Source organism: Saccostrea echinata, unplaced genomic scaffold (assembly GCF_033153115.1).
Source record: "Saccostrea echinata isolate AGI-Se365-2 ecotype Australia unplaced genomic scaffold, CSIRO_AGI_Sech_v1 ptg000033l, whole genome shotgun sequence".
Lineage (NCBI taxonomy): Eukaryota > Metazoa > Mollusca > Bivalvia > Ostreida > Ostreidae > Saccostrea > Saccostrea echinata.
The window spans coordinates 5,865,434-5,924,883 of NW_026889782.1; the positions used below are offsets into that span (position 1 = coordinate 5,865,434).

The 59,450-nt window shown below is 33.5% G+C and overlaps 3 protein-coding genes across 3 annotated transcripts; 1 reads left to right on the forward strand and 2 right to left on the reverse strand.

The window, feature by feature from the left end:
• Positions 1 to 3,076: 3,076 nt before the first annotated feature.
• Positions 3,077 to 12,421, reverse strand: LOC133198591 (uncharacterized). Its single transcript, XM_061334655.1, has 6 exons — positions 12,316 to 12,421; positions 7,069 to 7,134; positions 6,547 to 6,650; positions 6,250 to 6,428; positions 3,978 to 4,005; positions 3,077 to 3,617 (listed from the first exon to the last, which is right to left on the reverse strand). Exons 1-6 carry the CDS (start codon positions 12,344 to 12,346, stop codon positions 3,348 to 3,350), a joined length of 678 nt encoding a protein of 225 aa, XP_061190639.1. The 5' UTR covers positions 12,347 to 12,421; the 3' UTR covers positions 3,077 to 3,347.
• A 6,060-nt stretch (positions 12,422 to 18,481) lies between these two features.
• Positions 18,482 to 35,970, reverse strand: LOC133198958 (cytoplasmic polyadenylation element-binding protein 1-like). The gene is given in 13 exon segments (XM_061334857.1): positions 18,482 to 20,846; positions 22,981 to 23,075; positions 23,537 to 23,735; positions 27,899 to 28,023; positions 28,380 to 28,442; positions 29,214 to 29,240; positions 29,243 to 29,326; positions 29,649 to 29,901; positions 30,945 to 31,131; positions 31,930 to 32,158; positions 32,682 to 32,837; positions 34,826 to 34,991; positions 35,875 to 35,970. Coding segments are annotated over 13 exon segments (1,803 nt in total). The 5' UTR covers positions 35,887 to 35,970; the 3' UTR covers positions 18,482 to 20,639.
• Positions 35,971 to 44,085: 8,115 nt separating this feature from the next.
• On the forward strand, positions 44,086 to 46,809 carry LOC133198055 (uncharacterized). Its single transcript, XM_061334208.1, has one exon. The coding sequence runs from the start codon at positions 44,086 to 44,088 to the stop codon at positions 46,807 to 46,809; it is 2,724 nt and encodes a 907-aa protein (XP_061190192.1).
• Positions 46,810 to 59,450: the final 12,641 nt, after the last annotated feature.

The window sequence follows — 59,450 nt, forward strand, 5'->3', positions numbered from 1 at the left end:
CCGACCCCTTTTTCTAAGAATACTCTTCTGCTTAGGTTTATTATTATGTAAATAATAAATAATGGTCTGAATGTAGTTACAAGATAGAGACACCTTCCTCTCCCCAAAAGGATTTTAGAGTGGACAGTTTAGGTGCTTTGTGCTTGTGAATTTTTAGAGTGTCCCCTCCCCCTTTAAAACCGTTGCTACGAGCCTGTAACAGATGTGATAATATTGTCAAAAACAGTTGTTTCTACAAAATCGGTCATTGTTATGTAATTTTTAGGTAAGACACTGTTTCCAATGTATAAGCAAAAGTCAGAACGTTTCTATATGAGACACATATGCATTGAAATTATAATACAGGCAAAGTTAAAGACACTATAAAACATTACGTACTTTTATCTTTTAACGGCAGGTCATGCGCCGATCTAGAGGGGGAGGGAGGGGGTCCGGAGCCAACTCCCAATGGATTTTCAAAGTTATTAAATTTTAATGTAAAGTAACGAAAAAATTATCTTGGACCCACCCTCCTCAGAAAACAGAAACCCCAGGTAAAAGTCATGTCTCTGAAGAAAAAAGTAACTTGTCCTACCCCCCCCCCCCTACCCCCGTATCCGCGCATGCAGGTGCATAATTAATTTCGGTCATTATGTAGATTTTTCATCTTAATTTTTTTATACTAAAATCTCTTTGTTCGTATTTCTAAAATTATCTCCACTTGTTAATTTGAGCATGCTTATATCAGTTTAAAGATCTGAGAATTTTTTGCTGGAGAGTTTTATTTTGCATACTATTCACGCAGCATGGATATGGCCACGCCAAACTTCAGATGAACTTAAGAACAAGAAGCAAATAAAACAGCCGATATAATTCATTGAAAATTTGATGAATGAACAAATTCCCACTGAATACATATCCATAGTCTACAGATATGTTAATAAAGTTCATATAGAGTTTATAGTAAAAAAAAAAATAATTCCAAATATTCTACAAGATAATTTATTAAGAAGGGCGGATTGTATTGGATATTTGATAACATTTCACAGCATGATAAAGTCAAGGATCATTAACACCTGAGTAATATCAAAGGAAATCAAAAATAAATAATCTATAAATACCCGGTAAGTAAGTAAAATTAAATCCTTCTCCGAGCCATGAGGTTCATAATGGGTTGCTTATACCCAGTTTTTGTGGTGCTAAGCAGATGAGCGTCACTGACTCTCCCTGAACGGGGCGCCAGTCCTTTGCAGGTTTACCCTAAGCATAAACCGTTGGAGCTGGGTGGATTAAAACAATGCACATCAAGTGTCTTGTCTAAGGTCACAACATACATCATCAATTGACCACGGCGGGGCTCAAACCAGCGACCTTTGGGTTACTAGCCAAACACCTATGACCACTGAGCCACATAGTTATATAAAGTTGATACTAAAATAAAGGCACTCAAAAATATCATACAAGAAAAGGATGGATTCTATTGGATATAAGAAAGATTTCACAGACAGCATGAAGTCGGAGATTATTAAAACCTGTGTAGACTAAGTATAAAAAAAAATATCGAAAATAATCTATAAAAAGGTACATACATATCAGCAATGACAAATATACACAAGTACAACAACATAGAATAAACTAATAAATATATAATAATGTTAGAAAAAAATATACCCTTTCTTAATACATAGAATACATTAATAAAGTACCCTTGTTCACAATTTCATACATGTATATACAGAAAAAAAACTTGCTTATAAGGGACTCTTTCATAGGGAAATTTCTGATAAAGAATTTTTAAACTTCACATCTATTCTTATTATATTCACACCTTGTATACTTTTCTCAAATCACTATCCCCATAGAAAGTTCCCCCTAAATATTGACTGATATTTAAAGTCCTCGCAGACATCTACGGGGGCAGTTCATTTTAGAAATAAATTTTTACAAAACTTCCAAAAATTTCCTCATATATAGCACAGGTGCCTGGGTCTTAAATATATGAATATATATATATTTGATATATATGCAAGATCTCATTTCACCGATAGCGTCTGTATTTATCTGAGAAATGAGCATTTCTATCCAGAGTTATCGTTCCTGCTACGCTCCCACATACACTTTAGACTGTCAATGTTTGGTATACAAGATTCTTGGAAAAATTGCAAATGGTGAAAATTTGTATTAAAAAAAAGTTTTTTTTTAATTGTGTACTTATAAGTAAAAAGGACTTTTTTTCTATTCATCATCCCTAAAAGGATTTTTTTATCTAGTTTTTAATTTTTATTCTGCAGGGTCTGACTATTTGTGTAATAGTTTATTTTATGTAATTGAGTGTTACCTCACAATTTAAGGACTTTATTAATAGAAAAGTGTGAACGATAATACTTATATTACCTCTCTTCAGATTTCTGCATTCAGATCTGACCCAATACTAGCAGTTAGTAGTAAAATGATCAATTGTTATTGATTATTGTATCTTGTGTGATGGCATTATATATCCTTGACACATTTCTGGTGCATTATATGTACAGACACATACTCCCAAAGTGACAGGAAGCAATGGTGACATAATATACATGAGGACATTTGACTACAGTACAACTCGGTTATAACAAAGTCACTGGGACCTCGCTTTCTTATCTAGCCAAGATTTTCTATACACGTATAAGGAACATACTAAAAAGTCTTTTATGGGATTCACAAAAAATTCCTTATATTTGAAATTTCCTTATAAGCAAGTAAACTTTGCTGTAAATGCATTTCTTATGTGTAGGGCTTTACATAAGCTTCAAGAATTTTAATGCTTTTAACACATTTGATTTAAATTTGCTACAGTGTTGTCTGGTGTTTTGCTATAGGATGATGTAAGACAAGTTACCCACCTCCACCAACACCCCCCACCCCATTAAGTAACTAAAAGACTATATCACACCAAACTTAATTGACTTCCCCACTACTGATACAATGAATTTGTCATACTCAATTCAATAACAAACCCCCTCTCCACCACTAGCTCTAATCACAAGATGATAACATCCTTACTTGACCCCACCCCCCTTCCCCCCAATGGTAGAGCATTAAACATGTACCAACCAGGTACCATCCCATCCCCAAGAACAAGATGATTATGTCATACACAACTACAATACCATTCCTATCCCTGCCCTCCCAAGTAAGTAGATGATTTTGCCCTACCATCAATGTTTCAACACTATCAACCTTTTTTCACACTTAATATGTTATATCTACCCAGATTGGTACTAAAAGCTTAGACTAAATTCAACCCATTCAATTATATGCCATGATGAAATCTGATCCTTTCCTATAGCTAGTTTGTTGTCCTTACTGGGATGCCGAGGGCTACGTGGTTAAGCCTGGCCAAAATGTGGCATGTTGTCTTCCGAATATCTGGACATTGCTTGTCCTCCTGCAAGGAGTAACCTGAAATCTGTGTGTTGTAGTTCTTTAGTTTCGTTCTGGTTTAATGCCGTTTTTTTCTGATCATTCTGGACGTCTGCCTGCGAGTCAGGATCCTCTGTCTGAATTTCGAGTGGTGCTAACTGCGATGCTATTGGAACCCTTGGTTGGGGTGGTGCCTTCTTTGGTTTTGATTGGACACCTAATGGCTTAACATGCAGCTAAAAAAAACAAACCAAAGACATGTAATTAAGAAAGAAAAAAGTATGCTGTTTTTGGGAGGAAAGGAAATGAGGCTAGTCAGGGATTTATCTAGTAATAAATTATGCTTGACTATGCTATTCACATAAAAGGGGAAAAATCTGGACCTGTAAATATACTATGGGAGTTGGGGGGATATGCCTCTCTGGAAATTTTCCAATAAATGTTGTAAGAATTTGCATTTTGAGAGCATATATGGGGTCATTTCTAGAATTAGCACAAATCTTTATATTTTAATTTTTTCATTTATGTTTAATCTGATATATTTTATCTTAAAATTATTTAAAAATGACATCAGACAACAGAGCCAAGTCACCTACCGCATCTTCCAAAGCTGTGATCCACTCCCTAAAAATTAAAAACACAACATTGATCTCTGACTTCATTACAAAACTATATATATACAGTAAAGCTTGCATGGTTACAAAGAACTAATTCATAAGGAAATCCTGTTCAAAAAGAATTTTTTTAATGAATTCCGAAGGTGATTTTTCACCATGTTTTTCATATACAGTGAAACTTGTCTAATCCAGGCTTCGGGGCCATAAAACATAGACGAGCTCACTTTTGATCTCAGTCTCACTTTTATGAAAGGAATATATAGTGGAAAAGTGAGACTGAGATCAAAAGTGAGCCCATCTAAGTTTTATGGCCCTGGAGCCAGGTGTTGTGTACTCCGAAATCTTGCCTGATCCGATGTATTAAACTTTAAGCCTGTTTCAGTAAATTCATTTGTTTCCTGAGGTCCGTGTTTGCTTCACATAAAATTTGTCTTGTTTCAATAATATTTCAAGCATCATGTGATCATTAACTTCATAGTTCACGTAAAGAACTATGACTATATGGAATCAAAATAGTTCATCCCTGGCACTTTGCTAGTCTATAAACATGTTCTACTAAATACAATGAAACATCTATGCAAACAATTGATTTATTTAAAATTATATTGCAAATGGTTACTGTATAGCATCCATCCAAAAAAACGATACCTTAGGAAAAAAGATTTTTTTTTCCTTCCACTCTGCCCGTGCCCTCAAAATAACCTAAAACTGGCATGAACTTTACATTTCTCGAGGCCTTGACCTTCAATACTGGTATCTCATGCTATTTGGGTATCAAATCAACTTAACTGGTAAGCATTAAGATAAAGCTAAAGAAAAAAAGTCAGTCAAGCAGACATAAAATAGAGAGAATACATTTAGGCATTGAATTCTTATTTTTGGATGTCATTGGTCCTATAACACATCTGGCCGTGCCTACAAATTGAATACCGTGCGTTAGCGCGGTATGATAATGACATCCAAAAATAAGAATTCAATGCTTATATTTACATTCTCTGATTTTCTCTTTTCATAATTGTTTATTTTGTTAATCTTTATTTTGAATTTAGCGCCTTTCAGACCTGGTGTGCTTAATAGACTTAGCAGCCATTTGTGACGTTGGAAAGTTAAATAACGCAAATGAACATTGCGAGAAAAAAAATGACAAATTTATTTTAAATGCACAGTTGTATTTTATGTTAATTTAACAGGGTACTTGTGTTTTTGTTAAATTGAGTCATAACAATATATATTTTAGTGTTCCTAGATATTGAAAATGCATAAAGTTCCTAGTGTGTATTCTACTGCACAGTGACACAGTTTCACATGTGTTATAGAGATTTGATCATCGTAGATTTCTAATGAACTTCATAAAGATATTAACACTGAATGTAAATATTAAAAGAACTAGAGTGTTCCAAGGAGCGCATGTGTCGCCTGCTTTGTAGCTTCATTAAAGATGTAAATAAATTTAAGAGTGGTCAGCTTTTTATCTACTACTAGCATGATAGTTCATGCAGAAAAAAGCATCCACGCATAGTATAAGACTGCAATAGAATCTGACAATCAAAGAAATTTGATTCCCAACCCTAAAATGAATAATTCAATTGAATTTATTATAAATAATCCTTTATCATTTTACATGTATTAATCTATGTTTAAAAGTCTTTACTCCAATTGTCAGTCTACACGATCTATTATGGGATACCAATCTCGATGTATTTTCATAGTACTTGTATTTAAATATCAGTTTGTGTGGTAACTGAATATCATACAGTATCAAAGTACAGTATCATGAGATCATAAACATGTAAAAATGCTAATTATCAACACCCTACCTCTCAAAATTCAAAAGACCTAAGTTAAATTAAATTGTTCGGGGTATTTTTTTGCAAAGAAGGTCAAAGGTCAAGTGAATTGTAACGTTGGTATTTTTCATAAAGTTTTTTGACAATCAGTGCACATGCTTAATAGTGCATGAGACATATCTCTTAAATGTCAAAAATATGCTATATATTGACGTTATTCACTTCTTTGTAAAATAGGTCAAAGGTCAAGGGTTGCAAGGTCGGTAACCATGGCATTTCACAAAAGCCATACTGCCAAGCAATATATATGCAAAATATCAAGTCCATATCTCTTACAGTTCTTGAGATACAGGGTGTGACAGACGGACAGACAGCTAGACAGACAGACAGACAGACAGCTAGACAGACGCAAGGTAAAGTGATCCCTTAGTGCCGCTCTGCTCTGCAGGCAACACAAAAAGTACTTCATTTCTCTATCATCTTTGAATACAATCCAGTTATTCTTCATGTCCGTGGGGCGAGTTCCCTTGGGGTAGTTATGGGGGTAGGACATCATGTAGTTGATGGTCAACCCCAATGGGGGCTCAGGGCAGTCAGGAACCTCCTCACAGTCCTTTCCCACACTTATTTGGTCAGCTACTGCCTGAGGAAATAAGAGAATAAGGAGGGAATTCTGGGTTAGTGTGATTAGAATTCCTGATATATACACTGTTCCTTTCATATTTTGAGCACTTTATCTATTTAACAACCACAGATTTTACCTTTAATTTTACAGAACCAACATGTTCTGGAAACCGTCCATTGAAGGACCAATCAAATGTACCGTCCTCATACAGGTCAAATTGACAGCTCTTCCACTCTTCTCCTACAATTGTGTTAAGCATGGATAAAGACCTAAGCTCAAAATAAAAAGCATTAAACATATCTATAATATAGGTAAGTCATGTAAGGGGAATCATATTTAGTGGGCTATCTGCATAGTAACTAGAGATCTGTGAAATCATCATTGTTGGGGGGTGGGGGGTGGGGGGGGGCAATGTTCATGGATTTTGCAAGTCTCCATCACACACGAATTTACATCCCCATGAATGATTGCTTTGTCAACACACTGGTTAACTGAATCCTCTGTATATTACATGAGTTCTCAACGAAATGTGGTCCCCATGGACCAGTAAAATTTTGATTACCTATGAATATTGACCCCCTATAAAATGATTCCATACCGAGGCTCAACTTTTGTATAATAGCACAAATTAGTAACAAAGAGAGAAGATCAGCCGTACCTTGAGTTTCACAATACAAAAGAATACCCTCTTTTAAAATGCGGCCAGTTGGAGGCTTTGCCTGAGCTGAAATGTAAATTAAATATATATACATGTAGTAAGCATTAAAACTCATTGAGGTGTTACTTATACATGTTATAGTAATTTTTAAAGATTATTTTCCAGATTTGAGCACTGTAATAATATTCATGTATATCTAAATTAAATGACAGACAGTTGTTTAAAGTTGACCACTTAATGCCATTAAGATCTCAACTATAATAGTTAACAAACTGAGGAGTGGATCAAAGAGAAGTCTGTGTGTATTAGACTGAGTCTAAGTAATATACACAAAAGACAGTATTAAAATTTCAATTAATTAGCACACATACATTCTAAGTCAAAATTATCGATCTACCACACATATACAGTCTAAGTCACAATTTTCTAAGATAAAAATGTTGAAAGTGTTGCTATTTATAGCCTGAGAGGCTGAGTCTATTCATTACCTGCAAGAACCACTTTAAATGTATCACAGAATGTTAATGCTACAGTAAAAAAAATTTTTTGCAAGATTACTGTAAATTTATTATATTTGTTGTGTATGACATTTGGCGGAAAATGATTTTTCGACAAGTTAGCGTATATTTTATTTAGTGCATTCTGAATGCACTTTATATGAATATATAAACATAAGACATTTTACGATGTATTTAATTTAGTGGAAGCTGCTCTCCGCGAAAGGCACTAAATATTATCCATAGCCAAATCAATAAAATAAATGTAATATGTTTACAGTATTATGCACTAGCTGGTATTAAAACTATTCTACAGGTTAACGGAAGTATGTTAAAAAAAGAAATTATGTAACATATCATATGACACATTTAAATATTTTCAGCCAAAGACACTTTCTTGTTAAGGTAGAAGAGCATTTCATTGGACCTGGGTTGATTAACTGACAAAAGACAGAATGGTGCAAGACAGTGTACCTCATTCTGGAAAAGGACCTCATAATGAGGGTTAAATGAGGACTTTTAGGACTTATAAGCTTCCCATCCAGTTTCTCTTTGCCAATTTTTCAATGTTTAGAAAGGTCAATCCTTGATAATCCAGACGTTAATAATCCAGACATCCATAATCCGATCATCAATATTCCAGGCATCCATAATCTTGATGCCAATACTCCAGCATCCATAATCTGATCATCAATATTCCAGGCATCCATAATCTGGATGCCAATATTCCAGGCATCTATAATCCGGATGTTAATATTTCAGACATTCATAATCTGGATGCTAATATTCCGGATGTTTATCAGCCATGGCAGTTATAAAAGGTTAGGAATGTTTCAAAAACCTGAAAGCTTCATTAATTTGGATGATCTGCTTGAGAATACAAGTGTCTGGGTTAATGAGACTTGACTGTAAAATCAGTTCCTCTTGAGATGATACAGATGTTTTGAAATATATTATCCAAATAACTATACTGTTACAGCATTCTCAGGAAATGAAGTCTCTCCACACTTCCAATAAAATTTCTGTGTACCAATGTACAGTGCATTTTATTCTATCACGATCCTGAATCAACATATTTTAAATCGGCAATGAATTAAGATCCTTCTGTCCTTTGTGTGTGTTGAGGGTGGGGGTAATAGTCTCTTTGCAGACCAATTTAGATTTCATGGAGCAGTACGTACGTGGTATGCTGGCTAGGTGTTGGTCTGTAGTTTTCTTTTCACTTTTGCATGTCAGGCAGATTCACTTGAACACTTTCACCAGATAGGCCTGTTTGTAAAAGCCGCAGCATTACTTTAGTGTTCACAAACCAAAGATTGAATCCATTGCATTTTCTTCCTTCCTGTTGCTGAACATTTAGTAATCATGGCTATGTTATTCAGATAAGAAAAGATTGACAGAGTGAGACAGAAACTGAGTATATATATATACAGTATATGTTATACAAGTATCTAGTGAGTACAGATTCCAAATTCAGCCATAAGTCCCTGATTCAGTCTATTATAAAGGTATGTGTATAGCTGTGCTTCAAATGCCTTGTTCTGAAAGGGTGTTCACTCTACTGAGAAATATCATAATAACTCACGTTTTCCAGCGTTACATCCCATAATGCAGTGTTGTTATAATCATACAATAATATAATTATATCAATATGTCTGAAAGAGATAAATCTTAATATCAATATTTTATTGCTAATCCTCATTACTGACCACTAATATTACAGTACGATGCTGTACGGCTCAGTGACCATGAGTGCTATAACATTAAATAGTCCAAAATATGTGATGTTTACCAGGTTTATTTTCTCATAATTTGGATTCTGATCCAGCATATTATTAAAGTACAAGCGATACATGTAGCTGTGCTTCAAGTGCATTGTCCAGAGTCAAAGGGTGATCACAATACTAAACCAGCATAAAACTCATGTTTTCCTGGGTAACTTCCCATAATGCAGAGCACCTATTAAACATTGATTTCATTTAAACTATATAAATTTGCCTGAAAGGGATGTTATATAATATTAATTATATCAGTATTTTGGTTATGCCAAGGACACATATCACATGTGTACATCTTCCTGATCATGCTCATCCTCAATGAAAATTTTTGATAACTACATTGACTTATATCCTAAAACCTTGAAAATTAGTCGGATTTAATAATAAGCCGGTTTTGAAAATAAGCCACCTATTTCTTGCATTGAAAATTACTCGAAAATAAGCCTGATTTGAAAATAAGCCGGTTATGATAGTTCCATTTAGAACACAGTGTTATTTTTAATTACAATATATTTTATTTTATTATAAACATTCTATGACATTAATAATTTTATTCAACAAAGCACAAGATATTAAAGCACTATTATTTTCTTTTTAGCTCACAGAAATCTTGACATTCATTACATGTCGTCTTTATCCTCGCAAAAATAATTTTATTTCAACAATGCACGAGAAACTGTTGAACTTCAGTTTTATAAAAACGACTTAAATCTTTATTTAGCAATGGTAATCATGACTGTGTGCATCGCAGTAATCTCTTATTTTCAACAGAGCTCGAGTTATTTTAATAATTAAGTTTTAGCAAACTTGATATTTCTTTTTTTAAATTACTATAATGGACGAAGGTTATAAATCGACTCCAATTATATCAATGAAAATAATCAAAGCCATTGATAATAGGGGTGATGAGAAAATTATTAAACAAACATGTACACTCCTTCACAACAATGGCTTTAATTGGGACGTATACAGGGATGTTTACATACATGAAATTTCCACTGAGTTATTTAAAATCAATATAAACTTATAAATTGCTCTTTTTTTTTTTTTTGAAAACCAAGTGTCAGACTGATTTGATACATTACGCAAACAGGTGGCAAAGGAATGTGTAAATGTCTATAAATAACATCATGATATGGCGGCTTGAATATGCAGCTAAAATTAATTTTAACTCGCTTTCCAATATAATTTAAGCATCAACAGATTATAAATTTAACATTTTCAACAAGTTTATGTTCTTATCATAATTTACTAAGGTTTTAAATGTAGAGGTAAACAACAAGAAATTGTCTATGTCTGTTGGTAATGCTACAGTATGTCCGATAGCCGTGCATATTGTGGCAGTTCAAAATCGATCGATCATAATTTATTGTTTATATAATAAGCCGTGATTATGCTCTCGTCAGCTACCGGTTTTTGGTTTTGATAATAAGCCGCGATTTGAAAATAAGACGGTTTTGAAAATAAGCCCCCATTTTCTTACCAAAACTTAAAATAAGCCGCGGCTTATTTTCAAGGTTTTAGGTATCCTCTTTCAGGCCTTTCAAAATGTAACCTGTACTTTTACCCACCTGAAATCGTGAATGTTCATTGGCGGAAAATTTGATAACACATTTCATTAAAATCACTTCCACAAGAAACCTCCTGTTTCTTATCTTTTTGAAAGCTCTGCTCTTAAGAGAAGTGGATACTATACTTTTGTTTACATGGATGTAGGCAAAAGCCTTTACACTTCTCTAAAGAGAAAACATTGACATATATATGTCAGTAATACATGTAGTACAGTACCATTAACAGTGATACGTTTAAAGGCATTTATATGAATAATAATGATCAATACAGATACACATATATAATTACTTTATACCTGAATTACCATTTCAAAGGGTAGATAATTCTACTTCTCTCATGATCACAGGCAACTGAAATTTTTATCAGTAAGTTGCAAATTAAGTGCTAGGCTAGCCCTCCTAACCCCTACTATAAATGTAAAATAAGTAAGGTCAAAGCTATTATTTGCAAGTCATTGATAACATTTCAGATGCCTGTACCATGCTCGATGATGCAATCTTCACTGTTCAAGCTGCCATCAGCTGGTCATGCATGCATGTCACCAGGGACCTATATACTAACAGGTCTAGGAAAATCACTATATTTAGCTATATAGCTAAATCTACCTATATAGCTTTATTTACCTATATAATATAGCTTTAATTAGCTATTTCAGAGTAAATTTCTGTTTTATGAAAAGCAGACAAAAAGTCGCATAATGAGGCAGTATTAGTTTTCAACTTTGAAATGGACTGAAAACAATTCACCAAAAACCCACTTTTAAAATTGTTTCTCCTTTTGTGCAATTGCAATCAAAGATCTAAAAGTTTTGGGGCTATGTATAACAGTTAATCTGTGAATAAGCAGCTACTTTAACAAAGAAAAGCAGTTTTGGTCAACAAGATAATTGATTGGTAATAATTCAGCACAATGCAAGGCAATCACACTTTGTCATGCCTCATTGCACTTCCAGTAATGGACAGCTATCCAAACAATAGAGAAATCTGAGATGCATTTTTTTGGTTAAAAAGTGTTTAAAAGAGGCAATGTTTTTACTATCTATGCCCTAGGTTGCTTTTATCAAACCTTTTTAAAAAAATATCAGCTTTAATTTTCATGCGACTTTTTGTTTGCTTTTCATAAAACAGAAACTTGTTCTAAAATAGCTAAATAAAGCTATATTATATAGGTAAATAAAGCTATATAGGTAAATTAAGCTATATAGCTAAATATAGTGATTTTCCTGGACCTGACTAACGTTAGTATATAGGTCCCTGATGTCTCTCATGCACATGTCACAATATAAAAGCAGGGTATAGTCAGAGGAATCTCGGATTAGTCACACACTTCATTTTCACTGCTCAAATTTTTAACATGGTTAAGCAGATGTTAAATTTAAAGCAATAAAATTAATGTACAACCTTTAATAGGAGCGCTGGCCGCTGCTCCCATCTTCTTTAATTTAATGCCATTTTCTCATCTAAGCTAGAAGTCAATTTGTGAAGTTTACCACTGCTTGGGAACTTGTAAACAGAACAAAACTAGCGTTTGACTAATTGAGGAAAATGTCAGTCATCTAATTAAGAAAAACTTTACTTTAGGCAAATTTATTGCAACCGAATAAAAAACTTCTTTTTTCTTTGCTGATTTTATTTTTTTTTTCATTGAAGAATGATATCACATTAACTGTGACCGATCTTTTATTTTTACTAAAATATAACTTTTAAAAACAAAATATTTTGAATTCCGAGCCCGGCTTTTGTACATAGGCTATTTGTATGCAAGAAAAAAAAACAAACTGTTATCCAATTTGAGAGAGAGACTTGTTAAAACTACTTAAATCAAATTCATTTTTACAATTAAAAAAAAAGCTTAGAGAATATAATACAGGAATGACACGCAGTTTCAATCCACACTAAAACTTATAAGAATTAAGACACTTTCGAATAAATTGTCCAAAATTAATATTATAAATAGAGTTATCAAAATATATCAATGCTATAAGATATTACATGTAGTTAAAATATATACATGCATTAAATGCTTTTAGTTTAGGGGGTGGGGGGATCAATTGCTCTAAAAATTGGTACTTTTTTTTAACTTAAGAATTGCTTAGTTTGTATAATGTCAACATTCACTTTCTAGATCAGTAGATGACACTTTTGATAGACATATTCGTAAATATTTTCGCAGTGAAGTTGAAGAAAACCGTGTGGGTCGATAATTTGAAGAAAAAAAAACAAAGAAAGCAAGAAAAAAGGTTATTGCCCAACCTACCATCAGGAGGGCCATAATTTGAACAAGGTAGAACTTCTTTCGTAGTTCTTGACTTTTCTTACCCAGTGGTTCTTGAGAAGATTTTGAAATGAAACTTACAACGAAGTAGTATTGGTTTGGTTTTATTATGCCAAAAATTTTAAAAAGTTTTCAAATTTGCTCATTTATGAGTTGAATATATGGTTTTGATAAAGCAGGAAAAATATGACATAAAGGAGAGTCATTCTGGAGATACGACTTCATAAGTTTGTTACAAAAAAGTTTAGTTTTTAATTTATCGCGAGGAATGGTTGTATAATGTGTAGAAAAATTATACATGTACCTTTTCCTGCTACTGACTTTTGATTTTTTTTTTTTAAATTTTTAAAAATTCTTTGGATTTTTTGATAATTATTCTGAGGTATTAGAATGCATCAACTTACAAGGTTTATAGAGGATAGGCTTCTATATATCATAGATATAAACTATAAAGACTTGATAATGAAAAATGATATTTCAAAAGTAGGTCACTGTGACCTACTTTTTGTGAAAACATCCGAAGTTCTAAGATGTTAGTGCACCATTTGACAAGGATGATATAAGGCCTAATACCAATGAAGATATAGCAATTTGATGATGAACATGATAGAACACAAAAAGTAGGTCAATGTGACCTACTTTTGGGCCAACATATCCTGAGGTCCTTAGGGTGGTACAATATAGTTAGGCCCAATTTTTTCTCAAATTCAATTTGTTAAATTTCAAAAGTTAAATTAATTAACATATTTGAATGATATTTTATTTTTATAATTATAGATATTTATGTGAATTTTCATAAAACATAACTAATTTGGAAAACAAAGAGAGATAACTCTATAATTTTGGTAATAAGTGCGTTTTTCACTATTTTCATCATACAGAAATCAACGGAAAAGGAAAAATATTTTCAAAACATCTCCCCCCCCCCCCCCCCGTGAAACAAAAATTCCTTTTTATAGGTTTTATGAATTGTTATTTCTATCATGTTGTAAATTTTGAATTTACTAGGGGGAGATAAATGCAAAATTTACTGTAAATTTTGCATTTACCTCCCCCTAGTAATTTCAAAATTTACAACATGATATTTCACAAATTTATACCTTAGCTTTTGTTGTTTCAAGGGCGGGGGTATGTTTAAAGGAAAAAAATGTCCTTTTATTACCATTTTCAAATGAAATAACGTACTTCATCGTTTATGTTGAATTTTACACAATTAAAACTTAGATAGAGATTTAAGGATCATTTATCCATTTCCATGGGTATTTGAAAATCTGGTGATGTTTTAAAGTCTGATTTCAATGAATAATTTTTTCAACCCATCTTATGAAAAGATTTGTAAATAAGAGCAATAAAGTTTTTGACACTGGTGTTAAAATTATTAATCGATTAATAATGAACTCTTCTTTGCATTCAAACGAGATTTAACGGCCAGACTGTCATTTGTATTGAATAAAATGGGTGTAATATGAAGGCCGCGAGAATGAAGAGTTAGCGTGCGGGGTTCTTCATCCACACGTTCTTTGCCCATTTGTCAAGATAGTCGATGGCACGATAAAGAACCTTCAATGTTCAATGGCCTAGAGTGCCGAGTAAAGGTCTAAATTTGAAGCCCTTCACCGATATATGGTGACATCTCTATACATGTATGAGTGAAAATTCTCCAATGCGATGTGAAACAACATATAACCAACCCACCCACATAGTTTGATACAAAGCCTTTCAGACCCCTAAAGTACAGCTGAAAGAGGGTGAAATCAGAATTCAACAGTAAAATGTGCATTTGTTTAACATTAACATTTGACAAATTACATGTACAAATGTGTGTGATTCTGTTTAAAAAGATATTTTTTGTTACTAAAATTCAGTTAAATATACTGATAGAGGTATACTGAATACATTGTGTTGTAAATAGAACTAACATTACTCAGGAATTGCAAATTCACATGTAAATATACTACACCTCAAGATATCGTAGAAGAAAATTATAATTCAAAGAAAGAGGGCGTACAAGGCGAGGACAATCTCCCGCTCTGGCACAATATATTTATCAATTTTCAAAGCTCACGGAAAAGTCATATTTTTCTAAAATAATGTTTTCAGTAATGTCAACTTGAACAAATTAAATTCCATTATTTTAATGAATGATTTTTTGATAGATAATTTTTTTTATTGATAATTTGTTTTTAAAGTTGACAGTAAAGGATATGTAGTGGAAAATGGGTTTATCAGAGCCATAAAAAATGATTTTTGAATATGAATTGGTCAAGTCCCCATTATTCATTATAACAGTTAAAGTATATCATTGCATGAGGGAGTTAGCAAGATTCCAGTTCCCCAAGGCCAGGACTATTTCCCTTATACCAATGTATAAGTAAAATCTAGAGGATTACGGATAACCGGGAATTAGCTTTTGATGCAGAGGTTAGCTCACTTGACTAACGCACGGGATTACTTAGTAGTCCACTCATAACGATTTCTAGGGAATTAGTCACATCTAACGATCTAATATTATTTAGGGAAAATATCAGTAGAGGTATAATAATAACGTTTAAATGACGAAAAAGTAAATGTAAAATTTATTTCATGTTTCAAAAAATGGGCGTCTGAAACCATTCTAATCGAACATTTCTGAAAAAAAAAAATTACGCTTCATCAAGTTCGTTCCAAATTCAATTTCGTTTCTAAAAGTAGGTCACTGTGGCCTACTTTTTCGCTGCCAAATCCTGGGACCCACAGATGCATCAACGATCAAGTTTGATGATCCTAGGCCGCACTGTGTACAAAATATACATAAAAAAAACATTTTGAAAAATGATAAGCTGCAAAATCAATTAAAAAAAATAAGTCAACTAACCTACATGTACTTTGGAGTGAGCATAATTTGAGGTCCTATGATGCATCAACTGACTAGATTTGATGATACCAGTCCTCATAGGTTGCAAAGTATCAAAGTTTTAACAAATTATTATCTAAGGTCAATTTTGAAGTGATCTTGAGACCATGCCCTTAGCCCTGAGGTAATGCCTTGAACAATCTTCAATCTACAACATATCCTCGTCATTTTTAACAAAATATTATTTAAGGTCAACTTTGAGTGACCTTGAGAACACACGCTTTGACCCAAGGTAATGTTTTGTACAATTCTCAATCTACAACAAATCCTCATCCCTCTGTGCAAGTTTGTTGATAATCTGCCCTGTGTTTCATGATATCTTTTTAGCAACCACTACTTTTGTTTTATTTTCCTTAATTATCTCCCCTTATTTACGGGTAACTTCTCTAAATTTTTTAATTTTTTTTTTTCACAAATGAAAGCCCTTGGGCCACGTATCCTCTGTTGCGAAAATTCGGCTAAGGGGTTCTTGAGGTATGGCCCATATTCCAAAAAGTTGATGCACATCCCACACCACACAAACGGTCATGAAATTAATACCTCTTTGGGCCTTTGGCTCAAAAGAGCTAAACAATTTTAAAATATTAAATGTAATCTTTTTTAACCTTTAACTATAAATCTGCATCTGTTATGATCATTTTCTACTTCAAGAACCTCATTTCTTCACAATATTCTTGTGAATTATTGATGTACATGTATCATCTATTCATTCAAGAAGACAAAAGAACACATCTGCAAATAAACGATTTATTTAATTTTTTTTGCAAGTTTAATCACTTGGCCTCAAAAAAATTGTGCAGTGCAGTACCAAAAAAGAGAAAAAAAAAATACAAAAATATTGAAACAAAAAAGGGACAAAAACTGCTCTTGGCAGAGACAAACAAAAAATATATTTAAAAAAGAGGCTGCCTGCCTTAACTGCACTATACAAAATGAAATGTCTACAAAAAATAGAGAGTGGACCTTAATCTCCAAAAGACATAGCAAGTAGAGCATAATATCATGAATGCTTTTATACATCTTCTTATGACCACTAGCTTCAATCACACATTAGATATACTTAGCATTAAACACTTGTAAAAGAAAAAAATCTACCTCTTCTACAATGGTCTTTTATTTTTCATCATCATATTTGAAAATGATCTCTAGAAAAATTTTACAATCACAAAAATCTATCAAAATTTACACAAGGTACGTTTTCCTTCTGACAAAATCTCATTTTTCTTTTGAAATGAAATGTACTTCTCTAATTTTACCACAGTACAACTATCAAACAGTACAACTATCAAAAAGTTGTCAATGTTTCTATCAAACAAAAAAAAAACCAACAAACTATATAAATGGAATGTCACATGTACTGGTTCTTCAGTGTCTCTGTAATGAGCCCACGGCACCTCATACAAACTATCCCTGATTCAATTTATGCTAAAAAAACTTCAAAACATTAGAGTTATCTCTATCAAAAAGTTTGATACAAATACTCTTCCACATATTTTTCCTGTGTCCTTCCTTTCTTGGTTTATTTTATTTTCACAATAAAATCTTCCTACCTTTATCTCTCAAGTCTAAGTAAACAAACAGTATTTCCAACAGTGTATAAACTTGAAGATTAACATGTTAAAATTCAAAATAACTTTGAAAGTTCTTCTTGAATAAAACAAAGATTCCATTCAGGAAATAAATCTAATCACTGACAAGTATCCCGGGGTAATGCTAAGCAGTACTCTACCAGAAATCTCTAAATCTATATTGATTTGAAACAAATTAATTTATGATAAAATCTTTGAAATCTAACATCTAATCAATCAATCAAATTGTTATTATGCATAACATTCAGAAAATTAATGTAAGCATGTCATACAATTTTGTTTGAACCTTAAAGAGGAAGTTAGAACAATATTCAAAATATGTGTCAGGCCCTGTTACAAATTTTAAAAAAAATACAATAATACAAAAAAAATCTCAATTGAGAAAAATCAATATGATCAGTTTATAATGATTGCCCTATCACTAATAAAGCAATGTTATGCATAATTACAATAAAAATTACTTAACATTCATTTTCTTGCTGACAAACTCAAGAAAAAATCCTCTTCAAATATTTGTACATAAAAATTATTTTTTGGATATGCACCAGTCATAAAAGGCCAGAAATGCACACTGACACACAATCTTTTCTAATAATGTAATCAAAACTATAACATTCTTTCCAAATGTCTAGCAAGATTTTTTCCTTCAGTCAGGTAAAAATGAATGTTAAGTAATTGCCTTCACAGTTTGAACAATGATTAATACATAGGTATTGTTTAAAATTAATTATTGTAAATGTATAAAACCTTCTTTGTCTATAAGGAAATCAAGAAGAAAATGTGTACATCTTATACTCAAGAAACTGAAAGATAAAATTTAAATCTTGATTTACATGAAACTAATAAACGAAAAGGTAAAAAGTGGTCTTGATTAAAACTGTAATATAATTAAGTACAATTCCTTCTGTGATTGGTCATTAATTAATCAAAATTTGATCAAGTTAAAAAAAAATCCGTCAGAAGAAAAATCTTTATTCCAATTCTCTCTCTCTGAAGATTCTAAAAAAAAAATCTTTTTCTTCTGTCTATTGAATTTAAATCAGAATACTGAATGACACACATACAACAGTAGAGTTCTGATTGGACAAATCCTTTAAAAAAAACAAAAAAAAACCCACTTGTTTCATCATAAAAGAATTGAAGATTTGTTCCTCAAGTAAAACATATATAAATACTGGATTCTCTTAAAATGTGCGATTAAATAGTCTGGATTTTTGTAACAATCACAATTTTGACAAATCAGTTATAAGCAGGCAAATTTAAGTTCCAATTTAATTATGTGTTTCTGTTTTTACAGTGGCTAAATTCCCTAACATTAACTGTCCTTCATGAAAAATGTTGGAAAAAGAGAATGTTAACTTGCAGTGCTATTAACAGGTGCAAAAGGCCAATGAATATGAAATACAGCACAAAACAACCAACACAAAAAATGGAATTCAAAATCCTATCACCCAAAAAATTCTTACACAAAATACACTAACACAAACTACCACTTTATTTACATCATACAAGTCTGGAATGCTTTACACTTATCACTTGGTAATAAATGAAAATTCAAAATAATCTACATTTTACAAAAAAAAAAAAAATGAAAGAAAAAATATAAAACATGAAATAACAAAAAAACAAAAATTAATACAGATAAACATTCAGCTGACAATGTATAAGTTCTAACCTTCTGTGCCTAAAAAATGTGGAATTTTAGTGTAAAACGTAAAAATCTTTTAGATTCAGTGGAAGCACATCATGTATTTAAAACTTTTCTTTGGTCAACTCCCTTTAAAGCCTTTTTTACCTCCAAAGCAAAAAGAGTTACACACATAAAATCTATATTCTGCACATAGTAATCTTGTACAAACATAACTAAAGATTAAATGTCGTAAATGACTTGTAATGACTAACCTTTTAAGCATGGCCTTAGGTAAGAAAATAAATATTAAAGTAGTTAAAAAAGTGTCATGTTTCCTCTATAATGTAAAGGTTTCCTTCTGTATGTGAAATTCAAAAGTTTCTCATCAGACAGGTAGCACTTTCAAATAGCAAAATATAAAGATGGTCAGCACTTACAAGTAAAATACAGCCAAAAAAAAAAACTGCATCAGAAAAACAACAAAATAATTTCAAACACAGAAACAAATATAAACACTTTAATACAAGGAATCAGAGCAAACATTTTCAATTACCCCACACAAACAAAAAACATAGTCTGGACCTGTACAAAAAATACTGCCAACACCCAGGCTAACATTCCTAGGTTATCTAATAGGCCTTTACATAAAGCTGTCCTCGCAGACAGAGAGATAAATCAATTTTTCTGAATCAGTAAGAAAAATCACTCAAAATCAATAGTTAATCACATGTATGTAAAAGTTGTAGTTCTTCTTTAAGATGTAAAAATCATATACAAGAAATAAATACACCCTTTGACCTAGAAACATCTCACTCAGGTCAAATACATATCTCGAGACAAAAAAAAAAAACAAAGAAAAAAAGATTTTAAATTACATAAAAACTTCAGCTTTAAAGAGTAAAAAAAAAAATTCTTGTCCTTAAACATCCCAGGTGGTGAGGGAATTTCAATGTAAAGAACAATAATTTGCATAGCTTTATGTTAAAAGTGAGAGAGATTTTTTTTCATGTAAATCACAACATGTTAAAAAGTTCAGATACAGCAGTAATATCTTTCCGAGACACTAATATCTAAAATGAGACATTTACTCTACTCATCTACTTGGACGGAAAAAAGCAAACTTTTTATAAAATACAAAACTTTTCAATGAACACAGATGTGTATTAAGCACTTTCCTGAGCACCTTTGAAAAAAAAAAAAAGATTTCTTTTCAGTAAGTTTTTTCCTGCCTTATCAAATCTCAAATCTCTGATATGGATGGAAAAGTTCAAATTTCATTTTAAATGAGGCTGCCGGTATCAGGTTGGTTGTCTCATCATTCCTGGTAACCGGTTTTCTTTACACTGATGCGGCCGCGATCAGGTTGGTTGTCTTTGTGTTCCTGGTGACCGGTTTATGATGACGGAGACTATCGAGCGCGTGCTGCCAGTACCAGCAATTCCTACAGAAGTACTTAAAGCACTGCATGTCCCGACAAAAGTATGGACCCTGTTGGGTGGCACACAGGCTGCAGATCGAATCCTCTAGGTACGGGTCAACCTGGATCTAAATATAAAATACAGAACATATAACTATCCAAGCCTCATAAATTAACTTTTGAATATCTTGATAAAAAAAACTTAGACAAAGATTATTTTTAGACAAATGAACTTTTCTATTGTTAATAGAATCTTAGATTTGATGCAACATTGTACAATTCCTTTCCTTATCTAAGAATTCAAAATAAGATTTGGACAATACCCCCCCTCCCCCCCCCCCCCCCCCCCCAAAAATGATATCAAAGGTGCAGTCATCTGAAGGCTCCTTTAAGCTACTGCTTTCTTATTACGGGGGTTAAATCTGAATCTACACTACCTGAGGATGCTTCCATATCACGATGACTAATCATGGCTTTGCTTTCTTGAGAGGAGAATTTTTAAAGATTTTGTTCCTATATATTCCTATGTAAAACTTTGATTTCCCATTGTGGCCCCATCCTACCCAAGGGGGTCATCATTTTTACAAATTTGAATATACACTATGTAAAAAAGGTTTCACATAAGTTTCAACTTTTTTGGCCCAGTGGTTCTTGAGGAGAAGATTTTTGGAACATGCCACCAAATTTTTATTATTTCTAAATTATCTCCCCTTGAATGAGAGCATGGCCATTTATTTCAACAAACTTGAATCCCCTTTGCCCTAGGATGCTATGTGGCAAGTTTGGTTGAAATTGGCCCAGTGGTACTGGAGAAGGAGATGAAATTGTGAAAAGTTTACAATGACGTCGGCAACAACAACAGACAACAAACAAATTTTGATTAGAAAGGCTCACTTGAGCCTTTGACTCAGGTGAGCTAAAAATGTCAAAACACATAAAATTCCTTAACCCCCCCCCTTTCATAAAATTATGGGTCAAGGTCATGCACACCTTCAGGTCAAGAATGAGCTTCCAATGCTTCCCTATTACAATGTTATGGCCCAGACACAATTGCAAATACAAACAGACAGGCAGACAGATGGATGGACAAGCTGATAAGGTGTCATGGAAATTTGATGATCTACAGAATTTCTTATAATACTCACAGTTATGGTAAGACTTAATTTGCACAGAAAAACTGAATGACAAAAAAAAAAAAATTCTACACCCTCCAAAACATTAAGTGAGGAGTGGGAAAGGAAGGGAATTCACAACCATGCATTCAGGAAAGAAGCCTTCGCGGCTAGGATAAGGCTGTCCGAAAAATGTCACAGTATACCAGCCGTAGTAACTTTTCTGAAGTACCTAGATATGACGTCATAATGGCATATGACATCAAGTCACTGCAAATTTGAGCAGACATTACGGGGAAAGTGTCATTACTTTTACATTCCTTTCACATCACATGTAGATTTTTTTTAAGTTGATGTTTAATTCATGTGTTTTGATTGTTGTTTTAAGACTGTTATGATGGTGAATATTTGCGGTATAATATCGTTATTGCTTTTTCTTGTATAACATGTACGTGTTCAAACAATTACAAAAAAGATTGTGAAATGCCCCCTTTACGCGTCCTTAGACCGAGTCAGAATTTATAAATCTTATATATATTAGACTGGCACAAGTGAATAATAAGGATTAATTGAAGATACTCTGTGTGAATCTACTACAATAAAATGTTCTCTAACTGAACTTTGCTGGGGGATTGTATGTAATTTTTCCCATTTTGTATAAATTGCGATGAAGAGTGGAAAATGACCCCTTGTATGTGGGTAAGTTAAATTTCTCGTGAAATGTTTTCTTAAGAAATAAAATTCAGACTTGCCCCCAGCACTTTATATACACCCAAGAATGCGTTTAATTGATTTATGTAAGAAGCTGTTCACAATAAATTTGTTTTTCACTTGTGCCGATTCGATTTTTGTGAAACATTTAAGAAAATTTATAAGTGTCCGTCACGTGATCAACACAGTCATGTGACATCATAAAAATGCTTTTTTATAATACCTTATTCAACTCTCTTTACAGCTTAACTGTGTATCTATACACAGATTACAAATTAAAATCAAAACATAGCTCAAAATAAAATAGTATATATCTAATGCATACTAAGCCTTCGGACAGCCTTAACATAGCTGCGTTCCCTTCATTTTGCCAAATTCTTCAAAAATATGTCTTTGGCAGCATGAAGTCAACTTGGTTAGCAGTTCAGCCAACACTTACCTTCTTTGTGAACTTTGGTGTTTTGATCTCGATAAATGCAGCTTGGACAGCTTTCATGTAGCTCTTCTTAGAACTGAATGTCACTCTCCCACTGCCTGTAATAAGAAAGCAGGAACTTAAAGGAGCCTTCAGATGACTGCATCTTTGATATCATTTTTTTCTGGGGGGGGGGGGAGGGGGGTATTGTCCAAATCTTATTTTGAATTCTTAGAGAAAGGGATTGTACAATATTGCATCAAATCTTAGATTCTATTAACAATAGAAAAGTTCATTTGTCTAAAATTAATCTTGGTCTAAGTTTTTTTATCTAGAGATTCAAAAGTTAATTTATGACCGTCTACTTTTACCTCTTGCAAGTCTCTATAATATATAGATAAAACTGTTTGACCCCAGACTATTCAGGGTATTATTAAAACCATCTCAACCCAACTTGTTCTAACTTTACTGTGTAGATGCAAGATGAACAATTGGGTTGATTTGTATCCTCTTCCACCCATTTTGATGGCACAAAATTGGTAAGGTCCCATTAGCCTTGACTTGGTTATCATTTACTCACCAATAGGGTACTTGTGTTTGTCTGTATCAATACCAGCATACACCACATTGGCAAAGAGATCATTCATGATATTAGCTAGGGCTTCAGCAGTCATCATTCCATGGAGAGCTCCCACAAACACTGTCTTGTTGGAGTCCAGTCTCTGTGACGGCTGGCGTACAAAGTTACTGTCACTAAGGACCCACGGAATTACCTGGACCTGTAGAAGAAAAAAGGTTCCTGTAGGATTGCTTTTGAGTTGAACATATTTACATATTTACACTTTTTTCCTCAGAGGAAATAGCATACTATGCAATTATTATTGTACATGAGCAAACAAGGGTCGTGGATTTCATGGGTCACACCCTTCTAGAATTTACATCCCCACAAACTTTAACTTTGACATCCTTTCAGTTCATTGAATTCTCTGTATATTTGAGTTATCCTAGATATAACACCTCCACTCACAATAAAATTTGGATTCCATACTAGTTAAAATGATTCCACAGTAAAGTACATGGTTTGACAAATCATTTATGGTCAAAATCAGGTCAATCATGTGGAGGATCAGATAACAGGGCTCACTTCACTATACTGACCACAGAGTGGAACATACATTGTACATTGAAACATGGCTTGCACTCCATAATCTCAGGTCAAAATATCTTATGTAAACCCCATGTAAATATGTATTTTTTAAAACAGGGAAGATAACTCTGATCTGGAATATTTAGAAAGTGTTTATCACTAGTTATTTCCCTTTGGCATTGTCCCAGGCAAGGCCATTGACTTAAGGTATTAGGGGTGTAATAGCCATGAGCTTGAATATGACTAAATTAAGCAAAGTTATAATGAACATTTTCAGCAATATTTCCCTTAGTTTCAGCCAATTCTGTCCATACATATTTCTTCTTTCCTTATTAATATAACTGTACCCTCTCACCACTGGTGCACCCTTAATGGACAAAGGGTAGAGATATAAATTTTACCTCTACTCTAGTTAGTCAAAGAACAGTTTAATGTTTCATGTATTCAACTGTAACACTAAGCACTATAGATTGTATATATGCATTCTTTTTAATTCAAATTCATCAGGTATGATATATGAATACTTGTAATTGAGAGAAATTGTCTACTTTTAGTGACAATTTTAGCATTTCTTGTAATAAAACTTTTTATAATATTCTGCCAAAGAAAAATATGGTAGGAAAGATCAATAAAAGAACATTATCAATTTTTTTGTGACATGTATTTGTGATAATATAACAATAACAAAAAATTATTCCATCCACAATTTTTATCTATATTCTACATCATAGCGATATACCCCAAAAAATGTAAGCCATTATTTTTTTGTTAGTGGTATATGGTAGATTATAATGAATGAAATAATGAGCTCCAGCATATATAAATGAGAGATAATTGTCATACTCAATTCACTTCACATTAAATTCAGTTGTCCAGAAAACTGACCTCTTCTCACAGTGACCTTGACCTAGACTAGGGTTTACAAAAATGATCTACATTTTTGAGTTCCCATGTGTATAAAGGTCTTCATAGTTCAGAGTTACTTTACAATGAAGGCTAAAATATTACTGACAAAAACACTGATCAAAAGGTTAAAAAAAAAACTATTGTGTTCCTCACATGTATAAAATAAAATATATATAAATAAATATTTTAAATGCCCCCCCCCCCCCTTTCTAAACTTATGCAGAAAATAAATTTAAAACAAGAGGCCCATGGGCAACATCGCTTACCTGAGCACACTGGCTAGGCAAACGCACAAATCAGTTCAGTATTAAAAAGATAACCGGGGGGGGGGGGGGGGGGGGGGGGGTTTGAATTTTAAACTACCTGATGATGCTTCTGATGCGTCCATGTCAACAAAACAAATGACTTTGTTGTGCTCGAGAAGATTTTAAAAAAACTTTCCCATGTATTCCTATGTAAAAATTTGATCCCCTATTGTGGCTCCTCCCTATCCCAGAGGTCATCATTTGAACAAACTTGAATCTACACTACCTGAGGATGCTTCCATATCAATATGACTAAACATAGCTTTTCTGTTCTTGAGAAGAAATATTTTTTCTATATGTTCTTATGTAAAACTTTCGATCCCCCATTGGACCCCACCCTACCCCCGGGGGTCATCATTTGAACAAAATTTAATTTACACTACCTGAGGATGTTCCATATCAAAATGACTAAACATGATTTTCAGTTCTTGAGAAGAAAATATTTTCCTATATGTTCCTATGTAAAATTTTCGATCCCCCATTGTGGCCCATCTCTATCCCCTGGAGTCATCATTTTAACAAACTTGAATCTACACTACTGAGAATGCTTCCATATTAAAATGACTAATCATGGCTTTGCAGCTCTTCATCAGAAGATATCTTCCTATATATTTCTATTTCAGACTTTGATCCTCCATTGTGGCCCCACCCTACCCCAGGGGGTTATGATTTGAACAAACTTGAATCTACACTACCTGAGGATACTTCCACATAAATATGATCAATCAGGGCTATGCTGTTTCTGAGAAGAAGATTTTTAAAGAATTTTCCTATATATTTCTACGTAAAACTTTGATCCTCCATTGTGGCCCCGCCCTACCCCCGGGGTCATGAACTGAATAAATTTCAATCTACACTACCTGAGGATGCTTCCATATAAATATGACTCATCATGGCTTTGCTGTTCTTGAGAAGAAGATTTTTAAAGGTTTTTCCTATATATTTCTAAAAATTTGATCCTCCATTGTGGCCCCACCCTACCCCCCGAGGTCATGATTTGCTGTTCTTGAGAAGAATATTTTTAAAGGTTTTTCCTATATATTTCTATGTTAAACTTTGATCCTCCATCATGGCCCCGCCCTTCCCCCAGGGGTCATGATTTCGACAAACTTGAATCTACACTACCTGAGGATGCTTCCACTTAAATATGACCAATTAGGGCTTTGCTGTTCTTGAGAAGAAGATTTGTAAAGGTTTTTCCTATATATTTCTATGTAAACCTTTGATCCTCCATTGTGGCCCCTCCCTACCCCCAGGGGTCATGATTTGATCAAACTTGAATCTACACTATCTGAGGATGCTTCCACATGAGTTTCATCTTCCCTGGTTTTGTGGTTCTTGAGAAGAAGATTTTTAAAAGATGCTATTAATTTTTCACTAATTCTTTATTATCTCCCCTTGAAAGAGGGCATGGCCCTTCATTTGAACAAACTTGAATCCCCTTCACCCAAGGATACTTTGTGGCAAGTTTGGTTGAAATTGACCCAGTGGTTCTTGAGAAGAAGTCGAAAATGTGAAAAGTTTACAGACGGACGGACAGACGGACTACAGACAAAATGTGATCAGAAAAGCTCACTTCAGCCTTCGGCTCAGGTGAGCTAAAAAACACACACATAAAATTCACCCTGACCTTACCCAGAAAAAATTATTTGTTCCCATAACTGATATTTTTTTTCTTTAAAGTTGTAAACATATAATTACATTTTTTTTTTTCACTGATATGTATAATTTTAATCTTCTCAGATATTTTACGTATGATCACTGAACGTCACTTTAATGTATGTTGCATGAGTTACATGATAGGTATTTTCAGTCTGTTTTGTAAATTATTTTGCTAGAAAATCATTGATATTACACAAAACCTGAGAATCATTTCAATTTGCATGGCCACAGGTTTGCACATGTCAACGTAAATACATCTATAGCATGCATTATATGTAATATCGGTCCAATATCGTAAATTGCAGATTCTACAACACAAGCAATACTATTTATATTATTACATACGGTATTCTCCTCAAACTGTTTGCTGAGAATCACAAAATCGCAATGCAAATGTAAAGTTTTTAAGAATGGTATATACTTCGTTCGTTTTTCGAAATCGGGGCTAATTTTAGAAGTTGGAAAAACCCATGTAGTGTGTATATGAAGACAACATCGTTTTGACTGCATATTTTGTCTAACCAAATTAAAAAACGTGTTTTCTATTTAACATATCAATTCTTTCCTCTGATTAGTTATATTCCTTTCCTCTGGTGTATTTTTTATGATAGCGTCCTCGGCCGTCTTGACGACGCACCATTTTTGTTTACGAAGGTGGATGTTCCGAAAACTGCCAATGTCAAACACCTCGGCATTTTAACCGGAAGTGGCCTATTACACATCTAATACCTTAATGTCTTAAAGTAAAACTTTTCCTAATAAATTTTTTTTAATTCCATTTTTTTCAAATAATCTTTTATTTCAATTGTATGAACTTTTGACTTCTTTTGTCGTTATAATTTGATGAACTTAATAATTTGATGAACTTAATAATTTGATGAACTTTGACCTGTTCTATTTTATTAACCTAATGAACTCTGACCTCTTTTGCTCTCATCCTTCTGCTGGATATTTTGAAGTAGTAGTCTCCACTGCTGAAGTCATGAGTGCAGTCCTGTAACAGACCCCTGACAGCCTTCTCTGATTCAAACAATAGGTACACGTAACCTGTAAACACAGAAAGACGTAACCTGTAAACACAGAAAGACGTAACCTGTAAACACAGAAACATGTAACCTGTAAACACAGAAACATGTAACCTGTAAACACAGAAACATGTAATATGTAAACAAGGAATTTTAAAATGAGTGAGTACATCCTGTGAACCTGTTAATACAAATCAGGAATTTTATTTTTGACCTGGGTCAGAAATTTAAAAGTTAGATTTGATTGACCCAAAATTTTACACACTTTACTTGGATCAGGAATTCCACAATTTTGAGTTGAATTAATCAGGATTACTGCAAATTTGACTCTGATTAGGAATTCCCAAGATTCAATCAGTAGAAAGTATAAACACTTACCGTCTTTCCCCGGCCACTCGATCTTGAATGATCCAAACTTCATAAAGGCGGACTGTAGACCAGCTGTCAAAATAATAAATAAAAGATTACAATCCAAAGGTGACAATTTTCTTAAAGCCTTTATGTTCTGGGACTTCTTTCTATACAGTGCAATATATTGTTTTCTAGAAGGGTGAGACAAAAATACTAGACAATATTTGTCTTTATATTAAGATACATTTTGTTATGCAAAGACTACTTCTGTAAAGAAACATAAGGCAATGATACACTCTTTAACTGTCTATGAATTACATCTCTAAGAAATTTCACAAAAAGTTTGCACATCTTCAGTGAAGTCTCAGAGCATATTGAAGAAGAGAACTCTATTAAAACCAATTTCAAGCACCTACCCTCAGTGAAACCACAGGTTTTATATCCCCTCCAACAAAGTCTACACATTAACCAATCTATACTTCCCGTATGTATCATAAACCCCCCACCTCCAATTGAAAATTATTGGTGATATCCCTGGGTATACCCTTAAGGAAAGCTATGTTTTCTCTGACAATTACCGTAAGTCATACATGTATAAAGAGTATGCTCCCCCCCCTAGGAACTTCAAAATTTGACACTTACCCTCAGTCATATCCTCTGAATCTTGAAATATACCCTGAAGTTATATCCTCTTGAAACATTTAACTTAAACATTTACCCTTAATTGCATCCTCTTGGAATATTAGGCATTGACACTTTCCCTGAATTATATCCTTTTGGAACTTTAAACTTTGACGTTATATCCTCTTGTAATATTAAGCATTGACACTTACCCTGAGTTACAACCTTTAGAGTACTTACCCTCAGTGATGTCCCAGGGGACACCCCTAGGAAAACTTTACAGGAGTAGGTGGGGTTTTTGTAATTCTTCTGGGGGAGTTGTCCACTCCAGGTACATGTGGCTTCACACATTGCTGAAAACATATATCTATTGGTTACTACAAGTTCTACACAAATACACAACCTGAGAAAGGTCCATCAGTGCAATTTGCTTCAAACCCCTTCTATAAGATGTAATAATTTGAGACTTTATGTACACATAATATGTCACCTATTGGCCACATATAGTCTAGACTAATGAAATGAAATTCCAAAGGACTCAAAATTTACCAGATGAAACTGAATGTAACATATTTTTTTTCTTTACAAATTAAGCTACTGTAATCAATCTACATACTAAAAAGAAAAAGGATTTGCTATAGATCTTTACATTGATTAAACCAACAGTTTTCTCACCAGCAGCATTCCTATGTAACCTTGCCGCCCGGTCAATAGCGTAGGGGTCAGTGCTGGCCATCAGGAAAGGGTTGACCACACTCCCGTAAGTCGTCCTAGCCTGGGGTATGACCTGACTCAGGGCACTGGCATTCTCCCGGACCACTTGTTGCTGCTGTTGCTGCAGCTGTGCATTGTAGATCTGTGCAGCAACATCCTGTGCTGTTGATTGTTGCTGGGGTTGCTGGACTCTGTTCCCTAAATTCAGTGTGTTCTACAACAAAGAAGATGATGTTGCTTTCCAATAAATATCTGATATGCATTGTCTACTCTATATCCATGCAGATTTTTTTACTGGTTTTTCTGTACTAGCATATCACTAATTGTTTGAACTGTTCAAGATGGCTGTTGTCCACATTTGTACATCAACCAAAATCAATACTACTGTATTCATTTGTACCAATCTAGTATTTAGAACTGTACATGTAACATTGTCCGAGACATTTAATTACAATGATGCACATAAATTTATAGGCATTATCTCGAATCATTTCATCATCTATATTGTCTATGCAGAAAATTCCAAAATTGATGTTTCCTGATAATGATTAAGGTGATAAAGAGTCCTATTACTGTATACCATCATAACAGTTTGTCACATATCACTTAACATCTAAGAGGGCTGCCTCTGTCGTCTGACTTTTTCTTAATAACTTACTATGATCATACCTATGAGGGCTGCCTCAGACATTTTCTTTATCACTTACCATCTTTGAGGCTGCCTCTGACTTGTTCATTACCTACCATCATATTCATGAGGGTTGCCTCAAACTTTTTCTTTATAACCTACTAACGTATCCAGGAGGGCTGCTTCTGTTCAGTAGATTCTTTCTAACTTACCAACTATAGCGGCTGCCTCTGAATTTTTCTTATCACTTACCATCACAATATCTATGAGGGCTGCCTTAGACCTTTTCTTTATCACTTACCATCATATCCATAAGGGCTGTTTCAGGCTTTTTCTTTATAGCTTACGATCATATGTATGAGAGCAGCCTCTGGCTTTTTCTTTATAAATTACCATCATATCTATGAGGGCAGCCTCTGACTTTTTCTTTTTATAACTAATACCATCATATCTATGAGGTCAGCCTCTAGGTTTTTCTTTATAACTTACCATCATATCTATGAGCGCATCCTCTAGGTTTTTCTTTATAACTTACCATCATATCTATGAGCGCAGCCCCTCTAAGTTTTTCTTTATAACTTACCATCATATCTATGAAGGCTGTGTCTGGTTTTTTCTTTATAACTTACCATCATGTCTATGAGGGCTGCCTCGGACCCTTCACTACTGATACCACTGGTGTCAGAGTCGCAGGGGGAGACACTCCTTGTCTGTTTGTTTCCCTGCTGCATGATGCTTGAGTAAATCATCTTCTCCACAGGGGACAAACCACCCTCATTCTGTGGACTTTGTGGGGACAGGGTTCCATAGTCACTGCTAAAATAAGATACAAAAGACCTTGTGTAATTTTGGAGGGATATCATCTTGCAAGATTGACTAGAGCCGCTTAGAAAATAGAAAGTTCAGTAAGTACATGTATTTCAAAACAAACGTCAAGTATGAAAGTATTCCAAAGGAATTTCTAAGGACTGCATATTGATTTATACTCATTGTCTTAGTAATCCATGCATTACAAAGTTAAAGTCTAAAACAAAATCTTAGTACTGTAAACCAACTATTATTCGCATGCACTTTTATTCGCAATTCGTCAGTTTGAAATCAATCCGCGATGATTAATTTTTGCGACTGAGGAAACATTCTCTACAAATACAAAGCAAAATAAATGGTTCGTGGCGATTAATATTCGCGAGATGAAGTAGGTCGCAAAACTTGGGAATATTTCTTGCACGCGAATAAAAGTTGGTTTACAGTACTTCTTGGTCCAAATGTCATGCTACATCCACTGGTACTGTTAACAATACGTATGTCTAACAAGAGTTTTAGAAATCTCTGCATCACACTTCCGAGTAATACTTCTTGTCTTTGTGACCTTGAATTGGTCCTATGACAAGGGACAACTTACATTTTAGTAGCTTCGGATCTATACTTGTTTAGGCAGTGCTTGGTGTGAGTGCTGTCTCCATAATTAGGGATTCGTGGCCTGGGATACTTACCTGTTAGGAGTACCAGGACTGCCTTTGATGGCTCGGGATTGTTTAGAAGGAGTTGTATACATGTCCTATAGGAGTAAGTACCATATCCATAATTAGGGATTTGTGGACTGGGATTACTTACCTGTTGGGAGTACCAGGACTACCCTTGATTGCTCGGGATTGTTTAGGAGGAGTTGTATACATGTCCTTATAGGAGTGAGTACCATATCCGTAATTAGGGATCTGGGGCTGAGGTTGTCCCGAGTGAGCAGCATGTGTTGAGTGAGCAGCATGGGATTGATGTGAGCCCGAAGCATTCTGGGATTGAGTTTGAGCCTGGTTTGTGTTGGCTACAGAGAACAGCTGAAACCCTGTGATTAAAGATTAAAAAATGTATGATGTACATTGTGAAAAAAATGGAGTTAAACATTAAGCTTTTAAATCATTCAAGTGACTCTGTACAGAAACTACAATGAACCATAAGTCCATGCATTTAAATTTTTTAATGTTACTTTTCGTCAAGTAATGTTACCTGTTGCTGTATACTTTGTGTACCCAATTCAATGCAGTTAATAATGTTACATGTATCTTCAAAATTAATTTTTTAAGTACAGTCAAACTTCATTATCTAGTCAGAACTCAGTGGATTACCTAGAAAAAACTTTGGGATATCTAAGGATTCTAGACAAGTTAAAACACATAAAGTAAGAGTGACTGGGACTTCATATTGACTTTGACATATCCACATCCATGGTACATGTATTTGACATATCCGCGTTCAAGATACCAAAGTTCAACTGTATGTTTACAATATGTTTACCCCACAATTATCCTGATAACTACATTAATATGATACAGTGCTTGTTTCCTGTAAGATTCAATTAGATTTTTTACCTGGGTAAGGGTTACTGGAGTATCCCTGTCCTGTCCCATAAGCCCCGGCTGTACTCTGATACGCAGCGTTTGTAGAATATACACTGTTGTATAACTGTTCGTAGATATTTGGGGTGGGGTCCTGATGGGAACGAACTCCCATCTGGTGAATTGTTTCTATAAATAAACAGAACTATTTGAATCATGGCAAATCAAAATTTGTATTCTAAAGATGTATTACATACAAGAAAAAAAAAATTAAAAATTAAAAGTATTCAATAAATATGATTATTTTAATTACCGTAACACAAAAAATTGAGTGAAAACAACTTTTCATGGAAGAATAATTCAAAATCTTGATGACATGAAGAGGTGAGTAAAAACATAGGAACTCATTTGTTTTTTTTTTTATTTGTTAAGTAAATTGTTCCTTTCCAACTGACAATATTTCATTCCATTTATAAGATGTGTAAAGAGTATCTATGAACATCTGCAACTTTGTCAAAAGTTAATAAGTCTTGTCAGTTCTTATTTTTACAACTTTTCTAGTTCAGCTGTCTATCAAAATGGGATTACTCAAAAAAGAAATAGGGTTATTTTCTTGTGCCAATTTAGTAAATATATATTCATATTTAATTTTTCCTTACTGAAAAGCAAAGAATTAATGTTAAACTTGTGTCTTATTGAATATAACAGTACAAGTCTGCAATAACTGTTTATTTATATCAAGAGGCCCATGGGCCACATTGCTCACTTGAGCACTTTGAATAGATAAAAACAGATTGAAATCTATTCAGTATTGAAAAGTTTAAATAAATAAGTAGTCTCAACCTTTCCCCAAAAAGGGGGGATGATTTGAACAAACTTGAATCTTCACTAACTGAGGATGCTTCTGTATTTCTTTGATTAATCAAGGCTTTAGAAGATCTTTAAACATTTTTTCCTATAAGTTTGATCTTCTATTGTGGCCCAACCTCTGGGGGTCATGATTTGAACAAATTTGAATCTACACTACCCGAGGATGCTTCTGTATAAATATGACCAATCACGGCTTTGCAGTTCTTAAGAATAAGATTTTCAAAGATTTTTCCTATATATTCTTAGTATGTAAAGCTTTGATAACCCACTGTGGCCCCTTCCTACCCCAAGGGGTCATGATTTGAACAAACTTGAATCTACACTACCTGTGTAGATTATGCTTCCATATAAATATGACCAATTACTGTCCTGTTGTTCTTGAGGAGGTTTTTAAAGATGTTTCCTATGCATTCGTATATGAAACTTTGATCGTTTACTGTGGCCCTGCAGCCCCTGCCCTAACCCCAGGTATCATGATTTGAAGAAACTTGAATTTACACTACCTGCGGATACTTCCATGTAAATACATGCATGACCAATTATTAGCTTGTTGTTCTTATTAAGAAGAAGATTTGTTTAGAGATTTCCTATGTATTCCTTTGTAAAACTTTAATCATCGATTGTGGCCCTTTCCTAACCCCAGGGGTCATGATTTGAAAATACTCGAGTCTACACTACCTGAGTATGCTTCCATATAAATACAACCAATTATTGCCTTGCTGCTCTTGAGAAGATTTTTAAAGATTTTTCCTTTGTAAGACTTTGATCACCCATTGTGGTCCAGCCCTATAGACAACCTGAGGATGTTTCCATGCACAGGTAAGTTTCATCATCCCTGGCCCAACCTTTCTTGAAAAGAAGATGCCATTAAGATGCAAATAATTTTTAATTAATTTGTAATTATCTCCCCTTGGAAGAAAGCATGGTCCTTCATTTGAACAAATTTGAATCCCCTTAACTCACAGATACTTTGTGAAAAGTTTGGTTAAAATTGGCGTAGTGGTTCTTGAGAAGAAATTGAAAATGTGACAATCTTACTGAAGGACAGACAGACAGAAAACAGACAGACACCAGACAAAATGTGATCAGAAAAGCTCACTTGAGTCTTCAGCTCAGGTGAGCTAAAAACCATGTAAGAACTCAAAAGGAAATCCTATACAAAATGATACCCGAAAATTATGAAAATAAATATAACATAAAATCTTATTTAGTTTGGTCGATCACTTGCACAAACTCCCATTTTGATTGGTCTGTATAGGAAAATAAAACTCGCGTTTTGATTGGTCTGTGAAGGAGAATAAACTCACGTTTTGATTGGTCAGGAGGAACTGCAGTGGGGCCCATCTCTGTAATGTTCAGAGATCCATGGAGCATTGCGTTGATGTTCTTCCAGATGTCAAAGTTACTAGCATACTTTATACCCTCCGGCTGATGATCAAAGTCCTCCACCTTAATAGACGGAACTTCTGAATTCTGAAGTAGTAAACAAAGGTCCTGAACATCACAATTAAAAATCACAGGGACTGGGTGACATGAAGTTTAACCTTTAAAATATACAGGGGTATAATCCCCCACCCCCAACACACACAAACTTATGAACCTAAAATAAAGATGTAAACATTTCCAGTCTGCTTAGAAGTCAAGTTGAGACTTAAGAAACCTTTCACTAGCACTGGATTTTTTTCACAAATTTTCTGAAAATGTGTTTTTAAACATTTAAATGGTGGGGCAAGTCAGTGGCTAGGAAGTTTTTCATTGTACACCGATTCACTCCTGGAGTAATTATCAACATCTTTATTCTTGAAATGTAAAAATTGTTTTCCAATTGTTTTTGCATATTGTCTCATTGAACATTGAAACATTATGTTGAAACATATATTGTATAATTTTTAGTTCAGTATTCAGTGTTTTATGAAACCACAAAAATGTCTAAAGTTGGCTAAAAAAAAAGAACATCTGTTTTTCAAACAAGTACCTCTAGATTTCGATATTGCATTGTCAGTGTTTTTCACACCAAAATAACCGACAATCAAATAGAAATGGGTTAATAATAATTTTATTCAGTGTGCACAATCTACCATATTGAAGAGGGAGATAATAATCAAAAGGCATCGTGTATATGACATAAAAAAGTATTTTTCAATCATGAACTTTCACTTGTCCAAATACCTTATTCAAGAAATGCTTAGTGTTGCTTTTTATGAATGAAAACTTTCCCACGGTGTCACTTTAGTGCAAGCTGTCAATTTCTTGCAGAAAACAAAATTATAATTACTGTGGAAGAGTAAAGTTTTGTCTGAACACAACGACTGAGTTGTTTAAAAAAAATAGTTCTAAAATTTTTGCAGAAACTCACCAATGCCGACATTTTGACATAAAATTGCACGTGCCTACTTTATAAATCGGTCGACCTCCAAACTCCACGACAACTTTCCTCCTGACCAAAACTCAGCAAAAGTGAGCTCAATTTATACCGTGACGTCGCTCTGTCAAAAATGTAAATCTCACCTGTTGATTGGTGTTGATTCCTCACTCAATTTGCATATGAAATCTTCTCAGGTAACTACCTCGTCGCGCTGTTTGTAATCAGAGCCAAGTGTCCCGTGCTGTGACGTCACAGGATGCGTCCATCTTCCAACAAAGGGATGCAAGGCACTGTGCCGAGTTTGCATGTTCTTTTAACAAACATTTGAAATGAATAGAAGGTTACAAATAAAAAAAAATTATGTACACACACGTACATAGATCTACGGCGGTGATCCTCATATAAATAGATGTCAATTATTACAACAATCCCATGCGGTTAAGCACTTTGAGACAAAAAAACAGAACAAAACAAAACAAAATAAAAAAAAATATGTTTTCTGTTTTTGTAGAATTTTTCATGTTTTTAGGGCTAAAGTTTAGAAATTTTATAACTAATTATGGACAGTTTTAGAGATTTAAATGGACTTATCTTCGCAAATTTGACAAAAAAGAAACCTACAAAAAATCTTACAACTTAAGGACAGGACCGGGGGGGGGTCTAGTTATTGGTCTTGAATGTTTTTAATATTAGGCCTACTGTACATGTATATCTTAAAAAAAAGCTGTCGTCAGGATTATAAAAAAGGGTTTGAGAGGGCTGCACGTGCCCTGCCAGAAGCCAGAATTTATCTTTAAATGGGTACAATTTTGGGTGGTGTCCAGGCACACAGTATCGGGGGGGGGGGGGTACAGAAAAAAACAAACAACTTACGGTACCTGAAAAAAATTGGTCAAGCCAAAAAAAGGAAAATGTCCAAAACCCTATTACGTGATTTGTTCAAACTTCAGGGGCCCGTTTTACAAAAGAACTAACAACTAAGACCAAAATCACATTCTGCTTATAACTTTCTAATTTCCATTAACTTGAAAATGGTTTTAATCTTTTTAAAAGGAATGTAGAAAGATATTTGTACACTAGAAATTTTAAACAAAATCATTAATTTTGCAAAATTTTACAATCAACTGATGTTTCTGGTCTTAGTCGTAAAGGCTATAACTTTTGACATCACTTTCTAAATTTCACAGCGTCTATAAATTTACAAATCTGTGAATAGGGCATAAAACAAAAATCCTGGAATTTTCAGAAAGAACTCAGGTGGATAGGACGTGTAAGCATCCCCTGTTGACCGGTCACACCCGCCGTGAACCCAATATATTGACCAGGTAGGCAGAACATTCCGTAGTCAAATTCAGTATCAAAACAAAGCAAAAGTCTTATAATTGGTTTGAATCACATTGGCCAAAATAGATCCAATGATCATGATAGGTAATATTTTTGAAAAAAGTCAATATAGGGACCAAGTTAGGGCTATATGCAATATTAAAATATCGATATTCCGGTATATTGCGATTCGTTAGCATACAATATCGTATTGCGATATTTTTTTTTCAGTGCTTGGGTTTAAGATTTTTTTTAAGTAAATGTAAAATTTAATATGTAGTAGGAAACGTTTTCAAACATGACAAACAGTAAAGTTGTTGTTGTATGGTTGCATTTTGTTGCAAAACTGTAGTGAAGTCAGTAAGAACTTTCAGGTGACGACATATTTATAATAGTTACATTCATTCTGTTTATAAATGGAGGTTAAGAAAATTAGAAAATAGCAATTTAACTGTTATTGAAAATATTGCAATATATATTGCAAAAAAGATATCGCAACATATTGCAATACGAAATTTCCAGCCGATACCCAGCCCTAGCGACCATACAAATGTAGAATTTATGTACATGCTGACTTTAGACAACTTGAATTTGCTGAAATCACTTGAACATTAACTTATCTGTCAGTAACATTCCTCTGCTTAAAAATTTATCGCACTCGGAGCACGCCCTTGAGTTTCGAATAAGTTAGTTTATTATATGATTGAATAATTTCCCTCTTTCTGATTGGCTGAGATCCAACAATGTTAGAAAAATACTACGTTATATTGACCTACACGTGACCTTCCAGGTCAATATAAGGAATTATTGCAGGTCAATATAATGAATCACGTGACCTTCCAGGTCAATATAAGGAATTATTGCAGGTCAATATCATGAATTATTCCTGTTCCATTTTTTCATGTTACAATGTGTTCTTGTTGAAATTTCTCGTTAAAACTTTCAATTAAAGCAAAGAAAACAGTCTTGTAGGAGTTTGCTATCATTTAATCATATAATAAAACAGTTATTGCTGTTTTTTGAGGTCAACACTATGATTTAGACACCGAATATTGTACTCCCCAGGTGTCTAAATCATCGTATTGACCTCAAAAACCAGCAATAATTGTATAATATGCAAAGATCATACACAGGTCATTACTTCATAAATAAGGAAAGTTGATGTTGTAAAGATGAACAGATGAAGATAAAATTATCTCGCTTCTGACACAATTTAGTTGGCCCTTGTCGACTAAAGTCGGTAAACTTTCAAATATTAAACAGTTGTGGCAGACTCTGTGGGGTCTTTTATTTAACGTTCACTGGGATATATCGAATCGACATATCAATTAAATGAAACATAGAGATAACGAACAGTATTCAAGCTGAAAGCATTTGAATAATACAATCTGGAAGCAGAGCGAACACAGACCCCCCAAAACATCAGAGGCGGGATCAGGTGCCAAGGAGAAGTATGCACTTGTCGACCGTTCACACCGTCGACAAGTACATACTCTCCTTGGCACCTGATCCCTGACACCCGCCGTGTGCTCTTTATCATGATTAGGTAAACGAAAAAAAATCTTAGAAATTTCAGCGTGTAAATAATGGCCTAACGATCAGTGTGAAAAATGTCAGTCAGCATATACATGTATATCACTACTGGCGTTCGAAACCCCGGCATTTGACCTAATGATAGATATTTATATGTATTTGTTGATAGGGTTATTGCATCGACCATAGAAATTGCAAAATGTTGCTTCAAACTACACTTGTTATTCTTGTTTCATCAATTTGTTGGTTAAAAGCTTACCTCTTTAAAAAACTGTTTATACGTCATGTACGTAGAGCATACTCTTGCGTACCGAATCAACCGAGAGATAAAATCTCTTATGCAGATAATAAGGGTAAAATGCTACATAAATAAGGGAGGGTGGCGATAGAAAAGTTGAGGTCATCACGTTTATCATAAAGTTTGGATGTTAGGTTACCATTAATGTATTTTTAAGAAAAATATCCAAATATGAAACAGATGTGTCAGACTTTGTGGTATCTTTTATTTCAAGCTCACTGGGATATTTCGAGTTGACATATGAATGGAAGTAACTATTGTTAATTGATAAATGTCGAGTTAGAGTCCATAGCAAGTGTTTTCTTCCTCTCGTATACAATTTTTAAATAAATGCTGCTTCATATAAATACAAAAATTGGTCAGCTAATGAGGGAACGCAATTTGTACCCATGGAAATTCTGACAGATTGTTGTAGTACCTGATCTCTCGATCTCTCGGTCTCTCTCTCTCTCTCTCCAAAAAGAAAAAAAAATTACTTGGGATTTTCGATCAGAAACTCAACCATCTTTTTAATAATAACTTCAGAGTACTTGTGTGTACAATCTAAATGTTTTTTTAAAAAATAATTTTGTAAATGACTAATGGCATGGTAAGTAATTTACTGCTTATAGAAGCCTTCTCCGATTTATTCCTTTTATTTTAATATACCCTTATTACCTGCATATGGAGTTTATATCTTCCAATTGATTTGATATCAAGAACATGCTGTCCATACGAACGATTTAAAAAAAAGAGGCACACTATTGGCAAACAAGTTGATGAAACAAGGATAACAACAGCCTTGTTTAAAATCAACGTTTCGCAAGTTCTATGGTTGATACAACGACCTTGTCAGCAAATAAATCTATCATTAATCGAATGCTGACAAACGTTTTTCATACTAATTGTTAGCCCATTATTTACACACTGAATTTTCAACGGATTTTCCATTTGCCCGATCATGACAAAGAGCACAACAGTGGGCGTGACCGTCGACGAGAATGTTTACTACTCCATGGCACCTGATCTCGCCTCTGATGTTTTTAGAGGTCCTTGTTTACTCTGCTTTCAATTTGTATTATTTCAATAGACTTTTGAGTTTGATTACTTTTCGTTATTTTCATATTTCATTTCAATTTGTTTATTATTTTTAGTTTACTTTACTGGTACTACATGAAATAAATTACAATTGTAGCTACAGTGGAACGGGATATATTAAAAAATTAGACACAGTGATGTACAGCAAATAAATTGATTTAAATGTTCTAGGCCATTGAGTTTTTTAAACACGCCTGTATACTGAATGGCTATTGATTTTTTTTTTGTGAATGCCAAACGATATTTAAAATTTTTGTTAGCATTGGAGACGAACATCTCTTTTCATGAAGACCACTTGTTATTAACGGAACTATCTGTAGAAAAAAATGGATGTTTATACAGTAAAGAAAACAAGGAAAAGTGAGAATTTGAACTAAAATATGTAAACAATAATTGTGTGTTGTTCCACACAATGTATATGTCACCGGCGTGTCTTCTTCTTATGAACTTTTTTGATATATATTGATTTGAATCGATACTATACTTTACATTATCTATTTACATATTAACTTTGTTTTTAAACGCTGTACTAATTGTTCCCTTAAAATATTTAATGAATTGTAAATGGAACCTAGAAAAGAAATCGCCTCCTCTCGCTCTCTCTCTCTTTCTCTCTCTCCCTCTCTCTCTCTCTCTCTCTCTCTGTGGTAGGGTGGATGTGTGTGTGTGTGTAATAAATTATCATATCAATTACGTTTGTTTAAAAGTGTGTGTCTTGTTTAAACCTAGCAAAACAACGATTGCAAAATTATGTTATACTTTTTAATTTAAATACATGATAGACAGAAGACAAGGAGTGGTAGAGAATTTTAAACAGGCACTACAAGTGAATATTACTTTTTGACTTTTGTCTGAATATTTCATTAAAATATATGTTATTCTTTTCAACGATTAAAATAAGAATGTATTGACATCGATCCTTTTTGGCATTCATTTTCAGCTTATATATCTATTAAATCTTACATTTTTACTTTTTTTAAATTTACACTCTCAATTGTGCTTGAGCTTAATGTTGTTGAATTTGAATAATTGAATTTGACGTTACATAAGATCTATGCAAAAAGAATGAATTAAGAACGGAAAAAGTTTGGACAAAGTTTGTAGCATTTTAAACTTATAATCCAATCAATGAGATATGGAGATAACGAATATAAATGAGGATCAAAGCAAACTCGGACCTTTAAACGAGACTGTTGATATTCATGTTTTATCAACTTATCTGTCAAAAGTTTGCCCCCTTTTTTTAAAGAAATTGTTCGCAAGTAGAGTATGCTCCTGAATATCAAATCAACTGATGGACATAAACCCCAAATGCAGATGATAAGGGTATACTGCTACATAAGTAAGGGAATCTAACGATTGAAACGTTAATTGAGGTGATCATGATTATCATAATGCTTTCTTGGTATAGGTTAGCATTAACGTCTTTTTCTAGAAAAATGTCCAAATATGAAACAGATGTGCCAGACCTTCCCCAGTTTGTAAATTGTTAATCTGTCGTCGATATATCTTAATGTCGAGTTGAAGACCACAGCAAATGTTTTCTTCAGGGACGCTATATGGGAAATTACGATGAAATGGACATAACACTGTTATATACCTTATTACGGAACATATGTAGCATACCGCCCCACTCAAAAGGCTGGGGCAATGATCCTGACCCACGTGACGCATCGGTGTCTGCTAGTATCGAGAGAATTCGAATTGGTCGTAACGACTGTGTACATTCCTCGAGTCCTTCCCTCTCTCATGCTGAATTCAATCGTATATGGTCAAGTGTCAGGTCATCAGTGGTGATGTTGGATACCTTTCTCGGGAACAACAATCGATATGAAAAAAAGGTTGACTTCCTACGTCACGAGACAATGGATCCTTTGAATGATCGTTTTTACAGGGAGGAACTACTTAAACAGGCAGCAGAGGATCAGACAACGCGGGCAATGGTCGTTAATCTACTAAGTATGATTTATTTAATCCTCAAATTATGGATAATTCTATACGGTCATTACCATATATTTTAAAAAATCTAATGGAATTTTATCATAAATTCAAAAGACGTTACTGTATGGTTAATATACTGTCTTAAAATATGAAAAAATGTGACAAATTAGTGTTTTCTGTTTTATATCATTATGATCATGTTGAACGTTGGATTTATGTGTGAAATGCAAAAAAAAAAAAAAAAAAAAAAAAAAAAAAATGTCGAAGAGATTTTAAATGCGTTAACGTCTTCGTCTCGTTTATAGGCAATTTGTCAAAGCTGAAGAATACTGCCATTCCTGCAAATGTTAAAGGTATGATAATCGCCCAATTAAAATAATATGCGCTAGAACTGTTAAGCATATCTTTGCTTACTTTCTAATTTAAATGAGAAAATGTAATTTTTAGCATTATATTTCTTACAAATTATTTGAGGCTAAAGCAGACAATTCACAGTCTTAAGAGAAAAAAAATAAGTTTTGGTCTCTTTAAAAATTCAAAGAATAATACTTTTAAAAAATACTTCTCATTGTTTGCAACAGTGCCTTTTTCGTTTCAGTTATTCATGAAAATGAAATTAAAAGATGGCAAGAAAACGACAACTTATACCTGGAGACACACAGTTTTTCTTCTACAGTACCTGGCCATAATACAGTACGCAAAATGGACGCCGTTAAAATTAAAATTAACATACAATGTTTTTCCTCTTCATTTTATCGATTGTAATATGATAAAAAATAATGACAACTACACACATCCATACATGAACGTCATATCTGACGTCACACACATAGGAAGTTCCGTAGATTTATTCTTAGTACCATAACATACGTAAATCAAAATGGCTCCGAGGGGGAAAGACCTTTCACTCGAGCAAAAGCAGACGATAATTAAATTGAATGAGAGTGGTTTAAGTAGCCGGAAAATTTCGGAAATTATCGGAATAAGTCCAAATTCCATACAGAAGGTTGTAAAACGAAATGCTGAAAGGGGTTCCGTGGAAAACAGAGAAAGACCGGGAAGAAAACGATTGGTGGGCGAAAGAGGTGATCGCGTCTTGTCAAGGTTGGTGAAGAAAAATCGTCGACAGACTCTGTCAGATTTAACTGATAAATTTAACGAATCTGTACCACAGAAAGTGTCTAATAGAACTGTAAGAAGGAGATTAAAAGAACAGAAATATCAAAGATGCTCCGTTTCAAAGAAAATAACAATCTCGAAACCAAATCGCCAAAACCGTGTTTTGTGGTGTCGATCCAAATTAGGGTGGACAGTGGAGGAAAACTAAAGTCAGGTCATTTTCAGTGATGAGATGAAAGTTGTTTTAGGAAAGGATAGAAAAATTTACGTCTGGAGAAAACCTGGAGAAAGATTTCAACCCGATTGTCTTGGACAGTATAGTAGTCATTCGCCCCGCTCCGGCATATCGGCTATGTTCTGGGGGTGTTTATCTTTTAATGGTGTTGGAACTTTGACTGAAGTAGAAGGAAATATAAACTCCGAGAAATATATTTCGGTCCTAGATTATCATTTGTGGCCTCTTGTTGCAAAGGAGTTTCCTGCAAGTCCCTGGATTATACAGGAGGATAATTGTCCGGTGCACCAGTCCAAACAGACGGTTGAATGGAAAACGACGAACAACATCCCTACACTTACCTGGCCTAGTCAATCACCAGACATTAACATAATTGAAAATGTGTGGAGGACAATTAAGATCAGATTAGAACATCGCATGGACGAAATTAAAAAACGCGAAGACCTAGTGCGTATTGTGAAGGACATATGGGCCTCTATCGATTTGGAGACGATTAGAAAACTGTACATATCAATACCAACACGATTACAAGCTGTTATAAAAGCAAAAGGTTACATAACCAAGTATTAGTAAGGTAGGATAAATTTTTATTATATATCAATTTGAAAAAACAACATTCAAAACTGCAAGTGTGCACGTATATTTTTATAACGGCGGCCATTTTGCGTACTGTATTATGGCCAGGTACTGTATGTTGGAAAAAGTACGAAAGGAGTCCTATATAACGTTTGTTGGTGTTCCAGGTTCTGGAAAGTCTGCCACGGCTTACCACATCGCACTGAAGCTTCAGGAAGAGGAAGACTATGAAATAGTACCCGTAACAGAACTGAGGGATATTATTCAGTATTGTGACCCTCATAATGCACAGGTTTTTATCATTGATGATGTGATAGGTGTGCTTGGGGTCCAAAATGAAAAACTCAACCTTCTCGTAGATTACAGAGAGAAAATTAAAAGTCCTTATATGGGTAAATCAAAAACTCTCATGACATGTCGTAAATCAGTATACAATGAAGTCCTCAGACGTACCTGTGTATCCTTTCTGAGACAGGAAAAAAATGTAATAAGCCTCCAACATTCCGATAACATGCTCTCTACTGAAGACAAGAAAAACCTGCTTCAGAAATACGGAATAAAAACAGAAATACAAACACCTGAAATGCTTACAGACGTATCACAAATGTTTCCACTTCTTTGCAGGCTATATTCTGAGGGAGATACGTTTAGAAAGATTGGTGCAAACTTTTTTATCACACCAGTTCCATGCATTCTTAAAGAATTAAACAAAATGCAAAGCGAAAATAAACTTCAATATGCAACATTAATACTGTGCATGATTAACAATAAAATTCTTTCAAGGGACATTTTGAAAAGGAACGATGTCATTTTCAGTGAAATTAAAAGAAATGTTTTGGAGAATTGTGAAGTGGAGAGTTGTACGGACACATTTAAATTTTTGAATGCACTGGCAGCCATGGAGGGTACATATACCAGACGAAATGGTGAAGAGTATACATTTTTTCATGACCAGTTGTATGAAATAACTGCTTGGCATTATGGAAGAAAGTATCCGAGGGATATAGTTAACTGCATGAGTAGTAGCTTTATTGCTAACTTCGTAAAAACGAAACAAAACATACGGAGCAGTGAAAGTCATGGACGTAAACCTGGCGTTATGAATGAAGATAAACTTTCCATAGTTTTACCATGTGATCTCTACCCATTGTTAGCCAGAAGATTATATCGAGATATAGAGGGGATGAAACTTTATGTTTTTATGGACGGCCACTTAAAACATCCTGATGTATGTCAGGCCTTTATTGATGTCATGAAGGAAAAAACTAATGATGAGATAAATACCTTGTTTTTATCGATTCAGCCAGATGTAGGTGAAATTTTCCGTAAAGGAAGGAGCGTGATTAAGGAAAAGAAAAGACATAGAAACGAAGATGCGGAGAGAAGGAGACAAACACTCTTAGTAGACGAGGATACAACTTATAATATTCGGGTAATCAGCTGGGTGATATTCTATGGTCAGCACGAAATCTTTCAATATATTGAAAACAAAACTAAACAAAACAACGAAACAAAGTTAAATTTATTCCAACATCGACGTGTCTGCTCAGAGAAGCATCAATCTAAAAGGGACTTGGCTGCAATTAAAGAGCAACAAATGCAACATGAAATTATAAGTGAATCTTTAAACCTTCAGCTAAATGTTTCCAATTTTCAGCTACTGTCTGTCGAATCTGACAAACACATTTGTTGTCCTGGGTTCCTAAGAGAACAAAATCGACTATTAGTTCTCAGCTGCTATAGTGGGGATCTCGAGACTGTAAAAATTTTGATGAAATATATGAGCAAGGAGATCTTGGATATGTTACCCGTATACACAGAATTTCGAGGCGGAATGGACACTCCTCTTACAGCTGCCTGTTCCAACATACACATCAATGTAGTGAAAGAGCTACTTCAAGCAGGGGCTGATGTAAATAAAATTAATAGCCTGGGTGATTCACCATTAATTACTGCATGTACTGAGGGCAACAGCGAACTGCATTTGATCTTAGTAAATCTTCTTTACGACAATATTTTCGATCCTGATCTATATCGTCAGAAAATGCAATGTAGTGTGACAAGAATGCAAGATTTATTAGATACTCTTTTAGAAACAGGAGCTGATATTAATTCAAAAGGTCGATGGCACACACCACTGACAGCGTTATGTGAACATAGAGATAGCTTTTTTGTGAAATACTTGCTTCAGAAAGGAGCGGATCCCAACGTTTTCTGTGGAAGCAACACTCCGTTAACATCCGCGTGTCAGTCGGGATGTCTCGAAATAGTAAATGAATTATTGCAGGCCGGGGCTGATATTACTACGGAGAATGTGTTGTTCAAACCGCTGAAAATTGCATGTGAGTATGGTCACACAAGTATTGTTAAGACACTGTTTAATGTTGGGTGTGATATAAACATGCAGGATGGACTATCAACACCTTTGTCGACTGCCTGTCAAAATGGACATGTAGATGTCGTAATATTCTTACTTGAAGCAGGCGCTGAAATAAATTTACCAGAATATTTTACTATACCACTGATCGAAGCAAGTTCGGGAGGCCATTTAAAAGTAGTTCAAACATTATTAAAATGGGGTGCTAAAGTAAATGAAGACAAAACGTATTCCGATGTATTATCAGCTGCCGCTGACGGCGGTCATCTGAAAGTAGTTAAGGAGTTACTAGAGGCAGGCGTTGCTATTGACAGTAAAGACGGATACAATGCACTTGAAATAGCTTGTTCCAGAGGCCATATAGATTTAGTTAAAGAGCTTCTGGCATTACTTGTGATAGTAAATATCATAAGCCACTTATGCGTGCCTGTGAAATGGGACATTTAAATTTGGTAAAGGAACTTTTAGCAGCCGGAGCAGATTGCAATGCGCAGGACGATTGCAACTCACCCCTAGTTGCTGCATGTAGATACGGGAATCGTGAAGTAGTACGAGTGCTGATCAAATTCGGGGCTGACGTAAATTTATTTAATCCGAATTCTTTCTACCATTCAGCACCTCTTACAGTTACGTGCGAATCAGGACATTTCGAACTGATGCAAGAGCTGATTAAGTCTGGAGCGGATGTGAATTTGAAGGACAATGTAGGAACACCACTAACAGCTGCATTTAAAGGTTTAGATCGTGTACTAGTACGGCTAGTACGAGTTGAATCCGATACATCACTAGAACATGGCGTACAAATGAAAAGGCTACGGCCAGAAGAAAAGGAATTATCTTGTTTTCACCAATTATTGCAATGCAAACCAGATGTAACAGTATGTAACAAGTATGGTGAGTCGCCAATCTACATAGCTCTTCTAAGAAACAGAAAAGACATTTTAAAACTTCTCTTAAAGGTGGAAAATACAAATACACGTACCAGACGTAATGTGAATGAACACCTCTTTAATGTCCTTGTTCACTTAAGACATGCGGATGTGAAACGTGACGATGTAGTTACTAAAAGTAAGAGAACATGGGTGTTGTATGAATCGGGAGAATCTTTCAGAACTGTTTTTGAGGATGAATGTGAAATGTTGAATCATATGTTTACCTTAGGTCTCAATGTAAATCAGAACGTACAGATCTGTGATGAATACAGTAAGGAGGATGTAGGCGGTAAACCTTTGCTTTATAGCTTAATTTATTACTCCGCAAATGAAAAAGCCAAAAAAGTTGAACTACTTCTTAATGCGGAAGCAGACGTCAATATAAGAGTGCAACAAACAATGGATTCCGAGGCTTTGAACACAGAAGACTGTAATCCCGTTTTAGACAGATATGGCATATCTATTCTAGAAATGACACGACGCAGCAGGCACGCAACGTTGTTTCAACGTTGAAAGTAGGTGGAATATAGGTTGCAACGTTGAGCAACTATAGTTCAACGTTGTTTCAACGTTGAGGTTTCAACGTTGAATCCTCAACCTTTTTACAACGTTGAAACATCGTTGAAGATGCAACATATTTTCAACGTTGAATATTCGTCGATATTTCAACGTTGAAGATTCAGCATATTTTCAACGTTGAATGTTTGTTGTTATTTCAATGTTGAAACAACGTTGAAGCTGCACCATATTTTCAACGTTGAATGTTCGTCGAAATTTCAACGTTGATACACATTGAAGATTCAACATAATATTTTCAACGTTAAATATTTCCTGTTATTTTAAGGTTGAAGCGATGTTAAAAATGCAGCATATTTTCAACTTTGAATGTTCGTTAATATTTTTACGTTGAAACAACATCGAGGATGCAACATATTTTCAACGTTGAAAAAGTGAGGAAAATTTAATGTCGAAACAACGGGTAATGAGCGCCTTATTTTTCAAGGTCAAAATAGTAAGGGTTATTGAACGCTAAATCTGTGTAATTTTTTGCTACATATATATATATATATATATATATATATATATATATATATATATATATATATATATATATATATATATATATATATATATATATATATATATATATATGTATGTATGTATGTATGTATGTATGTATGTATATATATATATATATATATATATATATATATATATATATATATATATATATATATATATATATATATATATATATATATATATATATATGCATTGTTAGAAAATATCATGATTATTCACAATAAATGAAATGTATTATGAATTAATTTATTTAAATTTCATTCAAAAGAATTGAGCTTACAGTACTGTAATAAAATGTTAAATATGAGTTAATATGAAGTCTGACATCTAAATTCAACTCTCCACTGTAATTACATGTTTCAAAAAAGTTAATTTGTAAATTAATTCTGAATGCAGTTTTTACATAAATGAAAAAGAGAAACTTTTTTGTCCTTAAGATAAGCTTAATGACATCTTTATCCAATACTTCACTGTAATTCCATGTTACTATAGAATTAATAAAAATAATATTTTATTCCAAATTTATGTAATCGAATTAAACTTCTTAGATCCGTGCCGTATACTCTGCGCAGAATGTATACAGAGCGGATCTAAGAAGTCTGATTTTACATTAGATTGTGCTTTAATTTGTTGCATTTTTATGACAGGGAAAAAAGGGAAACATTATTAGATATATTACTGTAATCTTTCTTATCACAAAATAGAAAAACATTAAAATAAACACGTTACAAAAAGATTTAACAGTTTTTACACTAACAATTAACCCCGGTCAGTTTACATTACTTAGATCCACTCCCCAAATTTATCTTCAAGGCATCAGATAAGGAGTGGTTCTAACTTAGCTGGTCAGTTTCAGTGTCATGATAACCTTGTTATGCAATTTTCTTGCTGGGCAGCGATACAGAGAAGTCTGCAGCATTTCTAGGTCAAATTTTGAATTCAACTGATGGACAAGAAGTGCGCGTCTTCTTGCTGTTCACATATTATGTATTTTACACGCCATGCACAAGGATTAAGGCTAGATTATGAACTTCTGCTCAGTAAGTATAACTTCCTTTTCATGGATTTAGAAGAAATTTTAGATTTTCTAGTACCCATATATCATTTTATTCTTGTTTTGTAGCATATTTGTAATTTGCGTGTACAACTTTAATACTTTGCAACTACCAATGCCTTTATCCTTGCAACTTATTTTGAATGGAGACAATAACCTTACTTACAACCAAAATACTGCAGTATTTAAACTTGTTCATGAATTTATTACAAAGAGATTTGCATGATATTGTTTCTCTTCTTTTTTTTAAATTGTCAAACCATAGAACCAGCATCTATTTATGTGTTCTTATTAACTTTCACATTTAGGCCTCTATTATTTTTGTTAGTCATATACGTTAATTTGCAAACATATTTTATCATCAGCTCACTTATAATTAATTTTCTACCATTTATTTTGTCTTATTTTTATAAATTTCTTTTGAATATACACATGTATATATTCATTTTTTCAATGATATGTAACTAATATTTACTTGTAAATGTATGACATTAACCTTGTATTATGGAGAGGACTTATACAGGCAGTGCCTGTTGTCCAACCTTATTATGATTATACATAATAAAATATTGTTTAAATTAATCTGCGTGAAATGCACGTCCTTAGTTCGTGTATTTATGTGTTTGGTTGATATTCATTTGCTCATGAAATTAAAATATAGTATACAATTTAATTGCAGTTGGCCGTAAGGTTCCATCAACCACTGACGGCTTTGAGACGTAATTGATGCCCTGATTGGATGAGATCCATCGCCCGTGAAAATTACAAAGGAATGCAATATTGTGTATGTACACCTCCATGTTTTTAACATTTTTCTTCAGTAATAATTATTTATAATCACACTGTTACAGTTATGAATTTTAACACGAGGACAAATATAATTCTTTTCATTAATTCCAAGTATAAGAACATGTACTTTTGTCTGTTTTTATTTATTATTATTCATGTTTATTTTTATCATTTGAAATAACAAGTTATCAAATAAATGACTTTCATATCATTATTTCTTTTGGTAATAGGTTTTGCATTAGAGGATGGAGCTTCCTGTTCATTTCTTTCCGACTGACGAGTCATTTTGTGGGACTTACATGTAACTATGCGCTTGATTTAAAATCAATGGATCCGCCACTTGTGGAACTTAGTTTTAGACAGATGCGTGGTATGATGAACCTGGATATGATTACTGTGACCCCCTTTTCACTAGGAAGATAAATTTTGTTAAACAGTGATTTTTGAGATTCGTTGATTGGATCCTGGATTTTTAAAATACAGTTTAAAATAAATTTACTCAGAATCTTAATACTGAATTACAACTTACATATTTCGCAACTTGAATAAAAACTTTTATTAGAATGTGAAATGTATTTGTTTATAAAGCAAAACTCAGTATGACTTCAACGTGATTTCAACCAAATATCAACATTTGTACAACCAAAAAATTTCAACCAAAAGTACCTAATTTCAACCAATGTTCAACCTTTTCTCAATGTTGATATTTGACGTTGAAACAACGTTGAAGTTTCAACGTTGCCTCAACTTTCATTTGCAACCAAAATTCAACTATAAATCAACCAAAGTTCAACCCATTTTCAACGTCTCTTAAACGTTGAAAATTGACGTTGAAACAACGTCGATGTCTCAACGTTGCCTCAACTTTCATATGCAACCAAAATTCAACGTTGATTCAACGTTGAAGTGCAACGTTGATTCAACGTTGAATCAACGTTGAAATGCCTGCTGGGGAAGAAGGCTTTTATACGAAATTTCAGAATTTAAGATGGGTATTTACACTGACGAAGATGTTTTAGAATACAGAGATGTTTTATTTCAACTGAAAAAGCGAATAAGACGATCTTCTGTTTAAATATGTAGCATAGATCTCAATTAATTGGAAGAGAAAATATACCTAAACATGCTAAACTTTATCAATAAATGGAGAGTAATCAAGGAAGTAACCATGCCGTTTAAATTGTCCTTTATATTCATATGATAAAACGTTAAATGGTCCTTTTTCATTTAAATTTTCAAAAAATAAACGTAAATAAAATATTATTTTTTCCTTGCAAAGAAATCAATGAAGGGTGTTAATGGGACAGATCTATTATGTATGCACAGGGGTTGAACCATAGTTTGTCAAAAAAATTTCCGTAAATCTTATTTAACTCTGGCTCATGTTGTTTATCTTTTGGTCCCTTCTTTCTTTCCCTGTTATCAAAGATTCTTGTACAAATATACACGGTGTATTGTGATAATTGTGTGGAACCAGATATTCTTGGCCATCCTGTACTGTGTAAAGCATGCTTTCTTTGATTACCTACATTGTCAGTCGACAGGTGACGGTCGTTTAAATATGTTTTAAGTATATTTATTTTTGTGATTTGTGGACATAGGTTTACCCGCATATACAACTAATGACAGTATTTTAGGCCCTCTACTATTTTTAATCTATGTCAATGATATGGCTTCCAGTATTGATCCTGACTGCAAACTTATTTTATATGCTGATGATAGTGCAATCTTATTTTCTCATAAAAATGCAGATTTTATTTCAGAAAAACTTAGTTTTAAAACAATATTGAAATTGGCTAGTAGATAATAAGTTATCTCTACACCCGGGAAAAAGTCGAATGTATCTTATTTGGACCAGAAAAGAAGCTTACAAGTGTTCATGACTTTCACATCGAGTGTAATGGACACACAATTCATTTTACGGAAAAAGTTAAATATCTAGAAGTTTTTATTGATCAATTTTTGAGTGGAGAATTTATTATTGAGTCCATTGTACAAAACGTAAACAACAGCTGGTTGCGTTTTTTACACAGACAAGTAAAATGTTATTATGTTCTGAACATTATGTGCCGAACATTGGTCTTCAACTCGACGTTAAGATATATCTACGACGTATTATTGTTCGTACGTAGAGCACGATTCAGCATGCTCTTGCTTTTGAAATCAATCGGAAGAACAAAAAACCCATATTGCTTCATAAATAAAAGAAGTTGACGATAAAGAAGTTGAAGTCATCACGTTTATCACAAAGCTTTGTTGTTAGGTTATCATTAACGTCTTTTTCTAGTAAAATATCCAAATAAGAAACAGATGTGTCAGATTCTGTGGTATCTTTTATTTCAAGTTTACTATGATATATCGAGTCGACATATGAATGGAAGTAACTATTCATTTGTTAATTCATAATACGTCGACGATATATCAAAATGTCGAGTTGAAAGCCACAGCAAGTGTTTTCGTTTTCTCAAATAAATTTTTTTTAATAAAGTCTGCTTCATATGAATATAAAAATAGATCTGCTGCTAAAGGGGGTGCAAATGGTACCCAAGGGAATTCCCGCAGATTGTCGGAAGACCTGATCTCCAAAAACTACAAAGAAATTTTCAATCAGAAACTCAGGCATCTTTTTGATATCAACGTCGGAGTAATTGTGAAATGTTTAGAATGTTTTAACGAAATAATTTTGCAAAAGACCAAAAAGTAAGCAACTCTTCATATTTTAAAAAAAATGTTTTCCATTTGAATCTAATGCTATCGTTGAAAATCAATGTTGAGAATCTAAAAAAAATAGTTAAATTTTAGAGCAGAGGTTATTTAATATGAAAACTTTTTTCAGAAATTGACAATTCAAATATCAAACTTAAAGCGAATAGACACCTTTTTGATGTCCTCGTTCACTTAAGGCACGCTGAAATACGCATGCTCGACTTCAAGGTAGGACATTCTGGGAATACTGCTGTAGATAAACTGTAACTTGTCGATTTCGTTTTGTAATCTGATATACATATGATCTGAATTTTCATATTTTGTCGTCTAACCTGTACTTAAATGCACAAAAAGTAACAGTAACTTAGGTCCTATAATGCAAAGACTGTGGAGATCAGTTATTTCTAAAATTCTGATAATTAAAAACCTATAGATTTCTTTAACTACCTCCCTGGATCTTTCCGACAAGCTCGGAAAAACAACCTGGGATATGTTTTCTGAGCTTGCCGGAGAGACCCGAGAAGTAACGACTGCGACAAAACAGTACCACTCTGGACTATTTTTGACTAGGTGCTCATTGGTTCTACTGATCTCTTTTTTTTTTTTTTTTTTTTTTTTTTTAATTTTTTTTTACCTCAGAATGTAAATCTTATACGGTGCCAATTTTAATTTTTCGCCTCGGAACAGAAATTACTGTAAAGTACAGAATGCTTAGAGCACAGTTAATGAGATATGCCATTGCCGATGTGAAGCCCACTCTAGATTCACCATTCTGAATTGAGGACCCCCCTTTCCGACACAATCTGAAGTGCACTACCTATTAATAATTAATCCATTAAGCAAATTAAACCAAAGGTTAAGATATCTACTTCTGCTAATTTTATGATGCCTACAGCGCTAGATCACCTATCTTTTAAAAAGATAAGCTTGTAAAGACGATGCAGTAATTAAAAGTAAAAGAACATGAATGCTATATAGATAGAACAAATTATACAACATTGTTTTGGGAATAAATTTGAATCGTAAAAACATCTGTTGACTTTTGGCCGGTTGCGTATCTCGGATTTAAAACTTCGATCAATGAATCGGATTTAAATCTGTTTATGCGTTGCAGACACTCAGGTAAGTCTTGGCTTAGTACAGCTCAAAATTACGGTAAATTCTGAACCTGGTGTAGGGGTGGTTTAAACCCAGGTTCATGTCGTTTCCAGAGATTTTTGGTAGAATGTTTTTATATTTTGGACTTTTTTGATGTTGCGGAAATGTTTTATAGTGATGATGATCATGACTGTATGAACTAACAGCGTATTAAAATGGCAATCTCAACTTTTATACACGAGAATTTTTATTGCTATATTGAAAAATTTTTTTAACAACACTTTTCAATGCCATGTGTCAAACATATTCTCTGCTTAAGTATAATGTTACAAAATTTTTAAAAGTTATTTAATTTGGGGTACATAAATGTACAGTTACAAGAATTTTGTAAAAAAAAAAAAAAAAAAAAAAAAAAAAAAAAAAAGTTTCCCATGTAACTGCTTTTAAATTATTGTATCAAATCTAATAATGCTTTCTTTTTTTTTTTTTTAGAAATAAATAAAATTTGTTTTTCAATCAATAAACGGGCTATTCGTGAAACCAACTCAAACTCGCCAATGCGTTGTTACTGAAATGGAAGATGTTTCGCTATATCTCTGGAAACTTACCAATATAAATAATGCCCAAATGTTTATTAGTTGTATATTAAACTTAACTTTTGAACTACTGAGTACTATTGAACCAATATCTGCAGAAAAGGTATCGTTTAAATAAATTGAAAATTCAAACAAATACTGTCTTTCCTTCAATATTTACCCTGTCTTATTTTTGGCTTTGTTTCTCACCATGCAGTTCTTCAGATTAATTTCCAAGACCCCACACCCCTCCAAGTTTTCCTTCTCTTCAGTCGTTTGCAGAGGCCCATATTTTCTTCGTTATTTCTTGTATTTATGGTTCAAATCTCTTTGATGGATCCCGTGGTTTGAATTTCAAAAACTGTGTTTTAGCTCACCTGAGCCGAAGGCTCAAGTGAGCTTTTCTGATCAAAGAGTGTCAGGTGTCCGTCTGTTGTCCGTCGTCTGTTAACTTAACATTTTCGACTTCTTCTCAAGAACCACTGGGCCAATTTCAACCAATCTTTCCACAAATCATCCTTGAGTGAGGGGGTTTAAGTTTGTTCAAAGGAAGTGCCGCGCCCTCTTTCAAGGGAATATAATTATAATTAAGAATCCGTGAATTTTGGTGGCCTCTTTCAAAAATCTTTTTCTCAAGAACCACTAGGCAAGAGAAGATGAAACTTGTGTGAAAGCTTCATTATATAGTCTAAGATTCAAGTTTGTTCATATCATAACCCCTGGGGGAAGGGAGGGACCACAAGCTAGATGGGACTTACATGAAAGTGTCATCGAATACAGAGATTTTTATTTCAACAAGATCGTCTGTTTAAAACATGTAGTATCTTGCTTGAGAAAGTCAAATTCAAATGGATACAGTTTTTGGAAGTGCTCTTGTTGTATAAATATGTTAGATTCTTCTTTCAAAGGGTCCAATGAATGTCGTGACATGTCTGCTATGTGTTTCTGAGAGGTCGAATCAAAGTTTATTGTGAGACCTTGTTAACAAATTCGTGTACAACTTACAAATGGGTCGTATTTTGACTGACATATTTCATACCAATTAGTAGGATTTTGTTTTTATTCTAAATTATACTACTGATTCTGATCAATACATCAGGCTAATGGCGAGATTAACTGGTCGATAGGGGATGCTTACTCCTCTTAGGCATCTTATCCCACCTCTGGAATTATAAGAGGTCCTTTTTATGCCATCTTAACAGAATTGGATTGTTTTTAGGTTTTTCCGAGATCGGTCTACCTTGTGATCATATGATTTTTTCCCATCTTGTTACCTCATGCATTTACCTTCGAACGGTCGTCTTTGGCCTTGAAATGCCAGTTTAAAGAATTAAGCATTTGGCATTAATGAGTGATCATCTTAAAATATGCGTGCCGAAGAAAATACACATGCTGAGAAACCTGTTCTTTTATTTATATATTTGATCTATACTTTTAATGTCTATATATAGATGACACTTGACCCCCGAAAAGAAACGTTTGATTAGATTTTCTCCGTAAGTCGTATTTAATTATGCACTAAAATATATTGTGAAATTAAGCAAACTAAAGTTATTTATTTTTAAGAATATTTATAAAGAAATAGAAGACTACAGTGGGAGAGATACAATTTACTGCTTTGTCTTTGGTTGTCTGTCTATATATATATATATATATATATATATATATATATATATATATATATATATATATATATATATATATATATATATGTCGAAATTTTTTATCATCTATTGTGATTTAAAGCATGTAATATTGGGTCGACAACATTGTTTTTTTTTTCATGCCTGACTGTCGCTTTTCTAAATGTCTTTTATATCTTAGATAAGTAAAGCGTGCTTATAAGGAAGTCATGTAAACATGGGACTTTTTATTCCTCGGATCCTTTATTCTATGGTATTTATAGAAGAAGTTATTGTTTGAAGGGGTACTGCAGGGAATAATATATAACTTCCTTATAAAAGAGACTTCCATATAACCCATTTCCCTGTTTTGGTTAGATATAGGAAATAGGGAAATTTCTCTAATTCCTTATAAGCTGTTTCACTGACTGCATGCACTATCTAATTGTTTTACGAAGCTAACGTTTTGCAATCTGTTTTGTACTCTTTTGTCCATATGTGCTAAATCCGGTATATAAATGATATCTCTTATTTTTATAATATGCTATATCAGTCGGTAGAGCGCTCGCTCCGTGATCGGAAGGTCGTGCATGTGTTCGAATCACAGCCGCGACTGACCTAAGTCGATAAAAAAATAGGTACTTTGAAGTGAAAGTTGTGGGTCCTTCGGATGAGACCTTAAAAACCGAGGCCCCTTGTCACGGTAGGCGTTGGCACGATAAAGATCCCTCACTGCACAATGGTCCTGAGTGCCGAGTAAAGGTCTTAATTTGAAGCCCTTCACCGGTATATGGTGATGTCTCTGTATGAGTGAAAAATTCTCGAACGGGACGTTAAACAACATACAATCAATCAATCAATATAATATGCTGGTTTATATGATGGTTTTACTGCTGAGTTTTTTAAATTCTTTTGGATAGATTTGAAATGTTATATTTTAAATGCAATTAATTGTATTTTTTCAAAGAAAGAACTTCCAATTTCTCAAAGACTTGGGATTATCTCCTGTATACCCAAAGGTGATAAACCAAGACAGTTTTTAAAAAATTGGCGTCCAATTACTTTATTAAATGTCTTGTATAAACTTATATCTGGATGTTTAAGTTGTAGAATAAAGTCTACTCTAGAATTTCTTATTTCTGATACACAAACAGGTTTCATTAAAGGTAGATATATCGGGGAAAATACCAGATTTATTTATGACTTAATGTCTTACACAGAGTTAAATAATATTCCTGGTCTGTTGATGCTAATTGATTTTGAGAAAGCATTTGACTCAATTTCATGGCCCTTTCTGTATAAAGTTTTAAAGTATTTTGGTTTTGGAAAGAACATTATCGACTGGATTAAGATCCTAAATACAAATTTTAAAGTTTCAGTTTTACAATGTGGATTTTTATCAGAACAATTTTCTATTCAAAGAGGTTGTAGGCAAGGAGATCCTGTTGCTCCCTATTTGTTTCTCCTTTGTGCTGAAATTTTGGCTATTCTCATAAAACAAAACAGAGATATAAAAGGTATAATAGTAAATGAAAAAGAACACAAAATCTCTCAATATGCAGATGATACCTCGCTTGCCCTTGATGGTTCACCAAAATCTTTGTTTGCTGCTCTTGATACATTGGATTTATTTTCACAAATATCCGGTTTAAAGATAAACAGTTCAAAGACAAAAATTATTTGGATTGGCTCGAAAAAATTTTCAAGTCAAGTTTATCATCATTCAAAATGGAAACTAGATTGGGGATCCACAACTTTTAATTTGCTTGGTATAACTTTTTCTGTAGAGCTAGAAAATATTATTGACATAAATTATAAACTTATTTTACCAAAAATTAAATCAATGATACAACAATGGAAAAGACGAATTCTTACACCTATTGGTCGCGTCACCGTTGTAAAAACGCTCATTTTACCAAAACTTACTCATTTATTTATTTCCCTTCCTACCCCTAGCTATGATAAAATATCTTTATTGTGTAAAGACCTTTTTGAATTCATATGGAAATCAAAAATTGATAGAGTTAAAAGAGATATAGCCACTCAAGATTATTTATCTGGAGGATTAAAGATGTTAAATGTTGATTACTTCATAAAATCATTGAAATGTACATGGGTCAAAAGATTGGTAACAGAAAGTAATAAGCCATGGCTAGACATATTTTTTGGAATTAATGGTAATGATGCTGTAAACAAATTTATGGATTTTGGTGATGCTTTTATTTTAAATAGTCTAATACCTCAAAACAATATTTTCTGGTTTGATGTTTTTACTTCATGGTTACATGTTCTGAAGAATGTAGATCAGGATGTTCATATTGAATACAAAAATATTTTTCACTATGAAAAATGTACAAAGAAAATTTACAATTATATAAACAAAAATGATATAATTCCTACAGCAATTCCAAAGTGGAATCAAGACTTATCTCCCTATGGAGTGGCAGATATTTGTATTAAAGATGTTTTTAAGGTTTGTTTTAAGACTACCTCGGACCGATTCTTCTGTACAGTGGCTACAATATAGAATTCTACATAGGATCCTCCCTGTAGATTCTTATCTTAAGAAAATCAATATAAAATCTACTGACATTTGTAAGTTCTGTGCTCAGGAAACTGAAACTTTACTGCATGTATTTGTCAGTTGTGATCATATTGTATCTGTATGGAGGAACTTGAGTTTACATATATACAGAACAATTTCAAAAAGAGTTGGATTCAATGTCAAAAATATTATCCTAGGTGAATTACCACTTACTAAGGACAACAGAATTGAAAACTTTATGATACTATATACAAAACAATATATTTTTTCATGTTTACTACAACCAAAAATACCTTCATTTACTGGTTTACTGAATTATTTGAAAATGAAACACAATATTGAAAGATGTATATCTATTAGTAACTCAAAACTGTTTTATTTTGAAGAACAATGGATTTTGTGGAAAAATATTTTTGAACAAATGTAAGATAATTTGACAAGTTTTTGATATTTAGTTTATGATAGAAACAATTGTTGATAAGCTGATTACTATGAAGCAACCTCCATATTAATTTAAAAGGCAAATGGATGTATGAATGGGTGTGTGAGTGCTAAATATCCATTGTAATTTTGCTGCTAATTTAACTTGATTTTGTATGTTATACAATGGATAATATATATATATATATATATATATATATATATATATATATATATATATATATATATATATATATATATATA

Bases quoted from the DNA above. Each gene is read 5' to 3' on its own strand.
- LOC133198591 (XM_061334655.1), bottom strand. From the start codon at position 12,346: ATGGGAGCAGCGGCCAGCGCTCCTATTAAAG. The intron at 7,135-12,315 runs GTTGTACATTAA...TTTACATTTCAG, and splicing joins GGCCAGCGCTCCTATTAAAG to CTCAGGCAAAGCCTCCAACT. The intron at 3,618-3,977 runs GTAGGTGACTTG...TGTTTTTTTTAG, and splicing joins TCACAGCTTTGGAAGATGCG to CTGCATGTTAAGCCATTAGG.
- LOC133198055 (XM_061334208.1), top strand. From the start codon at position 44,086: ATGGCCAGGTACTGTATGTTGGAAAAAGTACGAAAGGAGTCCTATATA.